The following is a 71,086-nucleotide window of genomic DNA, read 5'->3' as shown; positions in this document are numbered from 1 at the left end:
GCATTCCTCACTCCACAAAACAAAAAACAGCTACTGTAAAATGCATGTTAACCAGTGCAAATTGACCAAGGACCATGTATCATTGGTTAGCACCACCCAGTTCTATTCCAAGTGACCAACACCACTATTCCTTCTGTTAAGTACAGGTGTGCATCACCAAACACTGGTGACTCACCACACCCACCTAACAACTCACCACTGGAGGTACCCACCACTAATTACCATGCCAGACACTTAGCAGAGTCCACTACTATTTACCATGTCAGGCACTTAAGAACCATGTAACAAACATCACCCCTGGGGTAGGGAAGGACCAAGGGAGACCCCAAACCAGCCAGGACTCAACCCTCCTCTGCCGCCGCCGCCGCCGCCACCTACACCACCTTTCACTACCCCCAAGAGCAATGCTTATTTATTTTTGCTCACTCAAGCCCCAGGTCCCATCATACATGTCCCTGGTCAATCACTGCACCCAATGCTTTATATAAAAGATTTTTATTAAAGCTTAAGGGAGCTTCAATTGCTCCAAAAAGACATAACTACATGCATCACAATAGCTTTAAAAACAAGAAAGATCTTACCTAAATAGAGGCTAAAACTACCATCTTACAGGTCTCAGTATTACTTCCAATATAAAAACTGTTAGCACCCTTCCTCCTGCTCTCTGTTTTCAGGCACCCAAGCCCAGGTTTTATTCTTTAAGTTATTAATACCCTACACCTGGTTAACCAACACCCAGCCTAAACCATCTTAAAGGGAAAGGGACTTGCCCCACCCGTGACAATAAGGGCTTAGGATTGCGCCCTAAGTGTCAATGAGGTGATGGTGTATGGTGTCAGCAGTGGCCCCTTGTTTTGATTGGCATGGAAAGTATAGAGTTAAAAGCAGAACTTTGGCTGCAGTGTGAGTGGTTTACAGTTGCAACCTAGTAGACATAATGAGGAGCTTGGGAATAAAGATAAAAGATTCATTGCCAGACAGGTGTGGAAGTAGAAGTGTGGGTGCTATCTTTTGGATATGGAAAGCTAATTAGCCTACAGTAGGCATATGGTTTCTCCAGACTGAAAGAAGATTTTGAGGGACAGAGACCTGTTTCGCACATACAAGGCACTGCTGTAGGTTAAGCTTAACTGTTGTCAGATGCTAAAAATGCATATGTGATTTTTTTGTGATTTTCAGAGAGACCCAAGGCCCCAGAGAGATTCTAGCAGTGAGAAGAGATCACTAGATAGATCAATGACCTGACTTCTGACTCAGGCAAGGCAGATTTAAATGTTCCTACTTTTCTTCAATGTATGGTTTTTACAAAATACTAGAACTGCATCTTGCAATGAACTGGACAGTGCACAGTGCCCTCTGCTGCCATTTTCTGGTGTTTGCTAAGTGCTTTCTGGTTCCAAGCCTGGGGTGAAAATCAGTGACATAACCATGAGGAGGAAGCACACTACATCTAGTGTCTTTAACAACAGCATCTCGGGTTAAGTGTGCTGAGCTTCAGAAAAAGGTTGTTTCTGTCTACTAAGAGTGAATCCAATACACTTCCCAGTGTAAATAGCAATGTACATTATTTTTAGAAAATTAAGTAGTCTGGTGCACACGAATGTGTACGTGTGTGCGTGCACACACAGGATGGATTCGACGGATTAACTGGCCTCTACTGAAAGCAGATAGTGAACTAGACTGTTGGCCCAATCCTCCCCCCCCACTCCACAGTGTAGCTCTTGCTGAAAAGGCACACTGTATCCAGCAGGAGCAGGGCAGAGCAGGCTCCCTCTCCTCCTCAAGTGTCGACCCAATGTGCAGCGGCAGTGAAGAAGGCCAATTCTATGCTTGGGATCATTAGGAAAGGTATTGAGAACAAAACGGCTAATATAATGCCATTGTACAAATCTATGGTAAGGCCACACCTGGAGTATTGTGTCCAGTTCTGGTCGCTGCATCTCAAAAAAGACATAGTGGAAATGGAAAAAGTGCAAAAGAGAGCGACTAAGATGATTACGGGGCTGAGGCACCTTCCTTATGAGGAAAGGCTTCAGCGTTTGGGCCTCTTCAGCCTAGAAAAGAGACACCTGAGGGGGGACATGATTGAGACATACAAAATTATGCAGGGGATGGACAGAGTGGATAGGGAGATGGTCTTTACACTCTCACACAACACCAGAACCAGGGGACATCCACTAAAATTGAGTGTTGGGAGAGTTAGAACAGACAAAAGAAAATATTTCTTTACTCAGCATGTGGTTGGTCTGTGGAACTCTTTGCCACAGGATGTGGTGATGGCGATTGGCCTGGATGCTTTTAAAAGGGGATTGGACAAGTTTCTGGAGGAAAAATCCATTACGGGGTACAAGCCATGATGCGTATGTGCAACCTCCTGATTTTAGAAATGGGTTATGTCAGAATGCCAGATGCAAGGGAGGGCACCAGGATGAGGTCTCTTGTTATCTGGTGTGCTCCCTGGGGCATTTGGTGGGCTGCTGTGAGATACAGGAAGCTGGACTAGATGGGCCTGATCCAGTGGGGCTGTTCTTATGTTCTTATGCTCCTGATTCCTTTCAAACAAAACCTAGTTTTAATAGAAGTGCATTGACTGTGTTCTTGTTAATACAGGATTATAGATCCTTATGGAATTTTACAGAGTATCATAAACCAAAACAATAGTTTCTTCACCAAGGGGCATACAATTTAAATTTCAACAGTGTGGTAGAGAAACTAAAGGGGTTAACGGGAAGAAATGTAAAGAGCATCGCAATCGTAATTTGCATTGGAATGGGGAGGCCAGCAGGTTTTGGAATCATTTGCGGCCCTGTCCAGGGCAGGAATTACTTCCCCTTACCCCAGGGAGAGGCGCTGCAGCCCCAATGGTTCTACTCAGATCTGTGCAACCTAAAGAGATGGTGCAGATCCAAGCAGCCTGGAGCTGGCTTGGCTTGTCCAGGAATGGGGTCAGGATCCGGCATAACTTCCAGGTCCTGGCTCCAGCCCAGCTCTCCCGCTGCCCACTGCCTGCCCTCCCCCACCCCAGAACACCTCCTCACTGACCTCTCCACACCCTCCCAGACCTCCCCCCATGCCAGCTGAGCTTGGCCTGCACAAATGTTCCATGCTCCATTGCAGCGGAGGTTGGATGCAGCCTCCCTGGGCCAGTGCATTTCCATGCATCAATGCAGCTGACTCTGTAGTAGGTGCAAACAAGTTTTATGACACGTTTGCAACTCTCCTGGGCCAGCATAAGGAACTTGTGCTGGCCCAGTCCAATGTTAGGATTGCACTCTAAGGACCCAATCCTATCCAATTTTCCAGTGCCGGTGCTGCTGTGCCAATGGGGTATGCACTGCTTCCTGTGATGGGAAGGCAGTCACAGAAGCCTCCTCAAGGTATGGGAACATTTGTTCCCTTACCTTGGGACTGCGTTGAGACAGCACCAGTGCTGGAAAATTGGATAGGATTGAGCCCTAAATGTTGTTACATCTATGTAGGCTTCATTTCATTTTGGGATGAAGACTCATTGCTCTTGCCATTTAAGATCAGAGCCAGATTAACTGTAGAACATATTTCAGGGTACCTACTATGACTGTAGTTCCTTTTATCAGAGTTGATTCATAAAGCAGAGTTACAATGCAATCCTATGCATCAGAAGTAAGCCCCATTGAATTCAGTGGGACTTACTCCCACATAACTGTATATAAGATTGTAGCCCAAGAAGAGCAGCAGAATCACAAGCTGACGTAGAAATAATCCCACAGGCACTTTAGCTCTAATTCATTTTGAATTTATAGAAACTGCAGGATATTTGACAGAACCTTTCTATGATTGTAAAAATCCCCCCAGGGATTTAGAAACAGCCTGCCTATGTAAACCGCCTTGAATAAAGTTAGAGGAGTAATCCGAGGACCAGAAAGGTGGTATATAAATACCGTTATTTTTTCCTAGAAATGGTGTCAATGATTTCACTTGCCCAAGTGTCATAGAGCAGAGGGGGAAGCCAGAGATGCCCTAAGAAGGTTATCAAGGTGAGCAATTGAGCTCTGCGCTGCGCTGAGGTTGGGATTTCTTTGTGCTCACCCCACAAAAAGTATGACTACCCCAGAGACCCCACAAAGCTTGTTATGGATCTTCTGATGTGTAATGCAGTGCAGCAGAAACCACCAGATGGCAACATTGTCATGAAAAACCACCATGCTGAATGTAAAATAAATGGAACTTTCAGAATTCATGACTCATAAAGGTGAGCATTGATGTCCCTTGACGCCAGTTCAAACTTTATAGTCATTCTCTGAGCATATGATGTTAATTTTGTATGAAGATTAATTCATTAATTCTTTTTGCAAGTCGTGTTTTAAGTAACTGGCAGGTATTTGAAATGGCAACCATTTGGTAATTAATAGATATAAATAGTTACTCTGGTTTCACAAGGCAGCCATTTTTCTGTCTGAGCTTCCTAGCCCTGTGTGGTGGAAGCAGGAAGACTACCAAATTCCCAGTAAATCCCAGTTTGACCAGTAAGAAAAATTGACACTGGAGGAAAAGCAGCTTGTGGCTGAAAAGGAAAGGGAGAAGTATTTTTTTGCTGGAGGAAGAGAAAGCCTGTACGGCATGTGTCACAGAAATGCATCTGGCAAGAGGTTGGTGCTCTCTGCCTCTTCTTTTCCTGCTGACTCTAAAAAGGTCCCTGTGAAATGTCCCTTTTCTGGTTTTTCTTCAGTATTGCTATGTAGGTATTGTATCTCATTGTATCACTTTACTAGATGCCCAACCTGTAAAACCGGTGTGCTTTTTACTGCCATTTCATCTCCCATCCCTTAAGCATGTGTGGATCCCATCAAGGAGAGCAAGTCATGGGTGGTCCTAGAGGGGGAGTGGTGAAAACCCCCAAATTCCTCCCATTTTTCTATCTATTCGTGAGCCTTCTGGTCCCCCAGAGGCTTCTGGGATGCCTCAGCATCTGAACAAGGCTGCTAAAGGCATCCTGCTGCATAGTCATTGCCCTGGGATGCTTTGGAATCATGGCCATTATAGAATCAGTGCAATTACAGAAGAGCCCTGTTTCAGATCCCAAGGGGTCATTTGGTCAATGGCTTGTTTTCATGCCATCCACACACCCCGAAACAATAGATCCTAGTCAGCTTTCCTGCTGGGTCTGGAATGCAACAGCTGATTGGGCCTTCAAGCCCCCAACCAGAGCAAGGAGTAGCTAGGAATGCCCAGGTGGTCATAAACCATCCAAACAGATGGATCCTTGGCATCATCAGCCATAGGTGGAAGAGGTTTCTGTGTATAGCTGTGGTCTGTCATGGAAAGCAACCACAGGTTTGTGAAAGAAACCCCCCCCCCCCTCATTTTGCAGTATTGTGAGTGAAGGAATCAGACTCCTGAGACAGTGTAACTACAGTAGGGCCAAATCCTATCTGACTTTCCAGCACTGATGCAGCCATACCAATGGGGTGTGTGCTGCATTCTGCAGTGGAGAGGCAGTCGTGGAGGCCTTCTCAAGGTAAGAGAACTTTTGTCCTCTCACTTCAGGGCTGCATTGCAGCTGCATCAGTGCTAGAAAGTTGGTTAGGGTTGGGTTTGTAGTCAGTTAATTCCTCCAGGGAATTGTTTTGCCAAACTTTACCAACAGTAACACCCATTTTGATCTTCTGGATCCTCCTGGATGTTTTTTCAGACTTTTAATCAACTCCCTATCCAGTATTATCTACTGTTTTGCCTGCCTTATCTAAGTTCAGTTGGGACAGAGTGGATTGCCAGACCTCCTCAACTGCCAGTTTCCACTACTGGCTAGTTTTAAAGGGGAATCCCTAGATTTGGGGACTCTGTAGTAGACTGGGAGAGGGACTTTTCCAAGGCAACCTCTTTCTGTCTGAGCTTCCTAGCCTTGGGGAGTGGCAGCAGGTACCCTTCCCATTTCCCAGTAAATCCCAGTCTGACCAGTAAGAAGAATGAACTTGAGGGAAAGGGTCATTGCTAATCACTGCTGCCAATTTTGCCCTGTTCCCCCTCTTTTTTTATAATAACTAAATTGGTTTGTATGAAGAACTGAGACATCCTGTAAAACATAACAGATGAAGATTGGTCAGTCATTTAACGTACCTGGAATAGTTCTCTATGTGGTGTCGTAAAAGCAATTATCTTTGTCTATCTTACCTCTTGGCACTTGGCCGTAGTTAATAATTCCACCATATACAGGTGGAGCCTATTTATCTGCGTTAGTTTCATTCGTGACTCCGTGAAATTAACAAAAAACGAGTTGTGCTACATGCCATAGAGTTACGCAAATATACTGCAGCCTGACACGGATGGAAGAAAACTAAGACAGCTGTTATCAATCCCCTCCCCTCCGTACTCAGCCCTCCCTTCTTTCCCAACTGTGAAAGAAGCTGCCCGTTCACAGTTGGGATGCTGATTTTTTAAGAGTCCAGCCCTATGTGTTTCTACTCAGAAGTAAGCCCCATTCCAGTCAATGGGGCTTATTGCCAGGAAAGTGTGGAGAGGATTGTAGGCTATATCTCATGCTTTGCTTGGTGGGAAGGCTTGCTTGTGTCCGTGATAGCCTGCACCATGGGGGGGGGGGGGTTTGCTTGTGCCAGTGATTGCCTGCACCATTTCAATGGGGGGGGGGGAATTTGGCAAATACTCCCTGGGTTTTTTAAAGCAATCCCCTCTGTTACTACCACATCTGCCCCTCTGTGTGTGTGTGTGTGTGTGTGTGAGAGAGAGAGAGAGAGAGAGAGAGTGTACGGGAGCTCCACCTTGCTGCACGTGTTCTGGCTACCGAGATTTTTGGCCCCCCCCTTCAGCCTCTTTGCTGGCTCAGGGGCTCCAAGAGTGTTACTGTTCCTTTGCAAGGGGAACCTCTTCCACGGCTATTTCCCTGCCTGGGCAAGGCAGAGCCTTTTTGCAGTGTTTTGGGTTGCCTGGAAATGGAGCAGTGCAGGGCAAAGGTGTGTGTGACTTTTGGTTCCCCCACCCCATTCTTGTTGAGACAAGTCCACAATAAAAAATCAGTGGATAAATAGGCTGCACCTGTATATACATATACTACAGGAGATGGATTGTGCTGGAAAGGTTGGTCAGATCTTGGCACCTATTTTTGTCCTTGATGGACCTGCTCCATGATGCAGCATTCCAGGAATTCTTATTTCTTGGAAGGATTTATATCCCACCTACACAAATTTGAGGTGCCTATGGTGGCTTGCAGTTAATAAAAGACATAATAATCATAAATATATCAGTTAAAATGCATAATCCAATAAAAGCAAAAGCAGCATAAAATAGAGAAACTAAAACATCAGTCCCAGTGTCCACCTGTATGCTTTTGAACTTGCTCCACCATCTTGAGGACTCCAGCTGTCCCATTACAACCCTGGCAGAAGTATGACCAATGTGTGGCTGTACAACTGTTCCTTCCACTGCCCCCCAGGCCATCAAGGCACAGGGTTGGCTGCTTTTTGCAGGATGAGGGCTTTCCTACTCTGGGGCAATGCTGGCCCTATAACTCCATGTCTGAACTCAGGGAAGCTGAAGGTGGGGATGGGAGAGAGACATCCCAGGAAGGAGAGGGCCCAAGGCTTCATAAGACACTCAGGGCCAGTGATGAGATCTCTCCAGGTGTCTCCAAACTTTTTGGCCAGAAGGCCGCATCAAATGTCTGGCATGGTTTTGAGGGCAGGAAGAAAAATTTAAACATAAAATTTATATAAATAAATTAGAGATGGAACTTAGATGTGTGAATAAATGAATGAATGGGCTCATTCATTCAACCTCTCTGGCTCTTAGAACACCCTCCAGATGCAACCAGAGCATAGTTCCAGTCATGTTCAGCAAAGTGGGGCAGGGGCTTTCAGGGGACAAGAGGTTGGCCGCGGGCCTGATAGAAGCTCGCTGTGGGCCACATCTGGCCTCCGGGCCGGGTTTTGGAGATCCCTGTTCTAGACAATCTGCCTGAAGGCTGCTTCCCTGGGATTGGGGCAACCCCAGGAAAGGAGCCAAGTGGAGGAGGAGGAAAAAGAAGGGTGAAGCAACCCACTCCCCACAGCTAAATTTTGAGGCCTGGTTGGGGGATCCCTGTTGCTGGACCAGCAGCCCCCCCTTTTGTTTCTACCCCTCTTTTCCTGGAACCAAGAAGGACTTGGCCACCAAGTGGAGCGTATCCTCTTGCAGCAACCCTCCTGGAGCAGAGGATGGAGAAACTAGCATCCTAAATAGAAAAAAGCCAAACCAACAAGGCTTTTAGCATTTCCTGAAAAGGGAGGGAGCAGTTCCCCATCCTAATGAAAGGGAGTTCTGTGATTGCAGCAGTGCCACCTCTCAGTACCACCAAACTTGTTTCAACCAATGGCAGCACACTAGGGGTGACCCCCCCATGACCAAAGGGGATGGGTTATCTCATATGGGAGCAGGCAGATAGTCTGGTCCTAGTTAAGGGTTTTACACAGTGGTTCCCAAACTTTTTCAACTGGTGGCTCCCTTGACCTACTGGGTCATTGGCTGCAGCTTCCCATTAGGGCTACAACCTTATATGTTTTATTGGGCAGTGGGTTTTTCACAAGGATTCCGCGGCTCCCCTGGCTGGTTTCTGTGGCTCACAGTTTGGGAACCACTGGTTTTATAGGTCAAAATCCACACCTGGAATTGTATCCAGAAGCAAACCTGTAAGCAGTGTAGTTGCCTGACAGAATCAAACTGCCACACCCCGTTGGCCACCACATTCTGCATTAACTGCTGTTTTCTAACAGTTTTTAAGGGCAACCCCATGTAGAATGCATTACAGTAGTCGAAATTTAATGTCATCAGTGCATGGACCACAGTGGAATGTGTATCTAGAATTCACTTCCGGTGAGCGTGCTGTGCATGACTCTGTGGAGGCAGCGGGCAGGTCCTCCTGCCTGCAACCCCCTCAGCGATACTCGGAGCTGTAGCTGGGAGAGAGGCTGGCTGGCTTCCTTCCAGGCCCATAGCCAGGATTCTAGAGGGGGGGCAACTATTTTTTCAAGGGGGGCAATGATTAATTAACAGTATTTAATGATGTCAGGTATCTATACTGGTGGGCAAAATGAAAGGATGTATGGAGAAACATCAAATACCCGTAACTCCCCCAAATTTCATGATGAGAAAATAATGTGGTTTTTTTTGTGAAAGATGTATTCATTAGCTGTAAAGCAATGTAACAATAATTGACATAGAATAAATGCATCTCTGCATGCCACGTAAAATGTCTCGCCTACATAGAAAGAACAAGCAACATATCCTTTCATTTACATACCAGTGCAATACACAGGCCTGCAACCCTGCAAAAGTAAAACATATCACTGTGATGCGGGTAGTATTTACTTGTATTGAAAGTGCCTATTTAACACATATCTAGCGCCTATCTAGCACCTATCTAACACCTATCTAGCACCTATCTAACATCTATCTAGCGCCTATGCAACACCTATCTAGCACCTATATAGCACCTATCTAACACCTATATAACACCTAACACCTATATAGATCCTAACATAAAACACCTATTTAACGCCTATATAGCACTTATTTAACATCTATTTAGCACCTCTCTAGCACCTGACACCTATACAGCGCCTATATGCCTATAACACCTATATAGCGCCTATTTAACACCTATTTAGCACCTATCTAGCACTTATCTAGCGCTTATCTAATGCCCATCTAGTGCCTATTTAACACCTATATAGCTCTTATCTAGCACCTAACACCTACCTAACACCTATTTAACGCCTATATAGTGTGGGAGATTTTAGTGGTTTACCTGCTTTTTAATCTTTTTATTAAATCATATATTCAGTGAGTTATCCTAAGGAACCAGAAATGAATATTACTCTGCAAATTGACAGCTGAGGGCCTAGTGTCATGGCTGCAGCTTTGGAAACAACATGCAGGAACACAGAAGGTGGCAGAAGGAGTGGAGGGAGAGAGGGAGGGTGGGGCGGCAGCCACTCTGGAAGCTGAGCAACTCCTGTTTCTTCTGCTTTAAAAAAAAGCACAGAAGAGAGGGGCTCCTATTCTGCCCAGGGGTGTGACTATATGCTGGGAGAGGACACTGCCTCCCCTTTGAGTTCCTGGTGCCTCCCTAAAGAGCCACGCCTCACCTTTTGAATAACACTGGGTTAAGCAATAGGTTACCCTGGACTGCACTGAGGTGCCAGTGTCCATCTCCAGGCACTGATGAGCAGGAAGAGGAAGCAACAGCACTGCAATGTCCATCATTCCCACCACAGCTTCGAGAGGAAGGAGGTAGCCATGCCATGGTCTGCCATCATCACCACCTCTAAATGGAAGTGGAGGCAGGGGGACCACTGGGCACAAGCTGAATGTTGGAGGCGCTTCAGGCACTGTTTCCCCTTGGGCCAAGCCTGCAAAGTACCTCTGTCTTAATCCGAATGGCAGGGATAAGAGCGTACGAAGTGCTTGGTTGGATCAGACCCAGCAAGACCATATAGTAATCTGCCTTCTACAGTGTCCAGACAAGTGCCTCCGGGAGGCTCTCATGCAAGGAAGCAGACCATAGCCGTTCCATGATGTTCACCCCTGAGCCACCTGATGCCGTTGTCTGCTGCAATGCTGATATTTTTAAAAGGATTCAAAAGTGAAACCCAAAGGCCACAATGTCCAGATGTTCTGAGTATGCTCTGGAAGAATTAAGGCACAGTCCTAAGTCTGCTGACATCCATGTGCCGACTCTGATTGTCGCAAATGTACCACAGCTTGATTGTGGCTGCAGAGCAATAGTCTCTACTGGGATGAGAAGTGTTTCAGCACTTACTAGCTGGTGGGGCGGAAAGGCCAAGGAACTACAGCACAAGTTGCATACAAAAGTGTAAGAAAAGCTAGTATTACATGGTGACTCTAGACTTTCTTATGTCTATATGCAACAAGCATATTCACTCTCCTATTCGAGATAGTCTTATAATTCCCCATAACTCTTTCCCAGCTTCTGCAGCCAGATCCACCCTGGGTGGGGCATCACATGCCCCCCCCCAATTCCCCAGCTATAGTACTGGTCCTGACATTAGAGTTCCCCTCCCCCTTTTTTCAGCAGGACTCCAACGCTTTTAAAAACTGTCTTCCTGGGAAAAAGTTGCAGCAGTCCCAATCCTTCCTGTAATTTTGAAGTCAAAGGAGCCCTTTTAGGTTCCCTAGTCTAGAAGGGACTTAATTGCATCGCTGTCCCTGGTGTGTTTGCTTTTTCTTATGTAAACAGCATAAGCATGTTTACAAGTGCTTAAACCCAAATATTTATATTTTATTTTTTCACATTTTTATGCCCCCATCCTTCCAAGGAGCTCAGAGTGGTGTGCATGATCCCCTCCTTTTGTCCTCACAACAACCCTGTGAGGTAGGTGAGCCTGAGATAGAGTGATTGGCCCAAGGTTACCCAGGAAGCTTCCTGGCTGAGAGGGGATTGGACATCCAGGTCCAAGTTGATCTGAGTTGGACTTGCAGGTCCAATTCCAATTCTAGAGCCACTACACCATCCTGGCTGTAATGGGCGGCTGTTTGCTCTGCCCAATCTTACAAACCACAACACCAATAAAATTGGATCAGGCATTTTAAATATTTCCATTCACTCTCTTTAAAGGGGAGGGGGGAAGAATGGACAATTTCTCTAGTATTGTTTAAGGCTGCAATCCTATTCCCACTTACCTGGGAGTAAGACCCATTGACTATAATGGGATTTACTTCTGAGTAGACATGGCTAGGACTGGGCTCTAAGACTGGGAAAACAAATTAACTTCCGCTGGAGATCTTTGGAAAACAATTCTTACAACTACCGAAGCAGTTCACCTTTTGCAAAGCTGTTGTAACAGTCCTGCCATTTTGATTGGAATATAAAAATGCCTTTGATTGTTCCGTAGTGGAATTTGGGGCGCTGTGTTGTGTTTTGTCAAGCGATGCCTACTGGGCGTAGGGGTACGACTGGCACAAGCAAGAGTTTGCTTGCAATTCCTTATTGATCAGTTTATCTCCTAATCAATTTATTAGTTTAAGTAATGAATTAAATCCCATCACTTGCTTTTCCCGCATGATGGAAGCGGCGTGCGTCCCTTTGTGCCTGGCAGGGACGTGCAGTGGGTGGGGAAGCTGGTGAGGCTGTGCCTCCCCACCGGAATCCTTTGGAAAGTGCTTGGGCGCCTCACACCATGGCGGCGCTTTTCAAAGGACTCCAGTGGGGAGGCACTGCCTCCCCACCCATTGCACGTCCCTGGTGCCTGGGATGAAACAGATAGAGGACATTCTGCAACCCAAGTCCTGCAACACATTCTGGTCTGAACCTGAATCCACAGTTCTAACGAGCTGAAGCCAGCTTCCTGTGCTGAATCCGGCGTTGTGTGTCGCTGGCTGCATTGACTTTGGGCATGTTGCTGACTAGGGAAGCTGCCAGAAAATTCCAACGCCTTCCCGTTGGAAAAAAGCAAAGATGATGCTGAACTTCCTTTGGTGATGCTCTTTTCTGCAGCTGCCCAGCGGGGCCCCTCCCACCATCCCCTGGCAGACACCGGACCAGATCAGAAGTTGGTCTCCAGCTGCAGTCAGAGGCTGGGCGTGCCCCTGGAACGCCCGCCCACTAGATGCAAAGAAGCCCCCACTGTTCCTGCGGAGGAAGGGAAGTGAGTTGTAAGTTGATTTCCTACAGTACAGTGGTTCCCAACTTTGAGGAACCTGTGGATCACTGGGGCAAAAATTGGAATTGTCGTGGACCAGTGTCGTGGAAGTGAAGAAGGCCAATTCTACGCTTTGAATCATTAGAGAAGGTATTGAGAACAAAATGGCTAACATTATAATGCCGTTGTACAAATCGATGGTGAGGCCACACCTGGAGTATTGTGTCCAGTTCTGGTCGCCACATCTCAAAAAGGATATAGTGGAAATAGAAAAGGTGCAAAGGAGAGTGACTAAAATGATTGCTGGGCTGGGGCACCTTCCTTATGAGGAAAAGCTACTTCCTTTCCCTTTGGGCCTCTTCAGCCTAGAAAAGAGGCACCGGAGGGGGGACATGATTGAGACATACAAAATTATGCAGGGGATGGACAGAGTGGATATAGAGATGCTCTTTACACTCTCACATAACAGCAGAACCAGGGGACATCCACTAAAATTGAGTGTTGGGAGGGTTTGGACAGACAAAAGAAAATATTTCTTTACTCAGCATGTGGTTGGTCTGTGGAACTCCTTGCCACAGCATGTGGTGATGGTATCTAGCCTGGCCGCCTTTAAAGGGGATTGGACAAGTTTCTGGCGGAAAAATCCATTACGGGTTACAAGCCATGATGTGTATGTGCAACCTCCTGATATCAGAAATGGGCTATGTCAGAATGCCAGATGCAGGGGAGGGCACCAGGATGAGGTCTCTTGTTATCTGGTGTGCTCCCTGGGGCATTTGGTGACCGCTGTGAGATCCAGGAAGCTGGACTAGATGGGCCTATGGCCTGATCCAGTGGGGCTGTTCCTATGTTCTTATGACCACATGTGGCTGTGGGGGGTCTGGTCTGCGTCCAGTCTGGTGGTCTGTCCCCCAACACTCCCCACTGACTATCAGAGATGACCGTCCATAGCGACAGCTGACACTTCAGTGATTATGGCTGTTGGCAGTCCATTCTCCACCCTCACTGGTGGTCATTGGGAGACTGCTTGCTCAGTGAGACACTAGAAGTGATCAGAGGTGATTTTATTTTCTGAGACCCCTTCTCAGGGTCTCACGAACCAGAACCAGTGCTGTAATAGGATGGAGCCTGGAAAAATGGGCTATGTGAACACAGAAAGAACAGAGAGAGTGCAATAAACATTGCAGGCCATTTCTGGATGACATCTAGGAATCCTCAGCTTCAGTGTGTCAGCCCCATTTCAAGAAGGGGGGGAGCATAACACCCACATGGCTCTGATGTAGGCTGACACTGCCTTGGATCCCTAGAGCCACTCTTAGGAGTGCCAGTCCTGGAAGAGTGCAGGACAGCTTCTGTGTGTCCTGGAGCCCCAGGGCAGTTGCAGCTTCTCAAGTTGCTTCCAAGAAGGAGGAGTGTCTCCTTTTCATTTGGAGGCCCAGATTCAGTCCTTGCACGGAAATAAGTCCAACTATTTAATGTAGCCACATTTTCAGTGTAGTCACAGACTCATTAATCAGTGGGAAATTTTCATAATAGAAAACTCTGCACTGCTATGCAGTAGTTCTTGGTGGGAAACTCTGTCAAAATGCACTGTTTCACAAATTTATTTAGTTCCAAGCCTGTGCATGTCTACTCAGAAGTAAGTCCCATTATGGTCAATGGGGCTTACTCCCCGGTAAGTATGGATAGGATTGCAGCCTAAGGACGCAACCCAAACCTGCGCTGGAGCAGGCAAGCCACGAGGCTTGCGCTGCATCCAGTGCAGGTTCGTTGGCTGCAGCGGCTCAGCCAGAGGCAAGGGGAAGCTCTTCCCCTTACACCTGGGTAAAGGCAGCTTCCCCCAATGGGTCTCCTTGGACCTGCGCCACCTCTGGAAGGACGGGGGTTGGGATCAGGCATAACCACTGCATCAAAGCCCCGCCCCCGGCTCCCCACATGCCTTCCAGCAGGGCCGCTCATGGCCCTCCCTCCCCCCACCCAGAAACGCCTCCCTCCCAGCTCCTCCACGCCCCCCACACCTACCTTCGCTGCTTGTGTCTGGCACGGGTGTGCTGGCACAAGTGGTGGCGAGGAAGCCACTGTGCTTCTGCTGGCCTCTGTGCATCGGCACATCTAGATGCGCCCACGCAGCTTCCTCCCATGGAGGTGCAAATGTGCTTTACGGCACATTTGCGACCCTCCTGGGCAGTTATGCCGGCATAAGTGCCAGTTAGGATTGCTTCCTCTGTATCATAATAAGGCTGCAATCCTAACCACACTTTCCTGAGAGTAAGCCCCATTGAACAAAATAGGACTTACTCTGAGTAGACCTGGTTAGAATTGTACCCTAAATGGAAACCATGCCAGGTCAAGAAAGAGGTTTCCACTTCAGGTGTCTGTCCCTGGGATGCAAATAGAGTTTATGCACAATTCTTTAGCTATGTTAAAGTCAGCCAGTTAATTGTTTCCGCACTTTTATTGGGGGGGGGCAACCTCTGTTTTTGAGTTTTTATGTCTTAAAATATTTACAAGTAAATAAAAGGATTTCCAGTTAACATTCTGAATCCATTTGAATATAACATTGCAACTGTGCTATGTCTGCAATCCTAGGCACACCTACTAGGGAGTAAATCCAGCTGAACTCGGTGAAGCTTCTAAGTAAACATGCATAGAGTTCGGCTGTAAATGTGCTTTCTTGGGGAAAAAAAAACCTTCAACTGTTTTAGCTGTTGGAAAACATATGATATGCAGCGCAAATTATTATGGCATAAGTTTTAGTTTTGTGTAGTAAACACAAGATAAACCAACATGCAAAAGCAGAGCTCAATCTCCTTAGGCTGGCATCAGAAAAATTCCCAGGCCATTTTCCAATTCAAAACCATCCAGGAAAACCACATCACATACATGCTCTAGTTGCAGATTTTATTTTGAATCCAATACTTTCTGTCAGTCTGGGAAACAACTTGACAAGCTAGAAACCTGGAACCAATTTCTGCCTCATCTGTTTATTTATAAAAGTGTTTCTGTGCCACCTTTCTCCCCGCCAGGGGATTCAAATCCACAATAAAAGCAATTAACAAAGCATAGTTAAAAATGAAGATTGAGGCCAGGTTAAAGAGAAGCAGTGTCATAGCTGTTTTAGGCCAAATGCCTGGTGGAAGAGAAACATTCCCTTGTTAATGTGAAACTCTGACAGGGTGGAGGCCATGTGGACATCCTTTGCCAGAGAATTCCAGAAGATGGGTGCCGCAACAGAGGTGGCCTTCTCATTTATTAACCATGAAATATGCATCCATGAATTGTGGCAGTAGTGTAGCTGGGGGGACGGGACAGTAAGTAATGCAGCCGCCATAACACACAGTGTAAGCGGTCCCTCCCACTTGATGTCAGCAACTGCAGTGGCTCTGACAGCAAGCGGGAGGGGCTACTTACACTGCACATTGTGGTGCCTGCAGTTCTTACCACTTTGCCCCCCTCTAGCTACACTACTGAATGGTGGCATGAGCCTTAGGGGACAGGAAGACACATATGAGGAGGAAAGGCCCTTCAGGTATCTGTGTCGCACACTTCAAAAGGTTTGAAAGTTTTAAATCTCTCCTTGAATTGTGCCTGAAAAACAAATTGGTAGCCAGTATAGATGATTCAACATGGATGTGGCATGTTGCTCCCTTGTTTCCGTTAACAGTCTGCCATTAACAGGTTGTTTGATAAAGAGCAGAGGTGTGAAGACAGGAGATGTTGTTACGTGGGGAACAGCAAGAGGAGTAGGGACAGCTTGGTGAGGGTGTTTGACCACGGGGTAGGTTGTCAACCCTTTTAGGGATCCTGTTTTGACGGAGTTTAGCTTTAGGGATTTCAGGTGGTTAATGAGAGCCTTTGTGGCAGAAGCAGTTCGTCCAGTCCTGCATTGCACAAGTGCCATCCTGGTTTCAGCCTGTTTGTGTTCAGCAGAGTGCTGACTGCCAGATTAGCCTGCACAGGATATCGAGGAAATAATCAGGAGAGCTTGCACCAGACCAAAGTTCTTTCTTTCAATAGTGATTGATAGTACTAAGCTATTAGCCTTAACATTTCTAGAGCTTCCTCCAAGGTGCTTGTTCCAATCTCCAGCCTGGGCTGGTTTGTGGTGCAGAGATTTCCATTCCAGGCTGCCAGGTATTGAAGGGGCGTTTCTTGTAGTGTAAGTAAATAGGTGTGGTTGGTGCCTGTGTTTGCTTGAGGCAGACATGAATGGGGGGGGGGGTTAAGAAGGGGCATGCAACACTTTTTGTCCAGTAATTCTGCTAAGCTCTCCTTGTCACAATTTCACTCTGTGCCATGTCAGCACTGGGAAGCCTTTGGGGCTGAAAGGGATTGACTCATACATGTCCTTGTCCCCACGACTTGGTAAGGAGAAGGATTTTCTAATACACATTCATTCATTAGAAATTACATAATTAAATTTCTGTTTCTGTTGTTTTGGTATTTTTCTTTTTGGTTTTAAGATTATTTGAATCTTGTTGGTGGCTGTTATGGGGCTTCAAGTCTAAAAGTGGCATGCAAATGTAATAAATATATAGTCTTGATGTGGGCATTGGAGGGGATCTGTATCAGACCCTGATGTAGATTATTGCAAAGGCAGCATGATGTAGTAATTAAAGCATTTGACAAGGAGCTGGGAGGTTCAAGTTCAAATTCTCCGCTCAATAACTCTAATCTACTTCCCTAGGTAGTTGTGGGGGTAGTTGGGGAGGGGGGATGGAGAAACTTGTACAACATCCTCAGTGAAGGAAGGATGGGATAGAAGACCCATGCATTACAGCAAGTCTTCACTTTAAGTTGTTTTAAGCTGTTTCATTATAAAGTTGATGAGGAAAAATAATCAATTCCTGGTTGGTACCACTGTCTGTGTGGAGTTTGCACATTCTTCCCATATCTGCTGGTGTTTTCTGTGGCCTGGAAAGCTCACATTTATTTCAATGTTTAATTAATATTAGAAATGATTTGATCTTTATCTAGAAGTTCGGTGATATTTTTGTGATCAGAAATGACCATGACCATGAAAAATTGGTTTTGCTTAAAGTTTTACAAAAGTCATTTTGCTTAAAGTTGCAGTTCCCAAGAACCTCTCGACAACAGTACAGCAAGACGATTTGCTGTACTGCTGTTGGCTATGGTTACAACACACGCAGCCCTGCATGATGGCTTTTATTCCCATAACAGAATTTGCAGTCCAGAAAGGAAAACAATATAGCCTGTATGTGAGTTACAAAGATGGTTACAGTGACTGAATCTAATGGGAGAAAGGGCTTGCACTTGGGATCTGGCATGAGGGTCTAAGTGCTGGTGCTTTTACAAGATGGCAACTTATATCCTTCTCCCCCTGCTCTGGGATCATAGCTACTCTTTACATCAGCCCCAGTAGTAGCCCTTCTCGCTGAACTAGAAACAGCAGCACACAAAGCTCAACACATACACTGAGGCCTTGAACTTAAATGAACTTAAGTCCAAAGGCATTTGCCTTAACTGAGTTGTGGATCAGGCTAGGAGTAGAGAGCCAGTGCTCAAGCAATGACATTGTGCATTTAGTTACCTTCTGCCTGATAGTGAGGGAAAGGTTTCCGAAGATCTTAGCATTCTGGTAATTAACTATTTCTCCCAAAGTTCCACACACTACAGTGCAAATCTAGATGGCAAAGTATAGCAAGATTTGAATGGTATTTTCTTCCTGATGGTTTAGATCTGTGGTCTTTGGACAAAATATATCCTTTTCACTTGCCTGGAGTTGTTGACAAGGTTGTTGACCCACTCAAAAACTTGTCAAGTTGTTCTATTTAGAAATGGTACTGGCTTGATTCTGCACACGCACACCCATTTCAAAGGACTCCACCCACTTGAAAAGCCAGAGAATGAGAAGTGCCACATCAGCATCCAGGTTTGGGAATGGTGGGAGATCAAAAGGAAGGATGACCTGGCATTGTGCATTCAGGACCCTCTTGTGGGCAGATTTGTGTGTGGCAATCAGCAGTCTCAGATGACTATAAAACCGATCCACTCATTAATGATTTTGGTCAGGGCTTCCAAGAATACAGAGTGGGTGTTCAGCTCATCCTGGACCACACGATTATGAATTTCTCATATCACTGAGGAGCTCAGGGCAGTACACAACATGCCTTCTCATTTTATCTGCACAACAGCCCTGTGAGGTAGGTTAGACTCTGGGATAGTGACCTACCTAAGGTCACCCAGTGACTTAATGGTTGAGTGGGGTTTGAACCTGGCTTTCCCTGGTTCAAGTCCAAGATGCTAATCACAATGCCACCCTGGCTTACTGTTCAGTGAATGCCAATGTCGAGTTTTGCTCAGCTGCCTTCTTACTTTGGTTTAGACGGGGTCCTGTTGGAGTGAAAGAGAGCTGCCTCTTCCGTGGATATTTCCCATGTTCCTACCTGCGTGCGAAAGCTTGAATGTGTAACTTGCTCTGCAAGAATACCTGACACTCAGCTGGTCTTGTGAGGGTTTTAATAGGTAATACTTGGCATTTATGTATGCTTAAAGGCTGTCCAAGCTCTTCTCATACATTATCTCACCTTGTCAGGAAAGAGGATCCAGAAGAAGGCAGGCTGATCCAGGGAAACAGACAAGGAACAAAGGCAGCTTTCAGAAGGATGCACAAGCAGCCTTGAAGGCTGCTGAACCTGCACAGAAGCTTCTGGAAAGTGTTTAGAAATTGGCAAAAAAAAATTGGCATTCCCACACTCGTATTCATGTAGTGAGCTTTGATTTGAATGGGCAGAGGAAGATACCTTCTGCTGAGTCCATCCAGTCCATCCAAGTGGACCCAAGTCAGCCAAGTGGATCTATTCCAGAACCACCCGCGGATATTGAATTCTGTGGATAATTAAATATGTGGGGCAGGGCCCTCAGAGGGCTTCCAGTTTGCACCAGAGATGTCTCTATCCCTGTGGCCGTCTGAACCTTGGTGATGAAGATGATGGCATTGCTACCTGCTCAGCCACTATAGGGCTCCATGTAGCACAGAAGGAAATGAGAGGGAGCGTTGGTAGGTAGGACTTCAAATGGGAAGGTCTGCTATTGATTTTTGAGGCAAATATTCCTGCTCCATAGTCTCTCGCACACAGTGGACATAACTCTTTACAGTGGTGATTCCCAAACTGTGATGAGTTGCAAGTCAGTTTTTGGTGGGATGCGAAAAGGATGCTGGCTCCACCTGTGGTGCTGCAAGGCATTCTGGGAGTTGTGGTGCTAAAAAGTTTGGGAAGCACTGCTCTGTAGCTATTGTTAGAGCATAGTTTGAAAACTGACATGAAAATTAATACATACCTTGTTTTATTTTGAAGAAAAAAAGAATTCCAAGATGACCCCTTTGGCCTCCTTTGAAGGACTGGTGGCTGGCGTACCTGAATGGGATTTTACTGGTGGTTTTGTTCCTTGTGAGCTTTTGCTGACCGGAGAAGCTGCTTTTCCTGTGCTGGTGAGCCCCCAGAAGCAGGTGCTGATCGCCGCTTCCCATTATGGAAGGGGCCGGATGGTGGTCGTCTCACATGAAGGGATCCTGAAGAGTCCCAAATTCTCCCAGTTCATCAAAAATGCCCTGGACTGGCTGAAACCTTCCCCAGGGGCACAGGTTGGTGTCCACAGGAGTCTGGACTCCCTCTCTCAGATGTTCCTTGGCCATGGAATTGAGCTGCGACCTGATGTGGAGCCTTCAGCATCTCTGGGAGTCTATTGCACGGATGCCTATTCTACTGATACTCATGCCGACAACCTGGTTCATTTTGTCAAGGAAGGTGGAGGGCTTCTCATTGGAGGTCAGGCTTGGCACTGGGCAAGTCAGCATGGAGTTGAGAAGGTGCTTTTCAAGTTCCCTGGCAACCTGGTGACCAGTGTGGCTGGAGTATACTTCACCGGCAAACCAGCAGAGTGTGGGATCTTCAAAGTGTCGAGGAAAATCCAGAAGGTTCCCTTGACTGTGCCGTGAGTATCTTTCTTTCTGCAGAGCTTCAGGGTTGTAGTTATAAACAGTCCTGAAAACTATGAATTCCTGTTTTATTAGTGGGGAATGCAGACTGTTGCTCCAGATCGATGTCCAATAAACTTAATTTTCTGAAGATACATAGGTGGAAGTTAGAAGATGTCACAGCTGTCAACCTGGCAGTGATCTTCAATGAATGCTAGCTGCAGCTATGGAAAGAAGTTGCTTTATTGTTACCTATCTTATGGCTAGGATTTTCATCATGCAAGATATTTAGACTTTCTCTAAGGGCCACAGTATATAGATGTGCATCATTTAGCCACGTTCCGCTTAATTACTGACCACATTTACAATGCCAAGCCCTTGCATAATTACAATTACCTACTGTGTTACATGCCAGCTAGTCAATTTCATTCCATTATATTCAGCCCCTTCTAGTGGCCTAATGCAATATAGTGCCTATGCAGTGGTTCTCAAACTTTTTAGCATCAGGACCTACTTTTTAGAATGACAATCTGTTGGTGTCAGCCAGAAGTTAGGTCATTAACCTGGAAGTGATGTCATGCCAGAAATGACATCATCGATTTAGGCTTCCAACCTAAGCCATGATCAGCCAAAGGCCCCATTACCCAGCATGCTCGTGCTGTTATTTTGCCTATCTCAGAATACAAATATCCAGCTCAGAAGTCAAAGCAGAACATAGAGTTGGGTCCTTCTCCTTCCACACATCCCTCTGCCCTTTCCAGTATCCCATCTTCCCACTTAGTCAGGGCAAAGCACCAGGCCTCTCTTCCACCGGGAGCCCAGCAGCTCTGTACCTTATATTCTCAATTGCGGCTGAGCTAGGTGAAACCCATCTTGCAACGCACAGTTTGAGAAACGTTGGTCTATAGCATCTATTTCAGTGGTCTTGATCATTTTTCATACCATGACCTCCAAAAATTGAGAAACCACTGCCAATCCCACCCCCCTCCTGGGACCCAATTTGCCCACCCCTGCCCCATTTCTCCTACCTCTTGTGTCTTCACAATAACCCTATGGGGTAGCGTCCTGAGCAATGCCAGCCTTAGGAGCCGAAGGGCAAGACAGCAAGAGGAGGCTGCACAGGATTATATCAAGAACTCAGTTTTGGTAAATCAGTACCATTGTGAGATTAGATCCAAGCCCTCCCTTGCACAGGCTTTGAAAGGTTGCCATGACCCCCCACATGAGGCTTCACAACCCCATTGGGGTCTTGACTCACAGGTTAAAGATACTGGTCTGTGTAATGTCATGGAGTCAAATTGACTAGCAGGAGGCTGAATGGCCGCATAGTAACGGAATCACTTAACAGTGGGGATTGGAAAACATATCCACGTTGTTAAGCAATGCACAACTGTACTTTACGTTAAACATGTACACTGTATATTAGCCCTGTGTGTACATGCATGTGTGTTAAAGTTAAATAGTACCTGTATGTGAATGTGCATTGGGGGGTGGGTACGATCAGAAGTGCAATGTACCTGGAGCCACCATTGAATAATTTCTTATCCACACATTTGTTACGAACTCTGGGAGCTAAACCAGTGGGCCCCAACAAGACTGCTGCTAGAGGAGAAAAGGTTAAATACACTTCCCCATATGCTGTGGGCCTGATCTTGCCCTATCCTCCCATGGCTGCATTTTAACTTTAACAAAGCAATAATGCAATTAATATTTGCAGTTGGCGCAACATGTAGTTTGTCTCTCATGCTTGCAGCAACCTGTTCCTTTGAATCTGAAGGGCCATTCCAGTCCTGCAATGTGCTGTGCACACTGATCCTGTACACGTTTTTTCATAAGTTCAGTGGAACTTGCTCCTAATCCTATGGATATTTTCTCAGAAGTTCCATTGAGCTGATCCAATTCCTACGACTGATGACCCACCAAATGGGTATTGACAAGTTTGCTCTCTCATGATGTTGTTGATGTTAATAAGAATACTTCTGTACCACTTTTCAACCAGAGTAGGTCACAAAGTGGATTACATAGTAAAATAAATCAGTATATGTTTCCCTGTCCCCAGAGGGCTCATACTCTGCAAAAAATAATAATAATAATAATACAGAAGAGACACCAGCAACAGCCATTGGAAAAATGCTGTGGTGAGGGATAGTTGGATAGATCAAAAATCAAATAGATCAATAGCTCAAATATTAGAAGCAACCAAGCATAAACATTTGTTCTAAGTATGTAAAATAACAGGATAAAAAAATTGTCTGTAGCCTCAACATCCAGCCATAGCTATTGCTGCTGCAAAGTGTCTGATTTGTTTTTTTGAACTATACAAATTTATACAACAAATGATAACATAATTCTCAACATAAGAACATAAGAAGAGCCCCACTGGATCAGGCCACAGGCCCATCTAGTCCAGCTTCCTGTATCTCACAGCGGCCCACCAAATGCCCCAGGGAGCACACCAGATAACAAGGGACCTGCAAGGCTTCCTGGGAATTGTAGTTAAGAACATAAGAACAGCCCCACTGGATCAGGCCACAGGCCCATCTAGTCCAGCTTCCTGTATCTCACAGCGGCCCACCAAATGCCCCATTACCTCCCATTACCCAAATGCCCCAAACATCCCATTACCACAAGATGAAATAGGTAGACAGATCTACAGATCAGTGGCAGTGAACAAAAAACAAAAGTTTTAAGGGAATGCATAAAAGGTCTCTCCTTACTGTTGCAGGCTTGGAACCGATTTCAGCCAAGACGCTGCATCCCTTCTTGATGGTGTGTTGGAGATGGACATAGTGACGGGTGGCATCCCCTCCTCATTGCTGGTTCATGGCCTCCTGGCTTTTCCCCTCGGCCTAGACTCCTCCAGTCGCTGCTTCCTCGCCGCTGCACACTATGGTCGGGGTCGCTTGGTGGTGGCTTCCCATGAAGGTCAGCTTTGCGCCCCCAAACTATCGGCTCTCCTGCTCAATGCCGTTCGCTGGCTGGATGCTGGGAGGCAAGGCCTGGTTGGGGTGTCCTCCCACCTGAAAGGACTGTGTCCCTTGCTGTCTCAGGGGGGAGTGAGGCACCAGATTTCTAAGCTGACCGGTGATCTGAGTGTCTATTGCTGCACATCCCACAGTGATGACGAAGCTGGGAAGATCCCTCTGTTTGTGGCAGAAGGAGGCGGGTTGCTGATTGGCGGCCAGGCTTGGTATTGGGCTTCGCAAAACAAGGGAAAGGCAGCAGTTGCTGAGTACCCAGGCAACAAAATTCTCAATGGTTTAGGTATCAGTATTCTGGGAATGAGCATGAAAGCTGACAAATACCCTTCTGTCCTATCCCAGAAGTCTCCTCATTACCACTTCCGCCAGGCCCTCTCCCTCTTCCAGCAGCAGGTGGTCAAGGAAGGGCCGCTCCAGGCTCCCTTAGCAAGCTGGTTGCAGAAACTAGGGCAAGACTGTGCCGCGTTCCTACAAATCCCTGCTGCCAACTGTCCCCTTTACTCCTCCCTCCACCGAACCCTCCTTAAGGTGCTACGCAAACAAGGGATCCCTCGCGTCTGCAGCCAGTGCCCTGTGGAAAGCAATTCCAAAGAGGCCGTCTTGCTGTGCATGGCGACTGAACTCTCCCAGACCGTGACAGACTGCTCAGATCTGGTGGACAAGCCCTGCTCGCTTCCTATTGCTGCAGAGCCCATCACTGTGCAAATTGATGGCACCAATGCAGGTAAGAGATGCTCTTGGGCTATCTTTCCCCAAAGTCAGTTCTGCTACTGCTGTTGGAGGATTTTCCTTCCCTTGGGATTAAAATTGCTGTATGGTGGGCCTGCCGTATCCAAAGGCATCCATGGATTTCACTATCTGGCATGCCGTGGATGCAGGGTCCATTTTAAAAAGTAAAATCAAGTGAGAAAATGGTCTTCCCTACCTTCATGCCACAAAATTGCACTGTTTGCAGGGCTTCTGGACAGCCTTCTGCACTCGTGTGACCCCCTCCCTTGACCCTGGCTTGCCCCAGAACGCATCATTCATAGAATCTGCTGCAGGGCTTCTTGTGGATGTTGCTGAGCAGAGCCCTGGAGCAAATCCTGAGACGGGCGTGGGTACTGCGTTTGAGTGTGCCTGTTGCATCTGCGGAGGCTGTGCACGAGTCTTCTGTTGTTGCAGGTGATGCTGTGTGGAGGAGCACCGGCCTTTACCTGCCTGAGGGGAAAACCGCGCACGTCTTCTTCTGTGGTGCTGTGTCTGGGGCTGATTTGCAGGTGATGTCAGCCAATGTGGCTATTTTGGAAGCTGCCCTTTTGAATGGATCTGGTATTACTTTTTCTCAGCTTTGCACCAGTGACACCAGTGCCATAAAGCAACTTTCACCCCAACTCTGACTGCAGACCCTTCTGGATGCTAATAGCCTCACTGTAGATATCCATGCCCTGGTGACATTCATTTTATACTGACATAATGTGTTGTAAGAGTGAAGACCGTTGAAGAGTATTTCGGAACTTCATTTATGCAATACAGTGGGCCCTTTTCCACGGGCTCAGCATCCGAAGGTTTGAGCATCTGCAGGTGCTGAGCCCATGCCTCAGAGGGATGCCACTGAAAGCCACTTCCAGTTCATGCCAGCAACTTCTGGTCGCATCCAGAAGATGCTCCAAGGTGTGTGTGGGGGGGGGAGGGGGAGTGGCACAACATCTGGAGGTCAGTTATTTCCACACTGTAGCCCTGCCTCCCATGGATATCAGCATCCGAGGATTTCGGTATCTGTGGGAGGTTGTGGAACTGATCCCCTGAAGATACTGAGGGCCCACTCTATATGGTGACTAGATTGTTTACACTCTCACATAACACTAGAACCAGGGGACATTCACTAAAATTGAGTGTTGGGAGGGTTAGGACAGACAAAAGAAAATATTTCTTTACTCAGCGTGTGGTTGGTCTGTGGGACTCCTTGCCACGGGATGTGGTGACGGCGTCTGGCCTGGACGCCTTTAAAAGGGGATTGGACAAGTTTCTGGAGGAAAAATCCATTACGGGTTACAAGCCGTGATGTATATGTGCAGCCTCCTGATTTTAGAAATGGGCTATGTCAGAATGCCAGATGCAAGGGAGGGCACCAGGATGAGGTTATCTGGTGCGCTCCCTGGGGCATTTGGTGGGCTGCTGTGAGATACAGGAAGTTGGACTAGATGGGCCTATGGCCTGAGCCAATGGGGCTGTTCTTATGTTCTTAACTACAATTCCCAGGAGGCCTTGCAGGTCTCTTGTTATCAGGTGTGCTCCCTGGGGCATTTGGTGGGCCGCTGTGAGATACAGGAAGCTGGACTAGATGGGCCTTTGGCCTGATCCAGTGGGGCTGTTCTTATGTTCTTAACTACAATTCCCAGGAAGCCTTGCAGGTCTCTTGTTATCTGGGGTGCTCCTTGGGGCATTTGGTGGGCCGCTGTGAGATACAGGAAGCTGGACTAGATGGGCCTATGGCCTGATCCAGTGGGGCTGTTCTTATGTTCTTAACTACAATTCCCAGGAAGCCTTGCAGGTCTCTTGTTATCAGGTGTGCTCCCTGGGGCATTTGGTGGGTCGCTGTGAGATACAGGAAGCTGGACTAGATGGGCCTATGGCCTGATCCAGTGGGGCTGTTCTTATGTTCTTAACTACAATTCCCAGGAAGCCTTGCAGGTCTCTTGTTATCTGGTGTGCTCCCTGGGGCATTTGGTGGGCCGCTGTGAGATACAGGAAGCTGGACTAGATGGGCCTATGGCCCGATCCAGTGGGGCTGTTCTTATGTTCTCCTGTGAAGGAAGCTAGACTGTGCCACAGAACTCTCAAGCCAGTGCCCTTCCCCAAGTCTCCTCTCACTGGAGCACCTGGATAAGCAGAGCAAGGGCTGGTGACAGCACCAGTTCTCAGGAGAAAGGGTTGTAAAAATCTTGGGGTAGCAGAACTCTCCACTGAGCCAGAAACACACTTTTACTGTTCAGAGTAAATACTAAAATTTTACACTAGTAAACACTAATTTTACACAAGTAAACACTAGTTCTTTTTCTGTTACTACCCCTTGCCATATTGACTTAAGAAGTATTAAAGGGGCAGTCCGGGCCTCAGGTGCCACGTAGGTTGCTGCTTGTCTCAGGCAATAGCCTGTCTCTTAGTGGGCTGCTGTGAGATACAGGAAGCTGGACTAGATGGGCCTCTGGCCTGATCCAGTGGGGCTGTTCTTATGTTCTTAACTACAATTCCCAGGAAGCCTTGCAGGTCTTCTTGTTCTCTGGTGTGCTCCCTGGGGCATTTGGTGGGCCGCTGTGAGATACAGGAAGCTGGACTAGATGGGCCTCTGGCCTGATCCAGTGGGGCTGTTCTTATGTTCTTAACTACAATTCCCAGGAGGCCTTGCAGGTTTCTTGTTATCTGGTGTGCTTCCCTGGGGCATCTGGTGGGCCGCTGTGAGATACAGGAAGCTGGACTAGATGGGCCTCTGGCCTGATCCAGTGGGGCTGTTCTTATGTTCTTAACTACAATTCCCAGGAAGCCTTGCAGGTCTTCTTGTTCTCTGGTGTGCTCCCTGGGGCATTTGGTGGGCCGCTGTGAGATACAGGAAGCTGGACTAGATGGGCCTCTGGCCTGATCCAGTGGGGCTGTTCTTATGTTCTTAACTACAATTCCCAGGAGGCCTTGCAGGTTTCTTGTTATCTGGTGTGCTTCCCTGGGGCATCTGGTGGGCCGCTGTGAGATACAGGAAGCTGGACTAGATGGGCCTATGGCCTGATCCAGCGGGGCTGTTCTTACGTTCTTATGTTTTTTTTTAAATTTTCTTTCTTATTGTGTTTTTCTTCCCCTTTTCTGTATTATTATAAATAAATGAATGTTTTTTAAAAAAACACTGACAAGATATGTTCCCTGTGGCTACTTCCAGTAAACAGAAAAACAAACAACACAAACGTATCTTATCAGTGTTAAAAAATTCTCATTCCTCTCATGAATGTTTTCTGGTGCAGTTCAAACTGCTGAGCTTGAAAGCCTCCTACAGCTGGAGACCTGGGTGTCTGTCTAAAGGCTTGTCTGTTACTTAACTGAACCTGCCTGATCGTTACGATCTTTCAAAGGCCCTTCTTCAGGTTCACTTGCCTTCAGAGGTGAATCAGGTGACAGCTGAGGATGGGACCTTTTCTGTGGTGGCCACCAACTAGGTTGCCCTTCCTAGAAATCAGCAACTGGAACCAACTTTGCTATTTTCTTTGCCTGTGCTTTCAGTGGATTGTAATATTTGCTCTTCTGCTATTATGGAATTGCATTGCTCTGTGAGTTTGTTGTTACTGTTGAGTATGGTGTTAGACTGCTTCATACACTTCATACGCTAAATTTGGGTTTGGTTTTGTGATTTTTGACAGTTCTTTTGGTGATTCTTTTAAAATTTGGAAGCCACTAATTGAAGAAATCTAATGGTACTACTGAAGGGTGCTGTAGGAATAGCTGAAATAAATTATGGCTGAGCCAAAAGAGGATATTCGCTTGAAATGAGAGGAGAATTTGCAGGTGGTTTTGAGGTTTGGAGAACTTTTTGAAAGGTCTAGAGTGGTCACTTACCCATTGGTAGTACAGTGGTGGCAGTTCTTTAACCCTTTTTTGGCCTACTTTGTGTTCCTGCCTGTAGCTCCAGCAACAATAGAGCACCTTTTGGGGGCTGCTAGTTGTATTATCAGGAATTTATATTCACCACCTGACCACTCAAGCTCCTCTTGGCTGGTTTCACAGCTGTTCGGTTGAGGCCAGTGGCATCGTCCCAGATGAGCTGATTGTGCTTTCAAGATTAGGTTTTTGTCTTTTTACTAGCCCTTCTCAGAGATGGCAGGGTTTGAACCTTTGCTTTCCTTGGGAACCCTCCATCACATGTGTGTTGTACAGGTGCAAATTGGCTGCCATTCTGATGACTTGAGTGCCAAAAAGAAGCTGAAACGTGCCCCTGTGGTTGTGCGCAAGTTCAAAGTCTCCTGTGAAAAACAGTCCATCTCTTGCCTTTGGGGAGGCCTCATTTACGTTTTGGTGCCAGCTAGAAGTCAACTGGGAACAGTGCCCGTCACCATTGTGGGAGCCGTGAGAGCTCCTTATTTCAAATTGGGTAAGCCATATTCAATACAGTGCAGTAATATTAATGCTGGTCCACACCCACACAGCTTTAGAGATTCCCTTTGCCTTTAAATTGCTATTTGAGAATAGAGACACAACAGGTGGAGAGTGAATGGAATGGTGGTGTAATGAGGATGTCTTTATTCCCATCTACATTCACACTTTGTCCTAGAGAATTCAAATACTGTTATGGTTTTGCAAGAGAACTTTCTGATAGTGATGAGGCAGCAGTCAGATAGGGGAGCTGAGAACCCAGGTTGTGTGTAATCCATCTGTTTTACGGCAGGAGAAACAAGCAAATGTCAGTGGAAGGAAAGCATCCGTTCTTTTCCTGGTCCATGGGCAGAATTAGCCACTGAGAACATAATTTTGACGGTGCCGTCTGAAAACATCCGCCATATAGAAAACCCAGAGCCTTTGCTGACCCTCTGGGTCCAGATCATGCAAGCAATAGCTGAGCTGGCAGCAGCAGCAGCACCAGCAAAATTCCCGAGGCCTGAGCGGATCGTAACCGATGTTCAAATTTCAGCAGGTGAGTCTGTAGCGGTGATACCATCCCCCTCTAATAGCCCTGATTCTGTAAATAACTCAACAAAACTTGTGCCTTTGTTGAGCAGAGTGCTCAAAAGGAGAGCTTGGAATTGGTACATCCATTGCAACAGGCTGACTTTGGATCCCAGCTGTGTGCCTTTGGAGAGGGACCGGAAAAACTTTAAAAAGAAAAATTTAAGGATGGATTATCTCAGTGGACCTCATACTTGGGCAGGATGAATATCCCGCATTGTCTTGGTGCCCTCTACTGCCCTGCTGACCCCTATAAATTCCACTTGCCACAAAAGTCAGGCATGTAACACGCACGCCTGTTCTCCACCTGGTTTGTGGTTTCAGAGGCTGTTTTCTTGTGTAGCAGGAAATTGTAGAATTGATCTGTCCCACAGAATTGTGGGCACGAGAAACTGCGCACGTCTTCATGAGATTAAAAAAATGAAATAGAGACTTGTTTTGAGATAATTACTGCAAAGTGATTTTGGACATTTTTGGCTCCTTTACTAGTCTTTTTTAAAAAAAAGTTTCAAACTCAAGTGAATGGATGGTCCCATTTTGACTGCAATCAGCACGGGGACTTCAAAAATAGATGGACAGATGATGACTTGTGCCATCATTGTGGGACACATCGTGTTGCACTAACATTTGATATGCTTGAAAGTGAGCGGTGAGCTCAGTAGGTGACTTTAGGCCAGCTCAACGTACCTTACAAGAGGATAAAATGAGGGGAGAGGAAACTGCATGTGCCACCCTTATCTTTTTGTGGGGAGGATGGTGCTTAAAGTGCAAATATTAGGTGCACAGGCTTCGTCATTATAATTACTTTTAGACTATTGTCTTGCTTATACAGAACTCAAAGCCTTATGCATCTTTTATCTCCAGGCTGGATGCATGCCGGTTACCCCATTATGGGGCATCTTGACTCTGTGAAGGAGATGCTGAATGTTGATCATATGCGAGCCACTGGACTGTGGGGTCCTATCCATGAACTGGGGCATAACCAGCAGCGGGCAGGCTGGGAATTTCCCCCACACACCACCGAGGCCACTTGCAACCTCTGGTCTGTCTACGTGCATGAAAAAGTGCTGGGAATCCCCCGAGAAAAGGCTCATGAAGCCCTGCAGCAAGAATGTAGAAAGGAACGGGTGAGAGCATACCTGGAGAAAGGAGCTCAGCTGAAAGACTGGAGTGTCTGGACTGCCCTGGAAACATACCTCCAAGTACGTAAGAGAGGGATACTGAGTGTTGACTAGGCAGGAGTAAACCAATCACATTTATACTTCCTAGAAATTGTGGTCCACAAATACATGACTGAAGACATTGTAGGGGGAACTCCATCCATTGTTGCCCATGTGGACCCTAATAGCACCCATTTAGAAGGAGGTGCTTCCTCCTTCCAAAATAGCCCAAGATAGCTCTAGAGAGGCAAACAAAACAGTAGTTGGCATCCTTCCATCTCGGAAGACTATGGTGTCACGCTCTGAATGGTGGTTCTGGAACAGAGTGTCCTCTCCAGTGCGCGAAGCCTGGGTAAAGTAGGTATGGAGGATAGGCTGTTACCCATGCAGCAAATCCCCCCTCTCCACGTCGCTGAAATTGTCCAATGGAAAGGCAGAGGCCAATACGGTTGGTTCCAGCGGCGTCGCAGGAGTTGCCAGAACGTGACTGTGTTCAGCCATGAACTGCCTCAGGGACTCCGGCTCCGGATTTTGCCTCGAGGTTGACTCCTGAAGCCTTTTCCATAACTGGATGTAGCCACAAGGCAGTGGAGGTTTGGGATCAGAGTTTTCCTTCTCTCAGATGAGCTGCCTTCCCAGGCTGACGAGTCCCATCTACCCGGTGGCTGTTTAGTCGCCTCTTACGACAAGTACAGCCAAACTGAGGGCCTATTCTTATCCCCAGCCCCCAGGGGAAGGCAAACAAAACAAGCGGGAGGAAAACACTCCTTTTTAAAGCAACTCCCTCTGTTCCTGTGCGCAATCTTCCGGTGCCTCTTCCATGGCTCCAGGGCTGTTTCTGTGCCTGTGAAAGGGAGCAAGACACTGGCAAGGGGCAAAGGAGGCAAGGGTGTGTGCGATTTTGAATCCCCCCCACTCTCATTGAAATACATCCGCAAATAAAAAAACCATGTATATAAAGGTTGTGCCTGTATTTTTGCTTCCACTCCAACTGGCATTATGCATAGAGTCTTGTTTAAGGGTTGGAGGAATAATGGCTTAACTCTTGCCCTCCTTATCCTTCAGCTCCAGGAAGGCTTTGGTTGGGAGCCTTTTATTCGCCTGTTTTCCGACTACAGACAAATGTCCTGTGTCCCCAACGACAACCCATCCAAGATGAACCTCTGGGTCCAGAAGTTCTCTCAGGCTGTGAAGAAGAATTTGGCTCCTTTCTTTGAATCCTGGGGTTGGCCTATCAAGGAAGATGTCTCCTCAGAACTGGCTTCTCTACCCAGTTGGGAACAGAACCCAATGAAGCAATATGTACCAGCTCAAAAATAAATATCAAACAGTCTCAAAATTCAGCTTGTTATGCTGCTTCAAAATATTAAACAGTTGGCATGCTGACAGTGTAACATTTTTCTAAATTCTTTTGTGAAATTCTTCAACAAAGGTTTAACTGTTTGTTAACATAAAGTATAATGTTGGCAACCTTCAGTCTCGAAAGACTATGGTGTCGCGCTCTGAATGGTGGTTCTGGCACAGTGTCTAGTGTTGGCTGAAAAGGCCAGTTCGGGAGTGACAATCCCTTCCACAGTGGGAGCAAGTGTAGTCTGTCCCTGGTCTGTCTCCCTGGCTATGGGCCTTCCTTCTTTGCCTCTTAGCCTCAGACTGTTGGCCAAGTGTCTCTTCAAACTGGGAAAGGCCATGCTGCACAGCCTGCCTCCAAGCGGGCCGCTCAGAGGCCAGGGTTTCCCACTTGTTGAGGTCCACTCCTAAGGCCTTCAGATCCCTCTTGCAGATGTCCTTGTATCGCAGCTGTGGTCTACCTGTAGGGCGCTTTCCTTGCACGAGTTCTCCATAGAGGAGATCCTTTGGGATCCGGCCATCATCCATTCTCACGACATGAGTGAGCCAACGCAGGCGTCTCTGTTTCAGCAGTACATACATGCTAGGGATTCCAGCATGTTACAGGACTGTGTTGTTTGAAACTTTGTCCTGCCAGGTGATGCCGAGAATGCGTCGGAGGCAGCGCATGTGGAAAGCGTTCAGTTTCCTCTCCTGTTGTGAGCGAAGAGTCCATGACTCACTGCAGTACAGAAGTGTACTTAGGACGCAAGCTCTGTAGACCTGGATCTTGGTATGTTCTGTCAGCTTCTTGTTTGACCAGACTCTCTTTGTGAGTCTGGAAAACATGGTAGCTGCTTTACCGATGCGTTTGTTTAGCTCGGTATCGAGAGAAAGAGTGTCGGAGATAGTTGAGCCAAGGTACACAAAGTCATGGACAACCTCCAGTTCATGCGCAGAGATTGTAATGCAGGGAGGTGAGTCCACATCCTGAACCATGACCTGTGTTTTCTTCAGGCTGATTGTCAGTCCAAAATCTTGGCAGGCCTTGCTAAAACGATCCATGAGCTGCTGGAGATCTTTGGCAGAGTGGGTAGTGACAGCTGCATCGTCGGCAAATAGGAAGTCACGCAGACATTTCAGCTGGACTTTGGACTTTGCTCTCAGTCTGGAGAGGTTGAAGAGCTTTCTGTCTGATCTGGTCCGGAGATAGATGCCTTCTGTTGCAGTTCCAAAGGCCTGCTTCAGCAGGACAGCAAAGAAAATCCCAAACAAGGTTGGCGCAAGAACACAATCCTGCTTCACTCCGCTTCGGATGTCAAAGGGGTCTGATGTGGAGCCATCAAAGACAACAGTGCCCTTCATGTCCTTGTGGAAAGATCTGATGATGCTGAGGAGCCTGGGTGGACATCCGATCTTGGGGAGAATCTTGAAGAGGCTGTCCCTGCTGACCAGGTCAAAAGCCTTCGTGAGATCTATGAAGGCTATAAAGAGTGGCTGTTGTTGTTCCCTGCATTTCTCCTGCAGTTGTCTAAGGGAGAATACCATATCAGCGGTGGGCCTGTTGGCTCGGAATCCGCACTGTGATTCTGGATAAATGCTCTTTGCAAGTACCTGGAGCCTCTTTAGTGCAACTCTGGCAAACAACTTTCCTACAACGCTAAGGAGAGAGATGCCACGGTAGTTGTTGCAGTCACCCCTGTCGCCTTTGTTCTTGTACAGCGTGATGATGTTTGCATCCCTCATGTCTTGAGGTACTCCACCTTCTCTCCAGGAGAGACTGAGGATTTCGTGCAGCTCAGTGACGATGATCTCTTTGCAGCACTTTAGGACTTCAGCAGGGATGCTGTCTTTTCCAGGTGCCTTGCCAAAGGCAAGGGAGTCCAGGGCCACGTGAAGTTCTTCTAGGGTTGGTTCACTGTCAAGCTCCTCCAGCACAAGCAGGCACTCAATATTGTTCAGCACTTCTTCGGTGACTACATTTTCTCTGGAATATAGCTCAGAGTAGTGCTGCACCCAGCGTTCCATCTGCTGCCCCAGATCCTGGATGACCTCGCCTGCAGCAGACTTCAGAGGGGCAATTTTCTTCTGCGTTGGACCTAGGGCCAGCTTGATGCCGTCATACATCCCCTTGATGTTGCCCATGTCAGCTGCTATCTGTATCTGGGAACAGAGCTGGAGCCAGTAGTCATTAGCACATCTCCTGGCAGTCTGCTGGACTTTGCTGCGAGCAGCTCGGAGGACCTGCAGGTTGCGTTTTCTGGGACAGGCCTTGTATGCTGCTTGAGCTCTCCTCTTTTCCTCAATGACTGGTGTCAACTTCTCAGAGTGGGCTTCAAAACAGCCTGCCACCTTGTTGGTCTTCTTGCCGAATATGGACAAGGCGGTGTTGTAAATGGTATTCTTGAAATGTTCCCATCTGTTGGATGCGTTTGCGTCGGCCGGGCCTGGAAGAGATTCCTCAAGCGCTCGTGCAAATTCCTCCACTTTTCTCTGATCCCGGGTCTTGCTGGTATCAATGCAAGGTCTTACTTCCTTTTTTGTGTGATACAGTTGCTTTGTTTGCAGTTTCACTCTGCTGCACAGCAGGGAGTGGTCAGTGTCGCAGACAATACCCTGATAACTGCGTGTGATCTTGATGCTGAGAAGGCTGGAGCGTCTGGTGAGAATCAGGTTGAGCTGGTGCCAGTGCTTTGATCTTGGGTGTCTCCAAGAGACTCTGTGTTGGGGCTTCGTGCTGAAGAACGTGTTGCTGACACAGAGACCGTGATGACAGCAAAACTCTAGCAGGCATTGGCCATTTTCGTTCATCTTCCCAGTGTGGCCTGACCTAGGCAAGTGGGCCACGAACTGTGATCAGCACCAACTCTAGCATTGAAATCGCTGAGGATGAACAATGGCTCTTTTACGGGGATCTTCTTGATAGTGGTGGCCAGGTCATCATAGAATTTGTCTTTGGCTTCTGCTGGAGACGAGAGAGTTGGTGCATAAGCACTGATGAGAGTGACAGGTCCTGCTGATGACTGGAGCTGCAGGGACAAAATTCTTTCACTTCCCACAGTAGGTGGGATGATGGATTTCAGCAGGGTATTTCTGACCATAAAGCCAACACCATGTTCCCTGGTTTCTTTGGTGGTTTTCCCTGCCAGAAAAATGAGAAATTTCTCTCCTTGACAGATCCGGAATCTGACAGCCTTGTCTCTTGAAGGGCAACAATGTCCATCTGCAGTCTGCTCAGTTCCATGTCGATGACAGCTGTTTTGCGTGCGTCATCTATTTCTTGCAGGTCATCAGAGAAGCCATCTCTCTGGGTCATCTGGGAATTGACTCTCTGGGTCATCTGGTCATCTCTCTGGGTCATCTGGATTATCTGAGAAGCCATCTCTCTGGTCATCTGGGAATTGGAGAGAGAGCAGTGTTGAGGCAAACGGAGGATGCAGGGGGAAGGGGAAGAGAGGGGGTTGTGGGTATGTGGGTATCCCCACAATCTCCCTTTCTGTCCCTCCACTCCTGCGTCATCCCCTGGGGGCTGGGGATAAGAACAGGCCCTCAGTTTGGCTGTACTTGTCGTAAGAGGCGACTAAACAGCCACCGGGTAGATGGGACTCGTCAGCCTGGGAAGGCAGCTCATCTGAGAGAAGGAAAACTCTGACCCCAAACCTCCACTGCCTTGTGGCTACATCCAGTTGCGGAAAAGACTTCAGGAGTCAACCTCGAGGCAAAATCAGGAGCCGGAGTCCCTGAGGCAGTTTGTGGCTTTACACAGTCATGCTCTGGCAACTCCTGGGCACAAACAAAATCACAATCTTGATTTTACTTTGCAATATCCTTATAAAAGACTATTTCCTCCTTTAATGTCATGCCTACACATTTTATTTTCCTTGATTATTCCTGATGACATTGCTTTATTTTCACATCTCACATCTTGACCCTAAACAATGGTTGGAAGTAACTTCTCTTGAAATCAGAAGGACAGCTGTACAAGGAATCTGCTGACATTTGTCACTTTCATTGTTTTTCCTCTGCTATCCACACAAATCTTCTTTAGCATGGGTGTGAGAGGAGCTTTCTCTCATCAAAATCCCCACTCCTCAAACAAGTTGTCATTGAAAGAATGGAGAACATCCATTCTCTTGCCTCTCATAATCCCTCAAGTAGTGAAAAAGGGTGGTTAAGGTTGTCTTAAAGAGTCCTTAATCTGTGTTACATGATCCTGATCAATGGGTACAATTCAAGTACATGAAGCTCACCTGCACACACTGCATTGAAATGAGTGGCAGTTATGCAATATACTACAGAATTATTTCTATAGGTTGGACATGGACAGTCACATCAGTCAATATTTCCCTCAGGCAAAATTTTGGTGGTAGCCCTGGATTTATTGTTCTAACTAGAGGTGGTGCATTGAAAGTACGGAACAGCCAGTATCTCTGACAGAGCCACACCTTTAAAGAGGGCTGGTGTAATCCCAAGGCAAGAGGGGGCCTGACACCTCTTCTATGCTTCTGGCAGCACTGGGCTCCACCAGCAACCTGGGACTGCCAGCTGGATGGGACCTTCTCATTAGGAATACAGATGCAGGCGGCTCTCCTTCTCAGTGGCCAGCAGGTACAACAACAGCATTCAAGATTTCGGGTATTGTCATAAACATATATATGAAAACATAAAGCTATGGGCAGGAGGTCTAGAGGGTTGAGCCTCCATTTGCCTGAAGATAACATCCGAAGGTCACCAGTTCGAGGCCACCGGCACCGTGCGACCTTGAAGCAGCTGACAAGCTGAGCCGAGTTATTCCATCTGCTCTGAGCGTGGGAGGATGGAGGCCAGAATGTGTGACCAGATCAAGAAAGAAACATCTGAATGTTGTGGTTTCTTGAAAGATAGAAACCTTCTTTCAAATTGTAAAAATCCCTATGGGGTTTTAAATTGCCTGCCTATGTAAACCGCCTTGAATAAAGTCTGAGGAGAAATCTGAGGACCAAGAAAGGCAGTATAGAAATACCTGTATTATTATTATTATTACTATGGATAGAAATTGCAACCATTTCTAACTGCTCTTCGTCAGTATGTAACTGTAAATTCAGAAGTGCAGGATTTATGACACCCCTTGTTTGCTGCACCACAGTCACGGCACAAGCCTGACTGGACCAGCCGAGGCTGTCACAAACATGTAAAGCATGTTACAGCAGCCTGGCAGTTAGGCACGCCAGCAGGTAGGCCTGTGCTGCCCTGCTGGCACCAGAGTAAGAGGAAATGCCCACTAGAGCAAGTAAGAGCTGCTCCAAGAGCATAGGGATTGGGGGGAGAGCGGGAAGGAGTGTGACAAGGTGAGGGAGGGACCGGTGATGAACATCTCAGGTCCCCAGAAGGGGGGCGGGATTGGCAGCATCAGCACACACTGAATCCTATCCCCCCATCCTGAAAACCTGACAAGAGGCAGCTTGGACTTGCACCGGTCATTTAGAGGGTGCAGATCTGAGTTGTCCCATTGAGCAGGCTGGGGCTTTACCCGGGGTACGGGGACAAATGTCTCCTTACCTTGAGGAGGCCTCCAGCCTGCTCAACTCACACTTAGGATACAGCACCTGCCCAGCTGCATCGGCACAGGTTAGAACTGGACTGCACGACTATATAACAAAAGGCGCACCCATAACCAACTTTCCAGCACTGAGGTAAGGGCAACACAACTCTGTGGTAAGGGAACAAACATTGACTTACCTTGAGGATGCCTCCATGACTGCCCCCCCCCCAACTGCAGGATGCAGCACATGCCCCACTGGCACAGCTATGCCAGTGCTGGAAAGTTGGTTAGGATTGCGCCCAAAGAGACATTGCTCCAGTGGTCTCAAGAAAATGTAAGGTCCCATCATGGGAGTTGGCCAGCTCTCTGGCTGCTCCAATCCAAAGCCAAGTATTTGCTTGAAGGTCAAGACACAGAGAAATACTCAAACCGACTGCCTGAAAGCAGAATCAGAAGCAATGTTGTGATCTTTGCAGCCGCCCTTTGAGAAAATATTCATTCTGAAGCTTGGGATTATCAAAGAAAGACCTGCTATTTCAGAAGTGTTGAATGATGACGCCTTGGGAGGTGTGAAATTACAAGTCTCCTGGCTTAGAGACAGGCTTTGTAGCAACTGTGGCTTGCCACTGCAGGAATGGGGAAGACTAAATGTACTATTTCTTGTCATCTGTAACTTCCAAAGAGCTGACAAGGGGTTTTTCTTTCTGTAGTTCTGGACAGGTAAATGCAATCAATCCCTTTATCAGTTGCATAGTTGGCTAACGGCTTAGAAATAAGGAAAGGCTTAAATGGGATTGTAGTGTTGTAACTAACTTACTGACAAGTACATGTCCTTGCCTTGCGACATATGATTGACAGAAAGCAGACCACAATAATTCCCAGCCCCTTTGCATTTTTCCCCCCAAGTTACCTTGGCTGTGTATAAATGCAACATAACTGAGCCAAAGTGCACCAGCAAGCTCAGAGCCGACTTGAAGGTCCTCAAGACTGGTAAGAGGAATACCTTGTACTCTTCAAAATTTTCATAAAGTGGATGTACCTTAAAAGTGCAGGTGGGAAGTTAAATGTGCCCGGATTTTTTTCCTTTGTCTTTCAGTTCCATTGGTGGAAGATCCTTTCTAAGCATTGCAAATGGATGCCAGAAAGTCTTATGCCTCTCTAGTGCAAGGGGTTAACTCTTTTGACTTCACTGGAGAGTTCCAGCCCGGTGAGCTTCTGCTCACAGGAGACAAAGCTTTTGCAGTGCTTGTGAGTTCCAATGGGCAAGTCCTCATTGCGGCTTCCCAGTATGGGAAGGGCCGGATGGTGGTTGTCCCACACGAAGACATCCTGAAAACTCCCCAGTTCTTGCCGTTTGTTAAGAATGCTGTGCAGTGGCTCAAGCCCTCCGTGGCCGCACTGGTGGGTGTCCACGCAAGCTTGGACCCCTTCTCTCAAATGCTTCTCAGTGGTGGCCTGAAAGTGCAGCCAGATGCCACCCTTGGCCCTTCCCTCGGGGTATATTGCACGGAGGCCTATGATGACACACCCGCTGATGAACTTGTGCAGTTTGTCAAGAGAGGCGGGGGGCTGCTCATCGCAGGGCAGGCCTGGTACTGGGCCAGTCAGCACGGCATGGAGAAAGTGCTGCTTGAGTTTCCTGGAAACAAGGTGACGAGTGTGGCTGGTGTGTACTTCACTGGCAACGTGGGAGAAAAGGAGAGCGTCCCAGTGTCCAAAGAGATGCCAAGAATTCCACTCATCACTCAGTAAGTGTCTCTCGTCTCTTTTTCTTTGTGGGAGGAGGAATCATCTTGTCTATCTCAGTGGTGTAGCGAGAGGCCGTCGCACCCAGGGCACTGATGTTGTTACGTCATGATGTTGCATGACATCAACATCACTTCCAGGTTCTCCTCACCCCAGGAGCCATGGTGTGGCGGCCTTGCGATCCAGCCATGTGATTCTGGTGCCCTTCTCTGGATTACCTCCTTGTGTTTCGGCAGCCTCACGGTCTGGCTGCTGCCGCTTTCCTCCTCCTTTTGAAGTTCAACAAGAGTCTCCACTTGCTTGACTTTAATAGAAACTGTTCTGTTGCGCCTCCCTTCGGGTGGCGCCCAGGTCATGTACCATGCCTTAGATACGCCAGTGGTCTATATCTAGTCTAGGATTTGAAAACCTTTTTAGTTTAAGAAAACAGCAAAGGCACTTATAAATGCACTCATGTATCAAAATGCATGGAAATAGCTCTGTTAAGGTGCCTGCCTTAACTTCCATTGGATATGCAGTAAGCAGTAAACACATGAATGACTGTGCACCTACACTTTCCCCAGATCTTTCAGCCTTAATCTTGTTGGGATAGTGCCTATGGAAGCAGAACAGATGAAGGGAAGCAAAGTTGACAGATGGAAGATATAGAAAAGGGTGCTAGACAGTGGGTAGACGGACATAGGAGCAATGTCTATATCACCTGAGGTGACACACAAGTCAGCAAGCAAAAGGAAGAGGTAAGGCCCACATTTGTGAACACATTTGTATAAGACTGCCTTTGGCAATATGTTGGCTCCATTTAAAATGTACCCACATAGCAGCCTTCTGGATCAGGAGGACCTCTGTCTAATCCAGGACCCGTTTCCAGACAGCTCCCCAAAACTTTGACCCTCTTGGAAGCTGGTGGAAAAGAGAGACAGAGCTGGGTTTTATCCATGTACTGGTGACAGCTAACTCCAAATCCCCAGATGACCTCCCCCAGTGCCTGCATGTACATGTCAAACAGCACGAGGAACTAGGATATATCCCTGTGGCGCCCCACAAGTCAACAGCCAGGGTATGCAAAAGGTATCCCCCGGCTTCACCATCTGGGTCCAATCTGCCAAGAAGAAGTAGAACCATTGTAAAACTCTGCCTGTAAACCTCAGCTCAGCAACATGAGTTATATTCAGACATTATAAAACAGTCCCTAATCACGGGGAGAATCTCTCCCTACAAACATTCAGACACTGTCAACTTGGTGGGCAGGGAAGTAAGGTACAGAGCACAGCAAGTAGGGCTTTCTAGACACTGTGAAACATTGAGACTCTTTGAGGTCCATCTAGCCTGCCAAGGACAATAATATGCTGGTTTACAATAGGCATTTTCCAGTATAAGAATTAATTTTGGGATTTTTTTTCAGGCATGGATTAGACACTCAGAGTGATTTAAAGGCTCTTCTGAATGGAGTGACCAGATTCACTTTTCAAGGTGGTGTCCCATCTTCACTGCTAATCCATGGAAATTTGGCATTTCCAGTTGGCATAGATGACTCTCAGCAGTCATTTGTTGCAGCTGCTTACTATGGCAGAGGGCGCATCATCGTCACCTCTCACGAAGACCTGTTTACCAAACCATCCATGAAAACTTTCATTCTCAATGCTGTCCGCTGGCTCAGTTCTGGAAAGGGAGGGAAGATTGGCATTGAAGATGACCTCCAGGAGCTTTTCTTCATCTTAGATCAGGAAGGGATCCCATGCGAGCTGACAAATCTTAAAGATGGCCTTAGCGTATATTGTTGCACATCCTATAGTGATGGAGAGGTTGAAAAAATCCATGAGTTTGTCTCTGAAGGAGGCGGTCTCCTGATTGGGGGACAAGCCTGGTCATGGAAAGGGGAAAATCCTGGTTTGAATGTGATTGCTGAGTACCCAGGAAACAAGATCCTTAACAAATTTGGAATTGGAATCCTTGGAAAAGACCTTGACTTATCCAATCAAAGCTACCCAGCTGGACAGGCCAGGGACGTTGCTTCGAGTTATCACTTCCGGAGAACACTCTTCCAATTCCAGCAACATATTCAGAACAAACAAGCTTTGAAGGCACCATATTCTTCCTGGGTTAAGAAGCTGGGGCAAGATTCTGCTGAATTCATGAAGATTCCATCGGCCAACTCCCCTCCTTTCTCCTCTGTCCAGGAAGAACTGATGCAACTTATCCAGCTTGCTGGGATTCCTGAAGTTAGTGCCAGCAAGCCCATCAAATCCAATTCCGAGGAAGCCTTTATACTCGCTTTGGCTGTGGAGTGCTACAACAACCTCCCAGAATTCCAAAAGCTAGTGCCCAGCCTGAATCAAAATCTGGCAACAGATTACCCTACATCCCCACCTCAGACTATTCGGATAAATGGAAGGAATGATGGTAAGACTTTTATTGCACTTGTTTTCAGTGCGGCTGACTGGCTTTGCAGATCTCAACCAGGTAGGCTTGCTAGCTGTGTATTTGCTGTGAGCCGGGAACAAAAATCCTAACCTTACTTTACATTTGCGTTTAACTGCCTCTTAATAGTTAAATTCAATAGAGAAGCCACTTTCACAGAGATTTTCATTATCACTGGAAAGGATAAACCACATTTTTTCGGAGTCGGCCCAACCCACCCTCCTATCAAGAAAACCCTCAACATTTCAGTCATGATTCATTGGGCATTTTTATGCAAGCCAAGCTGTTATTTTGGATAACTTCCACCTATAATAGAGGTGGATTAAAAGTTCTGTCTGACCTCTGTTGTAAAGATGGCTAATGTATACAAAGACCTCTGAACAGGTGAAATATGGACTTTTACATGCTGGCGTGCTCAGGCCTTTTCGACACTGGAACAGTGTTCCTGTGTTGTGAAATGACTGCCAATGTTGGGTGCATCACTTCCTCAGCAGCCATTTTGCCTGTGCTGCCACAAAAGGTGGTGGCGCCACAGCCTCATCACCAGAGCCCTCCAAGCCTGCAAGAGCTATCAGTGGGGGAGAGTGTAACAGTGGGGGGGCACTGGGGCTGTGTGTTGTGGGCAGATGGTGGGCTGGTATCAGAGGAGCCTTCTCCACTGATATCTTGACCACTGTTTTGCCCTTGACATGCTCCCCCAGGTCTGCTCAGACTTGCACCAGCAAAATAGCTGGTGTAGATCTGAGGAGGCCATGTGGGCACAGGGTAGGGTCAGTAAAGAGATGTTTACTTACCTCTCCACCCCCGCAATGAAGCCTGTACTGTTGGGACTGCACCTGGAGTGCAGCATTTAGTTAGAACTGGGGCCAAAATGAAGCTTAGAGTACAATTCTACCATTGATCATTTGCATTTTGATTGTGGGATTATTATATAGCATAAGAACATAAGAATAGCCCCACTGGACCAGGCCATAGGCCCATCTAGTCCAGCTTCCTGTATCTCACAGCGGCCCACCAAATGCCCCAGGGAGCACACCAGATAACAAGAGACCTCATCCTGGTGCCCTCCCTTGCATCTGGCCTTCTGACATTGCCCATTTCTAAAATCAGGAGATTGCGCATGCACATCATGGCTTTTAACCCGTAATGGATTTTTCCTCCAGAAACTTGTCCAATCCCCTTTTAAAGGCGTCTAGGTGCCACATCCTGTGGCAAGGAGTTCCACAGACCAACCACACACTGAGTAAAGAAATATTTTCTTTTGTCTGTTCTATCTCTCCCAACACTCAATTTTAGTGAATGTCCCCTATGTGAGCCACCTTGAATAAAGTCAGAGGAGTAATCTGATGACCAGAAAGGCAGTATATAAATACCATTATTATTATTATTATTATTATTATTATTAATATTATTATTGGACAGTGGTGTAGCTAGAGGGGGAAGCAAAGCACAAAGTTTTGTAGGGAGTCTCACTGCGGTGTGCAAGCAGCCCCTCCCCCTCCCCTTTGGAGCCATTCTGGAAGGGAGAACCAAAAGGGACCAGTTGGGGGCATGCTGAGTTTGGGGGCAGGTATCCGCATCAGCAGGGCCTCCAATATTCTATGCCCCCATCCCAGCCTCGAGATGCCCCTCCCAGACCCACTCAGATATATACTAGTCAAAGGACTGGCACAGATCTGAGTAGACTGATTGGAGACCACGATGCAGCACAGTAGGGAAGTAAATAATTATTTTCCTCCTCCATGTCATGGCCCGTGTCAAGTATGCAGTAGAGGTCATGCTAGCGCTACTGCACACTATGGACTTGCTGAGGGTAGGATTGGGTAGCAAAATCACATTTGAAGTCTGCCTCCCAGAGGCATGAAAATCAGAAATGGAACTAAACAGAATGGACTGTTTAATTTATACCACACGTTCTTTGACTTATAGACAATTATTTTCAACTTGAGGGTAGTTGAACATAATTGAACACAATAACATCCACAAGGTCGCCAGTTCGAGGCCACCGGCACCGTGCGACCTTGAAGCAGCTGACAAGCTGAAGCTGAGCTAGTGGGAGGATGGAGGCCAGAATGTGAAGCCAGATCAGAATGAAACACCTGAATGTAGTGGGTCTTGAAAGAAAGAACCTTCTTTCAATTGTAAAAATTCCTATTTAATAAGGGATTTAAATAGCCTGCCTATGTAAACCGCCTTGAATAAAGTCTTGAATAAAAACCAAGAAAGGCAGTATATAAATACCTGTACTACTATTATTATTATTATTATTATTATTATTATTATTATTATTACTACAGGAAGTGAAGCCTGGAGAAGCACAGGCCTCTATGTTCCCCCAGGGAAAACGGCCGTCTTGTCGTTTCCGCCCACTGCCGTCAGTGGAAACCTGCAGGTACAAATTTACCTACGATAATGTCGGTTGGATTACAGACAATAACTTTTTTCCCATTTTAAAATATTGTGATCAGCTTACCTATGTCCACGCCAGTGACTTTCAGCCTTTTTCATTTCACAGCACACTGACATGGCGCTAAAATTTTCAGGGCACACCATCGGTTTTTTGGCAATTGACAAGGCATGCCGCATTGCCAGTGGGGTGCTCACATCTCCCAACTAATAAATGCAGCAGACCTGTGGACCATTCACAGCATGACACAGTGGTTGAAAATTGCTGGTCTACACTGGTATTGCTTTCTTCCCACACTTACACTAAGTAAGATTCCCCATTGTTTCGTAGTGGTGGCTACTTTTAATCCATACTGTCCTGCAGTTACACTGTTCCCCAGGGAACATGGGCAAATCATCCACTGCAAGGAGACCTACCAGGACCTACACCCTAAGAAGATGTACACTTTTTCACAATAAAAATGAAGTGCCATGATTGGGGGTTCTGAAAACAGAATTGCCATTCATTGCCATTTGCTCCATTTTTTTTTCAGTGACATACTTGCTTCAGATTCAGGCTCAGTGCACATGCCTAGCCTCAAATCAGGTCAACAGTCCCTCTATACCTCTCCTTCTGCTACTATAAATCTTTCTAGTAGAGCCCCAGACCCATTGCTCTGTGGATGTCCGTGCCTTTTAGATCAATGCATATTAGAAAATTATCAGGTTGAAGAGTTCTGACTCCAATCCTCAAAAATCAACCCCATAATCTCCTCCAACTCTGAGGCCTGGGGAAGATCACACAAAATTAATTCAGTGTGCTTGAATACAACATATGTGTACAGAAAATGTCAGCAGGAATTCTGATGCTTGAAGTTCTTGAAAGTACACAGCTTCTGATTGGCTCCAGCAAATCCCACAGGATCTGGATACTGAACAGAGATACAGAGATACAATAAAATAATCTAGGGGTAAGGTGTTTCCCTTTCCTCTTCCCCAAATTGGGTGCTGCTGTGACTCGCCATGGGTCCACACTCTGGTGTCCTATGCCCTGAGCTTTAGGAGACCAGGCAGCCCTAAACCAACCTCATGGGGTTGTTCTGAGCATAAAATATGGCAATCCTGCACACTGCCCTGAATTCCTTGAATGAAAACTGGGTAAACATGTGACCATTATGGAAGTTCTTCAGATCGTCCACACCACTATACAGCCAATGCTAATTTGACTCTAGCATTAAATTAGAGGCATGGATCTAGGATTTGATTTTCTCCTTCCAGTTTCAGCATAAAATCCTCCTGGCATGTCAGAAGGTTATATCAGATCGTGTAATGCTCAACAGTCTGCTTCTTTTGTAGTGAATTTCTGAATGGTAGCATCAGGCTTCCTTTTTCCAGGTTCAAATTGGTTGCCATTCAGATGATCTCAGTGATGCTGAAGAACTGAAACGTGCTCCAGTAGTAATAAGACGGTTTGAAGTTAAGAATCCGAGGATGGAAGTCTCCAGCTTATGGGGTGGTCTGCTATATATCATCGTGCCAGAGAAGTCTTCCATGGGCCACATCTCTGTTACCATAGAAGGGGCAGTCCAAGCTCCTTATTTCAAGCATGGTAAGCAGGGAAGAGAAAAGAAAGAAAACATTATTTTGGAACAGTTGTCAAAGTTTGTTTGAATGCACTGTACAGGGTTTGGCAAACTGGGAGAAGCTCAACTGAACCCAGCAGACATTCACAGTCTGTTATGCTATATGCCCTAGGCCTGTAAAGAATTTACAGGCTGGATAGAGCAAGGCCCTGATGTCTTGGCCTGCATACAGTGTAGCATCATGGGAGTGGCTGATGCAATACCTTGTCACCAGATGGTGAGTCATAGTATCACCAGACTGTAGCCCGCCTCTGATTGGCCAGTGCCTGTATATACTACAGCCTGTGCAAGCTGCTATGTGGGAGATGATATGTGGAGTGTCTGCGGGAAGCTGCGTCGGTGTGGTTCGTGATCAGAGTGTCGAGAAAGAGAGCTATCTGTGCTGTTGCTTGCTAAACTGCCTGTGAACTGTAAATATTGTACATACTGCAAGGACATCTGGTGGTGGAGAACTGCCTTGTGTCTCCTTATTTCCCGGGAGTACTTGCCTGACCTTGCGTCTCGGAAGCTGCGGTGTCAGCTGTGTTCTGCAACACAGTCTGATTCTGCCACTCTCTTGCCTCATAGAAAAAGATTTCTTGCCTAAGTCTTGGTTTTCCTGCCCCTTCCCTATTCTGGAAGTGACTCCTGGTTTGAGGACACAGCTTCTTTGGGGCATGTAGGGGCCTGCGGAGGCCTATGAAGTAGGTCACCAAACTGACATGACCCAGAAGAGGCTGTGGGGGGCTCCCGAAAAGGCACTGCAGTGCTACAAGGAGCATCATGTTGCAGCCCAGCACATGGGTTTGCAACTCACTGAACATTGGGCCGTGACCCACAGTTTGCGAAACAATGCTCTAGAGATTGAAGCATGGACTGAACAAACTCTAATTAACCCCATGCAACTCTGATGATCAGTGATTTCAAAATGGCTGCTGCCCTCAGACAGCCTGCTTTGGTTCATTCAGCAGCGTATACCTTTGCTGCTGGTGTCTGATCTGCCTGCAAACATCAGGTGTTTGAAAAGGATCACAGCAACAATCTATCTGTTGATGGTAGGAGTCAAGTAGGGCAGATCAGGGCAGGAGAAGCCCCACATTTGTATTGGTAGCAGATTCAGGACTCCAGACCCAAATGGGCCTGATGGCTTTTATTGTTGCCATCCAAATAATCTCTATTGCCTTCTTTCTGTTATTAGATGCAAATACTGTTAATGGTGCATTCTGTACTTTCTGTAGGCAGTGTTTATTCAGCTCTTCCATTTTCTTATTGCATTTTTATGAATTAAAAATTAACATTCTTACTGGTAACCACGTCAAGATTTTAAAGAAGGGGATGCAGGCAAAATGTTTCAAAATAAATGTGTAAAATGAATATTTTTACTACTGCAACAGGTGAAACCAGCCCTTCCGCATGGCAGAAGACCATCCGCCACTACCCGGCTCGCTGGGCTGAGCTGGAAACGGAGAACGTGATCCTGACGGTGCCTGCAGATGACGTGTGCAAAATAGACAACCCACAGATTCTCCTCTCCATCTGGGACAAGATGATGAGAGCAGTAGCCAAGCTAGCATCGGTCCCTGCTGTTTTCCCCAGGCCAGAGAGAATTGTGGCAGATGTCCAAATATCAGTTGGCAAGTATTTTTTATTATTATTATTATTATTATAATATTATTATTATTATTATTATTAATTTATACCTTGCCTTTTTGCCCAACGGCAAAAGTAGGGTAGTAGACAGTGCTGGGGGAGAGGTAGCGGCTGTGGTGCATGTCGGCACCAACGACGTGGGCAAGTGTAACTGGGAGGTCCTGGAGGCCAAATTTAGGCTTTTAGGCAGGAAGCTGAAAGCCAGGACCTCAAAGGTAGCGTTCTCTGAAGTGCTACCTGTTCCACGCGCAGGGCCAGCTAGGCAGGCGAAGATCAGGTGTCTCAATGCATGGATGAGATGGTGGTGTAGGGAGGAGGGGTTTAGATTCGTTAGGCACTGGGGAACGTTTTGGGACAAGCGGGGCCTGTACAAGAGGGACGGGCTCCACTTGAACCAGAATGGAACCAGACTGCTGGCGCATAACATTAAAAAGGTGGCAGAGAAGCTTTTAAACTGATCCCTGGGGGAAGGCCAACAGGAGCAGAGGGGCATCCGGTTCGGGACTCCTCATCCCTATGGGATGAGGATGGGGAGCTTAGAGAACAACAAGACAAAGGCAGAGTAGGAGAAGAAATTGGGAAAGGTAGCGTGATGGGATGTGATAGACGGTTTGGCACAATGAGGGGACGTGGGGACAAAGGAGCGAATAAGCAGCGCATCCTGGGGCATTCCGTGTACAAATGCTTTTATGCGAATGCCCGAAGTCTACGAGCAAAGGTGGGAGAACTGGAATATCTGGTGACAAGGGAAAATATTGACATAGTGGGTATAACGGAAACCTGGCGGAATGCGGAGAATCAGTGGGATACCGCAATCCCGGGCTATAAACTCTACAGGAGGGACAGGCAGGGGCGTGTTGGAGGTGGGGTGGCCGTTTATGTTAAGGAAGGGATAGAAAGAAATGTAAGAAGGTGATACGGGAGGCCAAGCGAGACTATGAGGAATGCATGGCCAGCAACATTAAGGGGAATAATAAAAGCTTCTTCAAATACGTTAGGAGCAGGAAACCCGCCAGAGAAGCGGTTGGCCCTCTGGATGGTGAGGGAGGGAAAGGGGAGATAAAAGGAGACTTAGAGATGGCAGAGAAATTAAATGAGTTCTTTGCATCTGTCTTCACGGCAGAAGACCTCGGGCAGATACCGCTGCCCGAACGGACCCTCCTGACCGAGGAGTTGTCAGATAGAGGTTAAAAGAGAAGATGTTTCAGACCTCATTGATAAATTAAAGATCAGTAAGTCACCGGGCCCTGATGGCCTCCACCCAAGAGTTATTAAGGAATTGAAGAATGAAGTTGCAGATCTCTTGACTAAGGTATGCAACTTGTCCCTCAAAATGGCCATGGTGCCAGAAGATTGGAGGATAGCAAATGTCACACCTATTTTTAAAAAGGGAAAGAGGGGGTACCCGGGAAACTATAGGCCGGTCAGCCTAACATCCATACCGGGTAAGATGGTGGAATGCCTCATCAAAGATAGGATCTCAAAACACATAGATGAACAGGCCTTGCTGAGGGAGAGTCAGCATGGCTTCTGTAAGGGTAAGTCTTGCCTCACAAACCTTATAGAATTCTTTGAAAAGGTCAACAGGCATGTGGATGTGGGAGAACCCATGGACATTATATATCTGGACTTTCAGAAGGCGTTTGACACGGTCCCTCACCAAAGGCTACTGAAAAAACTCCACAGTCAGGGAATTAGAGGACAGGTCCTCTCATGGATTGAGAACTGGTTGGAGGCCAGGAAGCAGAGAGTGGGTGTCAATGGGCAATTTTCACAATGGAGAAAGGTGAAAAGCGGTGTGCCCCAAGGATCTGTCCTGGGACCGGTGCTTTTCAACCTCTTCATAAATGACCTGGAGACAGGGTTGAGCAGTGAAGTGGCTAAGTTTGCAGACGACACCAAACTTTTCCGAGTGGTAAAGACCAGAAGTGATTGTGAGGAGCTCCAGAAGGATCTCTCCAGACTGGCAGAATGGGCAGCAAAATGGCAGATGCGCTTCAATGTCAGTAAGTGTAAAGTCATGCACATTGGGGCAAAAAATGAAAACTTTAGATATAGGCTGATGGGTTCTGAGCTGTCTGTGACAGATCAGGAGAGAGATCTTGGGGTGGTGGTGGACAGGTCGATGAAAGTGTCGACCCAATGTGCGGCGGCAGTGAAGAAGGCCAATTCTATGCTGGGGATCATTAGGAAGGGTATTGAGAACAAAACGGCTAGTATTATAATGCCGTTGTACAAATCTATGGTAAGGCCACACCTGGAGTATTGTGTCCAGTTCTGGTCGCCACATCTCAAAAAAGACATAGTGGAAATGGAAAAGGTGCAAAAGAGAGTGACTAAGATGATTATGGGGCTGGGGCACCTTCTTTATGAGGAAAGGCTACGGCATTTGGGCCTCTTCAGCCTAGAAAAGAGACGCCTGAGGGGGGACATGATTGAGACATACAAAATTATGCAGGGGATGGACAGAGTGGATAGGGAGATGCTCTTTACACTCTCACATAATATCAGAACCAGGGGACATCCACTAAAATTGAGTGTTGGGCGGGTTAGGACAGACAAAAGAAAATATTTCTTTACTCAGCGTGTGGTTGGTCTGTGGAACTCCTTGCCACAGGATTTGGTGCTGACGTCTAGCCTAGATGCCTTTAAAAGGGGATTGGACAAGTTTCTGGAGGAAAAATCCATTATGGGGTGCAAGCCATGATGTGTATGCACAACCTCCTGATTTTAGAAATGGGTTATGTCAGAATGCCAGATGCAAGGGAGGGCACCAGGATGAGGTCTCTTGTTATTTGGTGTGCTCCCTGGGGCATTTGGTGGGCCGCTGTGAGATACAGGAAGCTGGACTAGATGGGCCTATGGCCTGATCCAATGGGGCTGTTCTTATGTTCTTATGTTAAGGTGGCTTACAAACACTTTAAAAAATACAACATTAAAAACAATCATTAAAAACAATTTACAATAATTAGAAAATCTAACAAACAAACAAACCCCATGGATTTTCATATAAAAAGCAAGAAGCAAGAATGCCAGCCAGCCTGTTAACAATTAAAAGTACTAACGAGTCCACCTGTATGTGGGTGAAAATGGTAACACTGATGTCTTGTGTAACATCACGGTGTTGAACAAAGCATTAGCTAAGTTAACATTTTTCAACTGGTGGTACACATACCACTGGGGGTATGCAAAGTGCTGTCCAGTGGTATCTGTGGCACCCCAGACCCCCGCCAACCGGAAGTGAGATAGATACCACAATGCTACAGACACTGGTAAGAGGTTCCGCTTGGTGGACAGAGCTCCAGCACATGGTCTTCATGTGCTTGAAAAAGCCCTCCCATCCGCCCTGAGCCTCTTATTGGTGTCTTCTGTGTTGCTGCTTCCCAACTTGCAAGTAACTGGTGACGATGATGGTACTTCTCTGGCAGGCGGGCCATTGGAAGTGGTACATCTGGGGACAAAGGCCAGAAAATGCAGGCTTAAGTTCTCTAAAAACATCCCAAGAATAATTACTATGATCAAATGGGATGTACACGCATGTTTTGGATTTAAATCTCAAGTTGCTAGAACTCAACATGTTGGATTTTCCTCCCTTCTCTGTCGTTGTCTTTCACTAAGAGCCCAATCCTATCCTTGGCTGGTCCATAGCATTCAGCCTGCATCAGCTTGGCCTCCGCTGCACGCTGTGGACAGCTGAGAGTCAAAGAATTGTTTACTTACCTACTCCATTGTGCCATGGTCTCCATAACAAATGAACAGCCCTGTGGAAGATGGGCCTTCACTGAGTATATACTGTAGTTGCATCATGTTTCCATCACAACTGGTTGAGCAGAAAAGGAACTCACTAGAGTTATCACTGCTTCTAAAGACTGGCTCTCCAAGACTTTGCATTTAAGTCCAACCTGGTTCTGCAATTTCAGGGTCTGCGTGCTTACGGAGGAATCAAACTCTTTCCATCATTGTTCACCCAGGGACGATTCCTTGGGCTTCCATGTGGAAGTATGTGCCTGATTGATGTCTCTACCTCCCCACTGTCACCCTCTCTAGGTTGGATGCATTCTGGATATCCCATCATGCTTCATTTGGATTCAGTGCATGAGATGATAGATGTGCAGTCCATACATGACAACGGCCTCTGGGGCCCCATTCATGAGTTGGGTCACAACCAGCAGCGGAGCGGATGGGATTTCCCACCCCATACCACAGAAGCCACCTGTAATCTCTGGTCTGTCTATGTGAATGAGACCGAGTTGAACATCCCGAGAGAAAGAGCCCATGAGGAGCTTTCTCTGGAGCGCAGAAAAAAGAGGATTGAGGAATATATTCGAAATGGAGCTCAGCTGAAGGATTTTGAGACGTTCACTGCACTGGAACCTTATTTGCAGGTAAAACGCAACAGAAAGCATGATAACCCTCCAATTCTTAGCACGTTTACCCAGAAGTGCAATTGGGGTGCAATGGCCCAATCCCATTCTCTTCCTCTGCCAGAGAAACATGAGTTTCGCCGGCATGCATTATTGCAAAAGGGCCATAAAGTACATTATGACAGTGTGTATTCTAGCAGCACGGACAGGAAGGCCAGAGCCTTCCTGTTGGTGCCGGTTTGTGTAAGGACGCCTGCCATAGCAGGTAAGTCTAGCTCGGGGGGGGGGGCAAGGACAAGGGAAGAGTGGGGAGGAATGCAATGGGCCGGGGGGGGCTGTGACAGGATGGGTGAATAAGGTCCATAATGGGGGCAAAATCAGTAGTTCAGGCGCACATATTCCATCCTCCCAGGGGAGATATCCTATCCCCATTCGCAGGCCTGATCCATCAACATATGGATCAACTCAGATTCGTGTCAAAGATATTCCAAAAACTGCACAGGGCAGCATGTGTTATTGAGTTAAAGATGAGCTTCACACAATTTACAAGTAAGGTATTGTAGGCAAAAAAGGATATACTTGTGGAAACAGCATAACTGCTCCAAAAACCACAGCCTAGAAAAGCATAGAGGAAGATGACGTGCTCAGTCATTGGGGTGACATTCTGAAAGTGCTTAAGGCAATGTTTCTCAAACTGTGGGTCAGGACCCACTAGGTGGGTCACAAGCCCATTTCCGGTGGGTCCCCATTCATTCCAATATTTTATCTGTAATATATTAGACTTGTAATATATTATCTGTAATATATTGATGCCAGATGTATGTGACTGCATCTAGGGAAATGTTACAGACCTGTACCTTTAACAGACTACTTTGTATATGCTTTTAACAATGATGGTCAATGGGACTTACACCTGGGTAAGTATGGGTAGGATTGCAGCCTAGGATTGTTAAAAATTCTCCTGTTTGATGATGTCACTTCTGGGCATGTCATTACTTCTGGTGGGTCCTGACAGATTCTCATTCTAAAAAGTGGGTCCCAGTGCTTAATGTGTGAGAACCACTGACCTAAGGCATAGCTCCAGTGTAGATGTAACTAGATTAACAGTCACCCTCCCCTTTCTGGGAAATCCTGGGAAATGTAGTTCTGGGAGGAGAGGTGAAACATCACCTTCAGTGAAGTCTCAGCATCTTACCAAACTACAATTCTAGAATTCTTAGGTGGGAGTTCTTAAGTGGGAACCTATTGCAACTGAAGTGGTATAAAATGGATATGTTTGTAGTATGCATTTTCCCTAAGAGAAGCTCTGAATAAATATTATCTTACTTTCAGCTTCAAGAGGCATTTGGGTGGGAGCCCTACATGCGGATTTTTGCCGAGTACCAACACATGACCCAAATCCCAGATGACAATGAATCCAAGATGAATCTGTGGGCAGAAAAGTTCTCTCAGCAAGTGAAGAAAAACTTGGCTCCTTTCTTTAAAGCTTGGGGGTGGCCTATTAAGAACGAGCTTTCTCAGAAGTTGGCCAGGTCCTTTCCCACCTGGGCAGATAATCCAATGAAGCAGTATGAGCAGCAGTGAAATTACAGGTTGGCTGTGAGTCACAAAATCATGTTTGCTGGCATTCAAATAACTAGTCATTACATAGCAGAACCTTGAATGATTTGAGTTTTATGATTTCACTATTACTTTTTGAAAGTAAAGGCCGGTCACTATATTAGAGTCTAATCTGAAATGGTCTCCTTATCCATTTGGCATCACAGTCACACACCCTTCAGGAATCAAGAAAAGCATATGGAAGAAACAGTTAAGTTCCACTGACTGGCTTCAAATATTGGCCTTTACTGTATTTCTTACGGACGGCTATATTTTGCTTGTCTTTTGTGCTATAAGCACTAAGTACTCACAGTGCTGAACAAGTATATGCCTTTTTTAAAACACCTTTATTCTTTCTCTTCTGGGACTTATAATGTACTTCTGAACCATAATAAAGGTGCTCATGCTGAGTCAGTTGTGTATTGGTCTGTTTGCCTATATACAGTACACCCTTTATGTTGCTACACTTGTGGTGAATATTGGCACTTCCTATTCATGATATCTGAACAATTCCTTATATCTGCACCGGCTGGATGACTGGGGGAGATTCACCAGTGTTTCCCGCTGAGCGTTGGGGTGGCATTCTGATGTAGGAGGATGGGGGGAAAGTGGGAGGGGACGAAACTGGGCAGGAGGAGGGTAAGCAGGAGGATGGTTCAGGCCCAGGAGGGGGGCAAAGACAGAAGCAGAGTTGCAGCCACATCTATCTTCCCTCCCAGGCCTTGGAGTCCCACATAGGTCTCCTTGGTTCTGTGCCAGCGATTGAACTGGCGCGGAGTAGTGTAGATCCATAGGGGCTGTGGAGGCCCAATGCGGGTCAAGGAACTGATGTTCCCTTACCCTCTGGCTGCATCCCAGGCTCTTACCAAGCCCTAGCATCCTAATACCTTAATCTAGGACATGTTTGTTCTGAAAAGGTCAGCACCATGTCAGAGTGCTGGATTCTTTCAAACAGAGTGGCCTTCTCTGCCCCTCACAGCAGCCATACAACCAGCAAACGCCTTTGCCTTGTGAGGAGGAGAAGAAAAAGGAGAAAAGTCAGCCACATCCTTAAGTACTAGCACCTCCTAAGTTGAGTGGCCCCCTCCCCCCAGCGAAGAGGACCCAGGAAGAAAGCAAACGGATTAGCAGCTAGTGCACAGACAGCCTGCCTTCCCTGCTCCCTGCTTTCTTTGGACTGGATCATCTGCTGAACAGGGAAGAATCTTGGTCATTTGTAGAAGCTGCTGCCACCCTGGCCTACAGAAACAAGGCAGAGGAAGGTTGTCTGGGAAACTGCCCCCCCCCAGGAGATCACTGAACCTCAGGGGTTCTTATTAAAAATCAAACCCACAGTAGCATCTACAGGGCAGAAAGACATGACAACCCACAGTATTACTTGTTGTAATGTAACTTGTTGTTACATGACTGCCTTGTTCATATCTGTATTCATCCAGATTGATTTTGAGGCCCTGATCCAAATACTCTTAACTGTAAAAAGGAAGGCTGCTCATGAGTTAAAATCAGAGTGACATCTGCATCTATGGAAATGTTCAGCTCTAGGTCCCCAAAGGAGACACCTTCAATTCTTTCCTCTGCTATTATGATTCTAGCTGGCATCTGTGACAAAACAGTGAGCTTGATTCCCATAAATAAATTTTATTTAAGGCCCTTCCAAGGAGATTACAGACCACAGAAACCAGCTCTCTTCATGTGGGTGTGAGTATTCCTGGTGCCCCATCCGGTTTTTTACTGGTCCACTTGAAATGGATCACTTATAAGTTGACAAGGTTTCCAGAGTTTCTCATGATCTCTGTTAGGGATTCCTGGTTCCTATCACAGAGATAGAAATGATGGCTATGCCAGCTGCATAGATAGGCCTTTGGCTCACAAGGGTCATGTAACTCTCCACAATTAATCTTTCCTCCTTCTCTTGGCTTTATCCACTTTGCTTTCTCAAAGAACTCTCTCCCCTTTATACTCACCACTGAGGACAACTCAAGTACAACAGACCGTAACAGCAAAACTCCTGTCATGATCCACGGAAAGTAAGTGATGGGCACCTGGAACCCAGCTGGAGGCATTTTAGTTCCTGATGAGGCTGAAACGAGAAGGCCCCACTACCACAATTAACTCTGGATGTAAACTCAAGTGTACTTCTTGCAAACTTCTGGTGGTGTAACGTCAGAGCCACTGAGAGTGACACTGGGTCCTGGGCAAGATGCCTGATTGCTTCACAAACCAAATGTTACTACAGTTTTTAAATGAGTTTTAAATTGATCGTTAGCATGAGCAAGACTGAAACTCAATGAAAACATTGATCAGTATGGGATATTCCATTACTTTGAGTAGTGCTACTGTGTTTCTGTTCTTCTACCTCAGCAAAGTCCTCCTCATTTGCTTTCTTCTTCTTCTTAGAATGCACAGGCATCCAAGGACTGGCTTTTCCTATGTCCCATTACAAGAGGCATATGGGGGGGGGGCTACTTAATGCCAAAACACCCATAGACTTGATCCAAGACTACACACTAAACTAGAAGAATTATTTATCTATCACATTTTTATACCCCCTTTCTTCCAAAAGCTCAGGGCAGTATACACTGCTGCTTCCCTACTTTTTTCTTCATAATAACCCTGGCTCTAAGGGGGAGGGGAGGGGCCACTTGCATGCTGTGCTGAGGCTCCCTGCAAAACATAGTGCTTTGCACCCCCTCTAGCTATGCCACTGTGTGGAAGTGTGGGGCAGAGGATGTGGTCTGCCATTGTGGAGACACCCCACACATCCTTCTCCTGTGACAGTCCGGAAGGACGAGAGAGAGAATGTGGAGAAAGTAAATAGTCTTAAGAACCACACATTCTGCTAGGGTGGTGGTGGACAGGTCGATGTAAGTGTCGACCCAATGTGCGGCGGCAGTAAAGAATGCCAATTCTATGCTGGGGATCATTAGAGAAGGTATTGAGAACAAAACGGCTAATATTATAATGCCATTGTACAAATCAATGCTGAGGCCACACCTGGAATATTGTGTCCAGTTCTGGTCGCTACATCTCAAAAAAGACATAGTGGAAATGGAAAAGGTGCAAAAGAGAGCGACTAAGATGATTACGGGGCTGGGGCACCTTCCTTATGAGGAAAGGCTACGGCGTTTGGGCCTCTTCAGCCTAGAAAAGAGGTGCCTGAGGGGGGACATGATTGAGACATATAAAATTATGCAGGGGATGGACAGAGTGGATAGGGAGATGGTCTTTACACTCTCACACAACACCAGAACCAGGGGACATCCACTAAAATTGAGTGTTGGGAGAGTTAGAACAGACAAAAGAAAATATTTCTTTACTCAGTGTGTGGTTGGTCTGTGGAACTCCTTGCCACAGGATGTGGTGACGGCATCTGGCCTGGACGCCTTTAAAAGGGGATTGGACAAGTTTCTGGAGGAAAAATCCATTACGGATTACAAGCCATGATGTGTATGTGCAACCTCCTGATTTTAGAAATGGGCTATGTCAGAATGCCAGATGCAAGGGAGGGCACCAGGATGAGGTCTCTTGTTATCTGGTGTGTTCCCTGGGGCATTTGGTGGGCCACTATGAGATACAGGAAGCTGGACTAGATAGGCCTATGGCCTGATCCAGTGGGGCTGTTCTTATGTTCTTAACTACAATTCCCAAGAGGCCTTGCAGGTCTCTTGTTATCTGGTGTGCTCCCTGGGGCATTTGGTGGCCGCTGTGAGATACTGGTAGCTGGACTAGATGGGCCTATGGCCTGATCCAGTGGGGATGCTCTTATATTCTTATGTTAGTATCATAGATGGTAGGTCGAAGAACTCGGGAGTCTGGGCAGAGTCTCTGCCCGCTAGAGTCCTTCAGGCAGCCCACCAGAGTCCTTCAGGCAGCGTTGCATCCAAAGTTATGGAGGGTATTTTGCATAGGGGTCTCATTCATGAGCACTGTTTGGTTGTACTTGTGAGAACTGGCTCATAATTGTTCTAGTCATTTTAATAAGGGATTCAGCTGAACCAGGGCCTCAGCAGCCTCCTGTTTTTCCTCCAGCCCTGCCACCATAATTGCTTGCTTGTGGCTGTGGCACTGAAGGAAGAGGCAGTTCCTGCCACTCTGAACCTCCTCTCACTTGCTCTCAGGTATTCCAGAAGAGCACAACCTAAAAAGAAAGATCCAGTTGATTCCTATTCCCCAGGGACATGTGGTCAGGGGAGATAGTGGAGGCAGAGCCTCCCTTGTTCTATCAATGACATCCTCCACTGAAAATAGCCAAATAGCCTGAGGTGCCTATTGAAGATTCACATTCTTCCAATGAAAATAACCCCACATACAGGGAGAGACTAGAGCTTGTGGCCGCGAGAGCTCAACCTCAACAATGATTGTGCAGGCACTGGGGCCTCCACGTAGTTTTGGGGTGTGACATCATCACATCACCAAGCTTTGCATGCTGGTGCCTCCCCAGCCGACACACAGACGAACAGGCCTTGCTGAGGGAGAATCAGCATGGCTTCTGTAAGGGTAAGTCTTGCCTCACAAACCTTATAAAATTCTTTGAAAAGGTCGACAGGCATGTGGATGCGGGAGAACCCCTGGACATTATATATCTGGACTTTCAGAAGGCGTTCGACACAGTCCCTCACCAAGGGCTGCTGAAAAAACTCCACAGTCAGGGAATTAGAGGGCAGGTCCTCTCCTGGATTGAGACCTGGCTGAAGACCAGGAAACAGAGAGTGGTGTCAATGGGCAATTTTCACAATGGAGAGAGGTGAAAAGCAGTGTGCCCCAAGGATCTGTCCTGGGACCAGTGCTTTTCAACCTCTTCATACATGACCTGGAGACAGGGTTGAGCAGTGAGGTGGCTAAGTTTGCAGCCGACACCAAACTTTTCCGAGTGGTGAAGATCAGAAGTGATTGTGAGGAATTCCAGAAGGATCTCTCCAAACTGGCAGAATGGGCAGCAAATTGGCAGTTGCGCTTCAATGTCAGTAAGCCCCACTGTGGCATGCAAGCGGCCCCTCCCCCTTTCGGAGACATTCCCAGTTGATAGTGGTGGCCAGGTCATCATAGAATTTGTCTTTGGCTTCTGCTGGACACAAGAGAGTTGGTGCATAAGCACTGATGAGAGTGACAGGTCCTGCTGATGACTGGAGCTGCAGGGACAAAATTCTTTCACTTCCCACAGTAGGTGGGATGATGGATTTCAGCAGGGTATTTCTGAACATAAAGCCAACACCATGTTCCCTGGTTTCTTTGGTGGTTTTCCCTGCCAGAAAAATGAGAAATTTCTCTCCTTGACGGATCCAGAATCTGGCAGCCTCGTCTCTTGAAGGGCGACGATGTCCATCTGCAGTCTGCTCAGCTCCGTGTCGATGACAGCTGTTTTGCGTGCGTTGTCTATTTCTTGCAGGTCATCAGAGAAGCCATCTCTCTGGGTCATCTGGGAATTGACTCTCTGGGTCATCTGGGTCATCTGGTCATCTCTCTGGGTCATCTGGGTCATCTGAGAAGCCATCTCTCTGGTCATCTGGGAATTGGAGAGAGAGCAGTGTTGAGGCAAGCGGAGGATGCAGGGGGAAGGGGAACATAAGAACATAAGAACATAAGAACATAAGAACAGCCCCACTGGATCAGGCCATAGGCCCATCTAGTCCAGCTTCCTGTATCTCACAGCGGCCCACCAAATGCCCCAGGGAGCACACCAGATAACAAGAGACCTCGTCCTGGTGCTCTCCCCTACATCTGGCATTCTGACTTAACCCATTCCTAAAATCAGGAGGTTGCGCATACACATCATGGCTTGTACCCCATAATGGATTTTTCCTCCAGAAACTTGTCCAATCCCCTTTTAAAGGCGTCTAGGCTAGACGCCAGCACCACATCCTGTGGCAAGGAGTTCCACAGACCGACCACGCGCTGAGTAAAGAAATATTTTCTTTTGTCTGTCCTAACCCGCCCAACACTCAATTTTAGTGGATGTCCCCTGGTTCTGGTATTATGTGAGAGTGTAAAGAGCATCTCCCTATCCACTCTGTCCATCCCCTGCATAATTTTGTATGTCTCAATCATGTCCCCCCTCAAGCGTCTCTTTTCTAGGCTGAAGAGGCCCAAACGCCGTAGCCTTTCCTCATAAGGAAGGTGCCCCAGCCCCGTAATCAGCTTAGTCGCTCTCTTTTGCACCTTTTCCATTTCCACTATGTCTTTTTTGAGATGCGGCGACCAGAACTGGACACAATACTCCAGGTGTGGCCTTACCATCGATTTGTACAACGGCATTATAATATTAGCCGTTTTGTTCTCAATACCCTTCCTAATGATCCCAAGCATAGAATTGGCCTTCTTCACTGCCGCCGCACATTGGGTCGACACTTTCATCGACCTGTCCACCACCACCCCAAGATCTCTCTCCTGATCTGTCACAGACAGCTCAGAACCCATCAGCCTATATCTAAAGTTTTGATTTTTTGCCCCAATGTGCATGACTTTACACTTACTGACATTGAAGCGCATCTGCCATTTTGCTGCCCATTCTGCCAGTCTGGAGAGATCCTTCTGGAGCTCCTCACAATCACTTCTGGTCTTTACCACTCGGAAAAGTTTGGTGTCGTCTGCAAACTTAGCCACTTCACTGCTCAACCCTGTCTCCAGGTCATTTATGAAGAGGTTGAAAAGCACCGGTCCCAGGACAGATCCTTGGGGCACACCACTTTTCACCTCTCTCCATTGTGAAAATTGCCCATTGACACCCACTCGCTGCTTCCTGGCCTCCAACCAGTTCTCAATCCACGAGAGGACCTGTCCTCTAATTCCCTGACTGTGGAGTTTATTCAGTAGCCTTTGGTGAGGGACCGTGTCAAATGCCTTCTGAAAGTCCAGATATATAATGTCCACGGGTTCTCCCACATCCACATGCCTGTTGACCTTTTCAAAGAATTCTATAAGGTTTGTGAGGCAAGACTTACCCTTACAGAAGCCATGCTGACTCTCCCTCAGCAAGGCCTGTTCGTCTATGTGTTTTGAGATCCTATCTTTGATGAGGCATTCCACCATCTTACCCGGTATGGATGTTAGGCTGACCGGCCTATAGTTTCCCGGGTCCCCCCTCTTTCCCTTTTTAAAAATAGGCGTGACATTTGCTATCCTCCAATCTTCTGGTACCGTGGCCGTTTTGAGGGACAAGTTGCATACCTTAGTCAAGAGATCTGCAACTTCATTCTTCAATTCCTTAATAACCCTTGGGTGTATGCCATCAGGGCCCGGTGACTTATTGATCTTTAATTTATCAATGAGGTCTGAAACATCTTCTCTTTTAACCTCTATCTGACTTAACTCCTCGGTCAGGAGGGGCCGTTCGGGCAGCGGTATCTGCCCGAGGTCTTCTGCCGTGAAGACAGATGCAAAGAACTCATTTAATTTCTCTGCCATCTCTAAGTCTCCTTTTATCTCCCCTTTCCCTCCCTCACCATCCAGAGGGCCAACCGCTTCTCTGGCGGGTTTCCTGCTTCTAACATATTTGAAGAAGCTTTTATTATTCCCCTTAATGTTGCTGGCCATGCGTTCCTCATAGTCTCGCTTGGCCTCCCCTATCACCTTCTTACATTTCTTTTGCCACAGTTTATGTTCCTTTTTATTCTCTTCATTAGGGCAAGACTTCCATTTACGGAAGGAAGCTTCCTTGCCCTTCACAGCCTCTCTAACTTGGCTGGTTAGCCATGCGGGCACTCTCCTGGATTTAGTGGAACCCTTCTTTCTTTGCGGTATACACCTCTGCTGGGCCTCTATTACTGTTGTTTTAAGCAGCCTCCATGCACTCTGGAGAGACTGGACTCTTTTTACCCTCCCTTTTAACCTCCTTCTAACCAGCCTCCTCATTTGAGGGAAGTCCGCCCGTCGGAAGTCAAGGGTTTTTGTTAGAGATTTGCCTGGTATTCTTCCCCCAACGTGCACATCAAAACGGATCGCAGCATGATCACTGTTCCCCAATGGCTCAGTAACGTTTACATCTCTAACCAGGTCCTGCGTACCGCACAAAATTAAATCCAGAGTCACCTGTCCTCTGGTGGGCTCCTTGACTAGCTGATCTAAGCCACAGTCATTTAGCACGTCAAGAAATCCGGTTTCCTTATCGTGACCAGAACACAAATTGACCCAGTCAATATGAGGATAATTGAAGTCCCCCATGATTACAACCCTGTCCCTCCTTGTCACCTCCCTGATCTGTTTCCTCATTTCAAGGTCCCCATCAGATTTCTGGTCTGGAGGACGATAGCACGCCCCCAGTATTACATTGCTGCACAAGCCTGGTAATTTAACCCACAGAGATTCTACGGTGGAGTCGGACCCACCTTCAATCTCTACTTTGCTGGATTCTATCCCTTCCTTAACATAAAGGGCCACCCCACCCCCAACACGCCCCTGCCTGTCCCTCCTGTAGAGTTTATAGCCCGGGATTGCGGTATCCCACTGATTCTCCGCATTCCACCAGGTTTCCGTTATGCCCACTATGTCAATATTTTCCCTTGTCACCAGACATTCCAGTTCTCCCACCTTTGCTCGTAGACTTCGGGCATTCGCATAAAAGCATTTATACACGGAATGCCCCAGGATGGGCTGCTTATTTGCTCCTTTGTCCCCGCATCCTCTCATTGTGCCAAACCGTCTATCACATCCCTTCACCCTACCTTTCCCAATTTCTTCTCCTACCCTGCCTTTGTCTTGTTGTTCTCTAACCTCCCCATCCTCATCCCATAGGGATGAGGAGTCCCGAACCGGATGCCCCTCAGCTCCTGTCGGCCTTCCCCCAGGGATCAGTTTAAAAGCTGCTCTGCCACCTTTTTAATGTTATGCGCCAGCAGTCTGGTTCCATTCTGGTTCAAATGGAGCCCGTCCCTCTTGTACAGGCCCCGCTTGTCCCAAAACGTTCCCCAGTGCCTAACGAATCTAAACCCCTCCTCCCTACACCACCGTCTCATCCACGCATTGAGACCCCTGATCTCCGCCTGCCTAGCTGGCCCTGCGCGTGGAACAGGTAGCACTTCAGAGAACGCTACCTTTGAGGTCCTGGCTTTCAGCTTCCTGCCTAAAAGCCTAAATTTGGCCTCCAGGACCTCCCAGCTACACTTACCCACGTCGTTGGTGCCGACATGCACCACAGCCGCTACCTCTCCCCCAGCACTGTCTACTAGCCTGTCTAGACGAGAAGTGATGTCCGCAACCTTCGCACCAGGCAGGCAAGTCACCATGCAGTCCTCACATCCGTCGCAAACCCCCCTCTCTATGTTTCTAATAATCGAATCCCCCACTACAAGAAGCCCCCGACCCCCCCTCCCGCCGAGGAGTATCCCGAGTGCACTCGGATACGGGCCCATCCCCTGGAGAAGGGATCCCCCCTAGGGGACTGTTTCCCTCCTCTCCAGGATGACGTCCTCCAGTCCCGAGACTTCCCACCTGGGCAGCCGAGGAGCTGCACGCCTGAGGTTGGGACGAAGCCTGATCGTCCCCGGAAGTCTCCCCACGGTCCTCCTCTGGCTGCCTGCGCTTCTCCAGGTCGGCCACCAAGGCTTCAAGGGAGCAGACGCGTTCCCTGAGAGCCTGGAGCTCCTTGCACCGAGGACACACCCATGACTTATGCCCCAGAGGCATATAATCATACATGTGGCACTCGATGCAGAACACTGGATAGCCCCCACCCTGCTGCTGGCTGTCTGACTGCATAGCTTTTTTGTTGTTGTTGTTGTTGTTTTATTTAGGGGTCCTTTTAAAAACCGTACACTGGATAGCAGCCCTCTTCTCAAGGGAAGAGGAAGGGCAGTGTATGGGGCCCTGGCCTCCTCGCCCTGCTGCTGAACTCGCCCAGATGCTAAACTCTTGTGCCTTACCTGGCACTTAGTTCCCAGAGGCACTTGGTGTCCCAGAGGCCACACGCGTCTGCAGAGAGCCTCACGCGATGGCCCGCCTAGCTTTATACTCCTGGCTGGCTCCTCCCCCCTCCTTCCTTCCTGATTGAAAGGGGGCTGGCCTTCCCAGGTGAGTTTACTAAAGCTCAGGAAGGCAAATGGCTGCTGATGGGCGTGACCTACTCTGCAGGCTCCTGAATGGACTGCTTGGATTAGCCTAATGGGGCTCTTAATGGGTTGGGAATTGGCCCTTCCTAGGTCCTTTCCCTCCTAGTTCTGTTCTCTTAGGCTGGACTGTTTTTGTAACCTCAAGCTAGTTTTTATTTGGGTTTGTTTAATTATTTATTGCTCTCTAGATCCTGTGTCCCAATTTACTGACCTGTTTAGGTTATGTTCTAACTTAGATTAGGTTTAACCTGGGTTAAGTATAGGTTTAATTTAAACAAGTAGAAAACCTGCTTTCCACTTTATCCTCCTCCCTTCCTTCGATTAAGTGCTACCTTAGGTGCAGCTAACTTTCAACTTTGATTTAAATGCCTGACCCTTGGGCTCTTACTCACGAGTAGGACTCTGCTCTTACTCACGAGTAGGACTCTGCTCCTGCTCACGAGTAGCCCTATGTACCTCCCTTAGGTGCTAACTTTCAATTTTGATTTAAGGTTGCTTTAAAGGTAAGATTAAGGTTAGAAGACAGGGAGTTAGAAAGACAAAGCGTTAGAATGAGTACACTTACCTCCTCCTCCTGCTCCTCCTCCTCTCCTTCTCCAAAACTCAGAGGTCTCCTTGCCTTCTCCTCGCCCAGATGCTAAACTCTTGTGCCTTACCTGGCACTTAGTTCCCAGAGGCACTTGGTGTCCCAGAGGCCACACGCGTCTGCAGAGGGGAAGAGGGGAAGAGAGGGGATTGTGGGTATGTGGGTATCCCCACAATCTCCCTTTCTGTCCCTCCACTCCTGCATAATCCCCTGGGGGCTGGGGATAAGAACAGGCCCTCAGTTTGGCTGTACTTGTTGTAAGAGGCGACCAAACAGCCACCGGGTAGATGGGACTCATCAGCCTAGGAAGGCAGCTCATCTAAGAGAAGGAAACTCTGATCCCAAACCTCCACTGCCTTGTGGCTACATCCAGTTGTGGAAAAGGCTTCAGGAGTCAACCTCAAGGCAAAATCAGGAGCTGGAGTCCCTGAGGCAGTTCGTGGCTGAACACAGTCTCGCTCTGGCAACTCCTGCGACGCTGCTGGAACCAACTGTATTGGCTTCTGCCTTTCCATTGGACCATTCCAGCGATGTGGAGAGAGGGGATTTGCTGCAAGGGTAACAGCCTATCCTCCATACCTTCTTTACCCAGGCTTCGCGCACTGGAGAGGACACTCCAACTTCGCCATACGGCGTTGGCACAACACGGGAAGCAGCAGCTTTACCGGTTATAAGTCTTCGCTCAATTGGCGTAGAGCGTGACGCCAGGGGCTGCTTCCGATGGTGGGAGAGATCATTGCATCTCATTGGGCAGCTACTGCCCGCCTTAAGCTGGGCAGTCCCCAGTCAGTAAGGTGTTGCCTTGCCACTGTCCGTTAACCTTACGGGGTGCGTGGGGTTTAGGGTGAAAACCGACAAGCGGATCGACAACTCTGCACCATGCAACAGAAAACAGAAAACTCCTGCCCTAAAGCTGGACACCTGGAACGTAAGGACAATGACAACATAAAGTATTAGTAGCAAAATCCTGAGGGTTATATTGTACATTGGCAATAAGTTGTCCTTGGGCCACTGAACAATAACCATTCCTACCAAGGCTATTTTTTAGTACTGTACAGATGATGCCCTCTGCTGGAACACTCAACCTGAGCTGTCTCCAGGAATAATTGTACCCTGTGCATTTCCTGAATTCACCTTCGTAGAAGCTAGACCTGATCCTCACCAGACGCTCCAGCCTTCCCAGCATCAAGATCACACGCAGTTATCATGGTGCTGCCTGCGACACTGACCACTCCCTGGTGTGCAGCAGAGTGAAACTGCAAACAAAGCGACTGTATCACACGAAAAAGGAAGGAAGACCTTGCATTGATACCAGCAAGACCCGGGATCAGAGAAAAGTGGAGGAATTTGCACAAGCGCTTGAGGAATCTCTTCCAGGCCCGGCCGACGCAAACGCATCCAACAGATGGGAACATGTCAAGAATACCGTTTACAACACCGCCTTGTCCATATTCGGCAAGAAGACCAACAAGGCGGCAGACTGGTTTGAAGCACACTCTGAGGAGTTGACACCAGTCATTGAGGAAAAGAGGAGAGCTCAAGCAGCATACAAGGCCTGTCCCAGTGAGCGCAACCTGCAGGTCCTCCGAACTGCTCGCAGCAAAGTCCAACAGACTGCCAGGAGATGTGCTAACGACTACTGGCTCCAGCTCTGTTCCGAGATACAGATAGCAGCTGACACAGGCAACATCAAGGGGATGTATGACGGTATCAAACAGGCCCTAGGTCCAACACAGAGGAAAATTGCCCCTCTGAAGTCTGCCACAGGCGAGGTCATCCAGGATCGGACGCAGCAGATGGGAACGCTGGGTGCAGCACTACTCTGAGCTATATTCCAGAGAAAATGTAGTCACCGAAGAAGCACTGAACAACATTGAGTGCCTGCCTGTGCTGGAAGAGCTTGACAGTGAACCAACGCTAGAAGAACTTCACGTTGCCCTGGACTCCCTTGCCTTTGGCAAGGCACCTGGAAAAGACAGCATCCCTGCTGAAGTCCTAAAATGCTGCAAAGAGATCATCGTCACTGAGCTGCATGAAATCCTCTGTCTCTGCTGGAGAGAAGGTGGAGTACCTCAAGACATGAGGGATGCAAACATCATCACGCTGTACAAGAACAAAGGTGACAGGGGTGACTGCAACAACTACCGTGGCATCTCTCTCCTTAGCGTTGTAGGAAAGTTGTTTGCCCGAGTTGCACTAAAGAGGCTCCAGGTACTTGCAGAGAGCATCTATCCAGAATCGCAGTGTGGATTCCGAGCCAACAGGTCCACCACTGATATGGTATTCTCCCTTAGACAACTGCAGGAGAAATGCAGGGAACAACGACAGCCACTCTTTATAGCCTTCATAGATCTCACGAAGGCTTTTGACCTGGTCAGCAGAGACGGCCTCTTCAAGATTCTCCCCAAGATCGGATGTCCACCCAGGCTCCTCAGCATCATCAGATCTTTCCACAAGGACATGAAGGGCACTGTTGTCTTCGATGGCTCCACATCAGACCCTTTTGACATCCGAAGCGGAGTGAAGCAGGGCTGTGTTCTTGCGCCAACCTTGTTTGGGATTTTCTTTGCTGTCCTGCTGAAGCAGGCCTTTGGAACTGCAGCAGAAGGCATCTATCTCCGGACCAGATCAGACGGAAAGCTCTTCAACCTCTCCAGACTGAGAGCAAAATCCAAAGTCCAGCTGAAATGTCTGCGTGACTTCCTCTTTGCCGACGATGCAGCGGTCACTACCCACTCTGCCAAACATCTCCAGCAGCTCATGGATCGTTTTAGCAAGGCCTGCCAAGATTTTGGACTGACAATCAGCCTGAAGAAAACACAGGTCATGGTTCAGGATGTGGACTCACCTCCCTGCATTACAATCTCTGCGCATGAACTGGAGGTTGTCCATGACTTTGTGTACCTTGGCTCAACTATCTCCGACACTTTCTCTCGATACCGAGCTAAACAAACGCATCGGTAAAGCAGCTACCACGTTTTCCAGACTCACAAAGAGAGTCTGGTCCAACAAGAAGCTGACGGAACATACCAAGATCCAGGTCTACAGAGCTTGCGTCCTGAGTACACTTCTGTACTGCAGCGATTCATGGACTCTCCGCTCACAACAGGAGAGGAAACTGAACACTTTCCACATGCGCTGCCTCCGACGCATTCTCGGCATCACCTGGCAGGACAAAGTTCCAAACAACACAGTCCTGGAACGAGCTGGAATCCCTCGCATGTATGCACTGCTGAAACAGAGACGCCTGCGTTGGCTCGGTCATGTCGTGAGAATGGATGATGGCCGGATCCCAAAGGATCTCCTCTATGGAGAACCCGTGCAAGGAAAGCGCCCTACAGGTAGACCACAGCTGCGATACAAGGACATCTGCAAGAGGGATCTGAAGGCCTTAGGAGTGGACCTCAACAGCTGGGAAACCCTGGCCTCTGAGCGGCCCGCTTGGAGGCAGGCTGTGCAGCATGGCCTTTCCCAGTTTGAAGAGACACTTGGCCAACAGTCGGAGGCTAAGAGGCAAAGAAGGAAGGCCCATAGCCAGGGAGACAGACCAGGGACAGACTGCACTTGCTCTCGGTGTGGAAGGGATTGTCACTCCCGAATTGGCCTTTTCAGCCACACTAGACGATGTTCCAAAACCACCTTTCAGAGCGCGATACCAGAGTCTTTCGAGACTGAAGGTTGCCAACAACAGTATTTCTATAGGTTGGACATGGACAGTCACATCAGTCAATATTTCCCTTAGGCAAAATTTTGGTGGTAGCCCTGGATTTATTGTTCTAGCTAGAGGTGGTGCATTGAAAGTACAGAACAGCCAGTATCTCTGACAGAGCCACACCTTTAAAGAGGGCTGGTGTAATCCCAAGGCAAGAGGGGGCCTGACACCTCTTCTATGCTTCTGGCAGCACTGGGCTCCACCAGCAACCTGGGACTGCCAGCTGGATGGGACCTTCTCATTAGGAATACGGATGCAGGCGGCTCTCCTTCTCAGTGGGCCAGCAGGTACAACAACAGCAGTCAAGATTTCGGGTATCGTCATAAACATATATATGAAAACACAAAGCTACGGATCGAAATTGCAACCATTTCTAACTGCTCTTTGTCAATAAGTAATTGTAAATTCAGAAGTGGAGGATTTATGACACCCCTTGATTGCTGCACCACAGTCACGGCACAAGCCGAACTGGAAAATGTAAGGTCCTATTATGCGAGTTGGCCAGCTCTCTGGCTGCTCGAATCCAAAGCCAAGTATTTGCTTGAAGGTCAAGACACAGAGAAATACTCAAACCAACTCTGCCTGAAAGCAGAGCAATGTTGTGATCTCCGCAGCTGCCCTTTGAGAAAATGTTCATTCTGAAGCTCGGGATTGTCAAAGAAAGACCTGCAATTTCAGAAGTGTTGAATGATGACGCCTTGGCAGGTGTGAAATTGTAAGTCTCCTGGCTTAGAGACAGGTTTTGTAGCAACTGTGGCTTGCCACTGCAGGAATGGGGAAGACTAAATGTACCATTTCTTGTCTTCTGTAACTTCCAAAGTGCCGACAAGGGGGTTGTGCAGACCATTTTTTTTGAAAAATAAAAGCAATCAAAGTGACTTTTCTCTTGGCCTGTCTTGGCACAGCAGGCAATCCTGCGTCAACCACATTCGGACTGTGGTTGGGATAGTGTGGTGTAATGGTTAGAGCAGGGGTCGGCAACCTTAAACACGCAAAGAGCCATTTGGACCCATTTTCCGGAAAAAACAAAACCTTGGGAGCCACAAAACCCTTTTGACATCTAAAATGAAGATAACACTGCATATATAGTTTGCACTCCCCTCTTATAGGTCCCAGTTATATAATACACTCCCCTCTTAGAGGTCCCACTAAAAATCAGGTCCAGATCCACAGTTGGAGAACAAGAGTTTTAGATTGTGCACAGGTGAACTGCTTGTGAAGGATACTGTCATTCTTTACAGTCATTTACTTCTGTACTTCTGTAAATGCCTTTCCACACAATACTACCTCTGAACAAGACCACTTAGTACTACTTAACACTGTTCACAAAAGTGCTCCTGAACAAACAAGCTAAGAGTTCAAAACTGCATAAAATAAAAGGCATACTAACAGTGATTACTTCACAACCATGAAATATGCTTTGGTGCTACATATACAGTATGTAACATACAGTATACAAACATATACAGAATACCATCTGGTGCAGGGGTCTCCAAACCCCTTTCAAGTTTCCAAGTGAAGGAAATGGAGCAGTGAGAATGTGAGTGAGTGAGTGGGGGGGGTGCTGAGTGGGGAGTTTGAAGGCTGTAATCCTGTGCACACTTTCCTGGGAGCAAGCACAGTGGGACTTACTTCTGAGGAGACACGCACAGGATTGTGCTCTGAGCTTGGGAGGAGGATAGAGCAGCTGCACTCAATTGCTTGCTTTTGCCTTGGCTCCCTGGGGTCAGGGTTGCTTGTGGGAAGGGGGTCATCAGGGTGTTCAATGCGACTTACTTCTGAGGAGACACGCACAGGATTGTGCCCTGAGCTTGGGAGGAGGATAGAGCAGCTGCACTCAATTGCTTGCTTTTGCCTTGGCTCCCTGGGGTCAATGGTGTTCAATGGGACTTACTTCTGAGGAGACACGCACAGGCTTGGGCTGCGGCTCCGGCAGGAGGGAACGTGCGGCGGCGGGGGCGGGGGAGCTGCTCCGCCAGCCGTTTGCACCCTCTCCTATGGGGCGCAGCCGCAGCCCGTATGCTCGGGCTGGTGAGCGGCGGCTGCGTCGCAGGAGGGGCGAGCCCCTCCCCTGGGATGGGTTGGCCCCGCACAGAGCCGCAGGCGAAGGCTCAAAGAGCTGCTTGCGGCTCCAGAATGGCAGGTTGCCGACCCCAGGGTTAGAGTGTTGTACTAAGCTTGAGGAGTTCTTAATTCAAGTCAGGCCCAATTCTATCCAACTTCCCAGTGCCAATGCAGCTGCAATGCAGGCCCAAGATAGAGGAACAGTCCCTTACCTTGAGGAAGCTTTTCTCGTGACTGTCCCCCACACTGCAGCATGCAGCGCGCACTTTGTTGGCACAGCTGTATCAGTGCTGGAAAGTTGACTGGGATTGGCTGACTTGCTGACTTAACAAAGTTACAGCGTGTCCTGTCTCAGCGGCGTATCTAGAGGAGGTGCCTAGCACAAGTTTTTCAGGGAGCCTTGCTGCAGTGTGCAAGTGGCCCCTCCCCTCCCCCTTCAGAGCATTTCAGGTGGTGGGTGCAAAACGGAGGCCGAACCTCCATTTTGCACCCACTGCACAGAATGACTCCGAAGGGGAGGGGGAGGCACCACTTGCGCGCCATGGTGAGGCTCCCTGCAAAATTCAGTGCTTTGTACCTCCTCTAGCTACGCCATTGCCCTGTCTTTTAGCCTAGCCTACCTCACAGGTTTGCTGTGATGACAAATTGCAGGGGGCGGGGTGGGAGAATGCTATATGTCACCCTGGAGGAAGGATATTCCATTTCATAAAAATGAAATAAAAATGAAATGATTTGTTTCCTTGCTCCTTGGAAAACGACAGTTTGTCCCTTAATACACATGGGGGATGTGCACTGTACAGACTGAGATGGCCCAAATACTTTTAAAGAGACCCTCCCAAGGGAAAAAAGACCCTCCTAGCCCCCTTCAGCTGCGGTATATCTTTTATGCGCATGCCCACAAAGGGTGATAAAATGGCACGCTTGCAGGCGGGACGTGCCAATGGCAGGATCCCCATGATGCCCCACGTGGGGCCAAGACCTACATGCATTATGATATGTATAGGGTGTATATGAAACATACATGAATTTCCTTTTTAGACTTAGGTCCCATCCCCCAGTTATCCCATCATGTATATGCAAATATTCCAAAATCTGAAAAAAACACTGAAACCCAAATGCTGAAATCCAAGCATTTCAGATAAGGGATACTCATCCTGTATTCAGTCAAAGTTGTGTATGTGTGCAGCAGTGGCGTAGCTAGAGGGGGGCAAAGCACTTAGTTTTGCAGGGAGCCCCACTGTGGCGTGCAAGCAGCCCCTCCCCCCTTTCGGAGACATTCCTGGAGATGGAAGCGAACGCCTCACTTTGTTGCCACTCACCGGAAATGATTCCGAAAGGGAGAGTCTGCTTGCTTGCCACGGTGAGGTTCCCTGTAAAACTTAGGCTGCAACCGTAACCACACTTTCCTGACAGTAAGCCCCTTTGAACAAAATAGGACTTACTTCTGAGTAGACCTGGTTAGGATTTTGCCCTTAGTGCTTTATACCCCATCTATCTACCACTGGTGCACAACTCCCACTCATCTTAATGAGGCTCTTGCAGGAGAACTTCCTGGTGGATTGAGTCATTTGTGCTCAGGGCAAGCACTTCCTTCAATGATATCTGGGACACAAGTAGCATGACAGTGGACAAGCAGGAATGACCTGCTGAGTTCTATACACAGTT

The 71,086-nt window shown here is 47.5% G+C and overlaps 2 protein-coding genes across 3 annotated transcripts; both read left to right on the top strand.

Annotated features, from left to right (window-relative positions):
- The first annotated feature begins 12,472 nt into the window (after positions 1-12,472).
- On the top strand, positions 12,473-31,770 carry TCAF2 (TRPM8 channel associated factor 2). Of its 2 annotated transcripts, XM_066632004.1 has the most exons (8): positions 12,473-12,776; positions 19,946-20,582; positions 23,291-24,270; positions 24,711-24,805; positions 28,443-28,656; positions 28,951-29,196; positions 30,093-30,430; positions 31,454-31,770. In XM_066632004.1, the coding sequence occupies exons 2-8, from the start codon at positions 19,963-19,965 to the stop codon at positions 31,706-31,708; spliced, it is 2,748 nt and encodes a 915-aa protein (XP_066488101.1). In that variant the 5' UTR covers positions 12,473-12,776; positions 19,946-19,962; the 3' UTR covers positions 31,709-31,770. The 2 variants fall into 2 exon arrangements, with proteins under 2 accessions (XP_066488101.1, XP_066488102.1); XM_066632005.1 differs by lacking the exons at positions 24,711-24,805; positions 28,443-28,656.
- A 5,876-nt stretch (positions 31,771-37,646) lies between these two features.
- On the top strand, positions 37,647-53,380 carry LOC136655545 (TRPM8 channel-associated factor homolog). Its single transcript, XM_066632081.1, has 8 exons — positions 37,647-38,225; positions 38,332-38,983; positions 40,384-41,381; positions 43,697-43,791; positions 45,180-45,393; positions 46,801-47,040; positions 51,104-51,441; positions 52,753-53,380. The coding sequence occupies exons 2-8, from the start codon at positions 38,367-38,369 to the stop codon at positions 53,002-53,004; spliced, it is 2,754 nt and encodes a 917-aa protein (XP_066488178.1). The 5' UTR covers positions 37,647-38,225; positions 38,332-38,366; the 3' UTR covers positions 53,005-53,380.
- Positions 53,381-71,086: the final 17,706 nt, after the last annotated feature.

Source organism: Tiliqua scincoides, chromosome 6 (genome assembly GCF_035046505.1).
Source record: "Tiliqua scincoides isolate rTilSci1 chromosome 6, rTilSci1.hap2, whole genome shotgun sequence".
Lineage (NCBI taxonomy): Eukaryota > Metazoa > Chordata > Lepidosauria > Squamata > Scincidae > Tiliqua > Tiliqua scincoides.
This window is presented reverse-complemented; position numbering and strand designations above follow the sequence as displayed.

Coding starts and splice junctions, on each gene's coding strand:
- TCAF2 (XM_066632004.1), top strand. CDS start 19,963: ATGACCCCTTTGGCCTCCTTTGAAGGACTGGTGGCTGGCGTACCTGAA. Junction 28,657..28,950: donor AGCTCCTTATTTCAAATTGG/GTAAGCCATATT, acceptor GTTTTACGGCAG/GAGAAACAAGCAAATGTCAG. Junction 29,197..30,092: donor CGATGTTCAAATTTCAGCAG/GTGAGTCTGTAG, acceptor TTTTATCTCCAG/GCTGGATGCATGCCGGTTAC.
- LOC136655545 (XM_066632081.1), top strand. CDS start 38,367: ATGGATGCCAGAAAGTCTTATGCCTCTCTAGTGCAAGGGGTTAACTCT. Junction 38,984..40,383: donor AGAATTCCACTCATCACTCA/GTAAGTGTCTCT, acceptor ATTTTTTTTCAG/GCATGGATTAGACACTCAGA. Junction 51,442..52,752: donor CACTGGAACCTTATTTGCAG/GTAAAACGCAAC, acceptor TCTTACTTTCAG/CTTCAAGAGGCATTTGGGTG.